The sequence below is a fragment of the Triticum urartu genome, chromosome 1 (genome assembly GCF_003073215.2).
Source record: "Triticum urartu cultivar G1812 chromosome 1, Tu2.1, whole genome shotgun sequence".
Lineage (NCBI taxonomy): Eukaryota > Viridiplantae > Streptophyta > Magnoliopsida > Poales > Poaceae > Triticum > Triticum urartu.
The window spans coordinates 12,060,461-12,132,549 of NC_053022.1; the positions used below are offsets into that span (position 1 = coordinate 12,060,461).

Here is a 72,089-nt window from a genome sequence, read left to right on the forward strand (position 1 = left end):
TCTTGTGCTTCCTCTCGGGTGGTGTCCATAGTTTCTACATATATTTACAACATGGCAATTATTATTCAAACATGACAGTTGGATATATTAGTGGCAAACATAGAACTAGCTAGCTAATCACAATAAGGAATCATATTAGTGGCCTCGACACTTCTTCTCTAGGGTTTGGGGTGGCCTCAACAACGCTTCAATGGTTTGGGGTGGCCTCGAGAACGCTTCAAGGGGGGGGGGGTAATATCGACAATGACGGGATACATACACGACAAAATAATGTTATCGGGGAGGGGGTATATCGACCCCCCCACGTGTTGAAGTTATCGGGAGGGGTTTATATCGACAATGACGACATACGTACATGGGAAAATAATATTATCGGGGAGGGGTATATCGACCCCCCATGTGTTGAAGTTATCGGGAGGGGGTATATCGACCCCCCCCCCCACGTGTTGCAGTTATCGAGAGGGGTTTATATCGACAACGATGACATACATACATGGGAAAATAATATTATCGGGGAGGGGCTATATCGACCCCCCACGTGTTGAAGTTATCGGGAGGGGGTATATCGACCCCCCCACGTGTTGAAGTTATCGGGAGGGGTTTATATCGACAACGACGACATACGTACATGGGAAAATAATATTATCGGGGAGGGGGTATATCGACCCCCCCACGTGTTGAAGTTATCGGGAGGGGGTATATCGACCCCTCCTCGTGCTGAAGTTATCGGGAGGGGGTATATCGACCCCCCCACGTGTTGAAGTTATCGGGAGTTTATATCGACATGACGTACATGGGAAAATAATATTATCGGGGAGGGGGTATATCGACCCGCCCCCCACGTGTTGAAGTTATCGGGATGGGTATATCGACGATGACAGACCCGATAAAACATAAGAAAACAAAGAAGAAATAAAAAGAGGAGAAGAAGAAAGGAATAGAGGAGAAGATTGAAGAAAAAAAAGAAGAAAAAAAGAGGAGAAGAAGAAAAAATGGAAAAAATTTCTATTTCTTCTTCTTCTCCTCTATTCCTTTCTTCTTCTCCTCTATTTTTTCTTCTTTTTTCCTCTTCTTATTTATTTCTCCTCTTCTTCTTTCTTCCTCTTCTTATTTTTTTCCTATCCTTCTTTTTCTTCTTCTTCCTTCTTAATATCACTTAACAACTTTTGCAAAACGATAGGGAGGGGGTGCTCCCGTGGTCTAAAATCCGTCTATGCACGATAGAAAATTGAGAAAAAATACATCTATGATCCCTCGACGTCCCCGCCTCTCTCATGAACAAAAAAAAATCCGTGAATAAAAAAACATCATGTTCTATGAACAAAGAAACATCATATTTCATCCACATCCATGCATACATCATATATGTGATCATCTATGAAAAAAACATCATATTCTATAAAAAAATCATTACATATATATATATATATTAACAAAAACAATTATGATAACAAGCATATATATCATCATATATATGAAAAAACAAAATGCTAGGGAGGGCGCCGGCCGGACCAAGGTGAGGAGGACCGCGGGGTCGGTGGCGAGGATGGCGACAGGGCAGTGGGCGCGCGCTCGGGGTAGGGGGCGACGGCGACGAAGGGCGAGGCAGGGCGACAGTGCGACGACGGGGGCGGGCCGGGGCGGCGCGCGTCGGGGCAGGGGCGCGATTGAAGGCGAGGGCGTGGGCAACGGCGAGGGCGACGGCGACGGCAACGGCGGGGGCGGCGGGTGGCCTCGGGGCAGCCTGGTGGCATCGGCGTCGTCGGGGCGGCAACTGCGAGATGAGTGTGAAAATTTCCTAAGTGTTAACTTATATAGCAAAGCCTTTAGTCCCGGTTCATGGCACCAACCGGCACTAAAGGTGGGCATTAGTCCCGGTTGGTGCCACCAACTGGGACCAAAGGCCTTTTTTCAGTAGCCCAAAGGACGGGAAGCGGCGGCCTTTGGTCCCTGGTTGGTGGCACCAACCGGGACTAAAGGGGGGCATTGGTCCCGGTTGGTGCCACGAACCAGGACCAATTCCCCCCTTTAGTCCCGGTTGGTGCCACCAACCGGGACCAAAGGCCTTGCGCGTGGCCGGTGGGAAGTTTAGTCCCACCTCGCTAGCTGAGAGAGCTCAGCACCTGTTTATAAGCTGCGTTGCGGCTCAGGTGCTGAGCTCCTCTCTAATATGCAGGCAGTACTTGCCTACCCTTGTCACTGCCTTGTTGGGCCTATTGGGCCTGCGGGCCTGCATCCTGGCCCATGCACAGATGGGTTTCTAGTCGTATGCAGGCCGCGTGGCCCAATAGGTGGCATTTTTTATTATTTCCAGTATTTGTTTTGTTTTCTGAATTATTTATTTTCTTTTGATTCTTGCTTTATTTTTTTTATTCTTTTTGCTTTAAGTTTTAGAAAAATTATAAACTTTCTGTTAGTGCCATTAGTTTTCAAATTTGAAAACACTTTTTTTGTTTTCTTTGTTGCTTTATTTATTTTATTTTGTTTCTACTTACAACAAAATACTTATTATTGCTATTTTTATTTTTTTCTAGTTTTTTATTTTGTTTTCTGCATTATTTATTTTCTTTTTTTGCTTTATTTTTTAATTCTTTTTGCTTTTAGTTTTTGAAAAATTAGAAACTTTCTGTTAGTGCCATTAGTTTTCAAATTTGAAAACACTTTTTTTGTTTTTTTGTTTTCTTTGTTGCTTTATTTATTTTATTTTGTTTCTACTTACAACAAAATACTTATTGTTGCTATTTTTATTTTTTTTCCAGTTTTTTGTTTTTTTCTGCATTATTTATTTTCTTTTGTTTTTTGCTTTATTTTTTAATTCATTTTTTATTTTAGGTCAACAAATTTATAAACTTTCTGTTAGTGCCATTAGTTTTAGAAAAATTATAAACTTTCTGTTAGTGTCATTAGTTTTCAAATTTGAATAGTTAAAATTTTAATTCTTTGAAATTTGTGTGAATCAGAAGTTTGTGATTAACTTTACTAAAAATGAACATAGATGCGCCTATAGAGAAAATTCAACCTAAATTCATAATAAATTTCTATGAATTTCAGAGAAATTCACTATGAATTTAGGTCAAATTCCCTGTATAGGGGCATCTATTTTCACTTTGAGAGGAGCTCAACAAGGCAGAGAGGGACGGACTTATAAACCGGTGTGAGCGCCCTTCGGTTGGCGAGGTGGGACTAAACTCTGAGCGCAACGAGGACCAACCCTTTAGTCCCGGTTTGTGGCACAAACCGGGACTAATGGTCATGGGCCAGGGCGAGGCGCATTGGTCCCAGTTCGTGCGTGGAACCGGGACAAAAAGGTCCAGACGAACCGGGACCAATGGCCCATGTGGCTGCCCTCTTGAGTGTTCTTGGTGAGAACATAGTTGACAAGGAGCAAACCGGGATTAATGGTATTACGAGGGCCGAAACATAAGACATTAAAGCATTTCAAATGAACTCTGAAAAAGTTGAAAGTTTGCATGGTATCATAATTTCACCCACATAGCATGTGCATGTACAAATCGGACAATGGTATCATACTCGTCTGTTACAAAGTTGGCATGGTATCATCATAATAGTTGCGGGAGAAAGTCTTCACTTTTTCTTCACTTGTGTCATTTGCTTGTTGCGCCGTAACCATGGATAATCTTCACCGTTTATCAGGATGCTTGGGTCAGCCTTGACTTTGAAGGGAGGAATTTCATGAAACTTTTCATAATCTTCAGACATATCTGTCTTGCCCTCCACTCCCACGATGTCCCTTTTTCCTGAAAGAACTATGCGGCGCTTTGGCTCATCGTATGATGTATTCGCTTCCTTATCTTTTCTTTTTCTCGGTCTAGCAGACATGTCCTTCACATAGATAACCTGTGCCACATCATTGGCTAGGACGAACGGTTCGTCAGTGTACCCAAGATTTTTCAGATCCACTGTTGTCATTCCGTACTGTGGGTCTACCTGTACCCCGCCTCCTGACAGATTGACCCATTTGCACTTAAACAAAGGGACCTTAAAATCATGTCTGTAGTCAAGTTCCCATATGTGCACTATGTAACCATAATATCTGTCCTTTCCCATCTCGGTTGTTGCATCAAAGCGGACACCGCTATTTTGGTTGGTGCTCTTTTGATCTTGGACAATCGTGTAAAATGTATTCCCATTTATGTCGTATCCTTTGTAAATCAGTACAGTCAAAGATGGTCCCCTGGACAACAAGTACAACTCATCACAAACACCGTTGTCACCTCTGAGACGTGTTTCCAACCAACTGCTGAAAGTCCTGATGTGTTCACATGTAATCCTGTCGTCGCACTGCTCCGGGTGTTTGGAGCGTAGACTGTTTTTGTGGTCATCGACATACGGGGTCACCAAGGTAGAGTTCTGTAGAACTGTGTAGTGTGCTTGAGACCAAGAATATCCGTCCCTGCATATTATTGAGTCCCTTCCAAGCGTGCCTTTTCTAGTCAGTCTCCCCTCATACCACGATTTAGGGAGACCTATCTTCTTAAGGCCAGGAATGAAGTCAACACAAAACCCGATGACATCCTCTATTTGATGGCCCATGGAGATGCTTCCTTCTGGCCTAGCACGGTTACGGACATATTTCATTAGGACTCCCATGAACCTCTCAAAGGGGAACATATTGTGTAGAAATACGGGCCCCAGAATGATAATCTCGTCGACTAGATGAACTAGGACGTGCATCATGATATTGAAGAAGGATGGCGGGAACACCGGCTCGAAACTGACAAGACATTGCGCCACATCACTCCTTAGCCTTGGTACGATTTCTGGATCGATCACCTTCTGAGAGATTGCATTGAGGAATGCACATAGCTTCACAATGGCTAATCGGACATTTTCCGGTAGAAGCCCCCTCAATGCAACCGGAAGCAGTTGGGTCATAATCACGTGGTAGTCATGAGACTTTAGGTTCTGGAACTTTTTCTCTGGCATATTTATTATTCCCTTTATATTCGACGAGAAGCCAGTCGGGACCTTCATATTGAGAAGTCATTCAAAGAAGATTTCTTTCTCTTCTTTCGTAAGAGCGTAGCTGGCAGGACCTTCATACTGCTTCGGAGGCATGCCGTCTTTTTCGTGCAAACGTTGCAGGTCCTCCCGTGCCTCAGGTGTATCTTTTGTCTTTCCATACACGCCCAAGAAGCCTAGCAGGTTCAAGCAAAGGTTCTTCGTCACGTGCATCACGTCGATTGAAGAGCGGACCTCTAGGTCTTTCCAGTAGGGTAGGTCCCAAAATATAGATTTCTTCTTCCACATGGGTTCGTGTCCCTCAGCGTCATTCGGAACAGCTAGTGCGCCGAGACCCTTTCCAAAGATTACATGTAAATCATTGACGATAGCAAGTACGTGATCACCGGTACGCATGGCGGGCTTCTTCCGGTGATCTGCCTCGCCTTTGAAATGCTTGCCTTTCTTTCGACATTGATGGTTGGTCGGAAGAAATCGACAATGGCCCAGGTACACATTCTTCCTGCATTTGTCCAGGTATATACTTTCAGTGTCATCTAAACAGTGCGTGCATGCGTGGTATCCCTTGTTTGTCTGTCCTGAAAGGTTACTGAGAGCGGGCCAATCGTTGATGGTCACGAACAGCAATGCCTTTAGGTTAAATTCCTCCTGTCTGTGCTCATCCCACGTACGTACACCGTTTCCATTCCACAGTTGTAAAAGTTCTTCAACTAATGGCCTTAGATACACATCAATGTCGTTGCCGGGTTGCTTAGGGCCTTGGATGAGAACTGGCATCATAATGAACTTCCGCTTCATGCACATCCAAGGAGGAAGGTTGCACATACATAGAGTCACGGGCCAGGTGGCTGTGATATGTTGGAAATATGCCCTAGAGGCAATAATAAAAGCATTATTTTTATATTTCTTTGTTCATGATAATTGTCTTTATTCATGCTATAATTGTGTTAGCCGGAAATCGTAATACATGTGTGAATAATAGACACCAACATGTTCCTAGTAAGCCTCTAGTTGACTAGCTCGTTGATCAACAGATAGTCATGGTTTCCTGACTATGGACATTGGATGTCATTGATAACGAGATCACATCATTAGGAGAATGATGTGATGGACAAGACCCAATCCTAAACATAGCATAAGATCGTATAGTTCGTTTGCTAGAGTTTTTCCAATGTCAAGTATCCTTTCCTTAGACCATGAGATCGTGTAACTCCCGGATACCGTAGGAGTTCTTTGGGTGTACCAAACGTCACAACGTAACTGGGTGACTATAAAGGTATACTACGGGTATCTCCGAAAGTGTCTGTTGGGTTGACACGGATCAAGACCGGGATTTGTCACTCCGTATGACGAAGAGGTATCACTAGGCCCACTCAGTAATGCATCATCATTATGAGCTCAAAGTGACCAAGTGTCTGGTCACGGGATCATGCATTACGGTACGAGTAAAGTGACTTGCCGGTAATGAGATTGAACAAGGTATTGGGATACCGACGATCGAATCTCGGGCAAGTAACATACTGATTGACAAAGGGAATTGTATACGGGATTGCTTGAATCCTCGACATCGTGGTTCATCCGATGAGATCGTCGAGGAGCATGTGGGAGCCAACATGGGTATCCATATCCTGCTGTTGGTTATTGACCGGAGAGCAATCTCGGTCATGTCTACATGTCTCCCGAACCCGTAGGGTCTACACACTTAAGGTTCGGTGACGCTAGGGTTGTAGGGATATGTATATGCAGTAACCCGAATGTTGTTCGGAGTCCCGGATGAGATCTCGGACGTCACGAGGAGTTCCGGAATGGTCCGGAGGTAAAGAATTATATATAGGAAGTGCTATTTCGGCCATCGGGACAAGTTTCGGGGTCACCGGTATTGTACCGGGACCACCGGAAGGGTCCCGGGGGTCCACCGGGTGGGGCCACCTATCCCGGAGGGCCCCATGGGCTGAAGTGGGAAGGGATCCAGCCCAAAGTGGGCTGGGGCGCCACTTCCCCTAGGGCCCATGCGCCTAGGGTGGGGGAAACCCTAAAAGGGGGGCGCCCCCTTGCTTGGGGGGCGAGCCCCCCACCCCTTGGCCGCCGCCCCCCCTAGGAGATTGCATCTCCTAGGGCCGGCGCCCCCCCTAGGCCCCCTATATATAGTGGGGGGGATGGAGGACCTCTCACCTTTGCCTTTGATGCCTCCCTCTCCCTCTCCAACACCTCCTCCTCCTCCATAGAGCTTGGCGAAGCCCTGCCGGAGTACTGCAGCTCCATCACCACCACGCCGTCGTGCTGCTGCTGGAGCCATCTTCCTCAACCTCTCCTTCCCCCTTGCTGGATCAAGAAGAAGGAGATGTCACGCTGACCGTGCGTGTGTTGAACGTGGAGGTGCCGTCCGTTCGACGCTAGGATCTCCGGTGATTTGGATCACGTCGAGTACGACTCCCTCATCCCCATTCTTTGAACGCTTCCGCTCGCGATCTACAAAGGTATGTAGATGGATCCGATCACTCGTTGCTAGATGAACTCATAGATCGATCTTGGTGAAACCGTAGGAAATTTTTTGTTTTCTGCAACGTTCCCCAACAGTGGCATCATGAGCCAGGTTTATGTGTAGTTCTCTTTGCACGAGTAGAACACAATTTGTTGTGGGCGTAGATGTTGTCAACTTTCTTGCCGCTACTAGTCTTATCTTGCTTCAGCGGTATTGTGGGATGAAGCGTCCCGGACCAACCTTACACGTACGCTTACGTGAGACCGGTTCCACCGACTAACATGCACTAGTTGCATAAGGTGGCTGGCGGGTGTCTGTCTCTCCCACTTTAGTTGGAGCGGATTTGATGAAAAGGGTCCTTATGAAGGGTAAATAGAAGTTGACAAATCACGTTGTGACTTTCACGTAGGTAAGAAAACGTTCTTGCTAGAACCCTATTGCAGCCACGTAAAACTTGCAACAACAATTAGAGGACGTCTAACTTGTTTTTGCAGCAAGTGTTCTATGATGTGATATGGCCAAAGTTGTGATGAATGATGAATGATATATATGTGATGTATGAGATCATGTTCTTGTAATAGGAATCACGACTTTCATGTCGATGAGTATGACAACCGGCAGGAGCCATTGGAGTTGTCTTTAATTTTTGTATGACCTGCGCGTCATTGAGAAACGCCATGTAAATTACTTACTTTATTGCTAAACGGGTTAGCCATAGTAGTAGAAGTAATAGTTGGCGAGCAACATCATGGAGACACGATGATGGAGATCATGGTGTCATGCCGGTGACAAGATGATCATGGAGCCCCAAGATGGAGATCAAAGGAGCTATGTGATATTGGCCATATCATGTCACTATTATTATTTGATTGCATGTGATGTTTATCATATTTTTGTACATCTTGTTTACTTAGAACGACGGTAGTAAATAAGATGATCCCTCATAATAATTTCAAGAAAGTGTTCCCCCTAACTGTGCATCGTTGCGACAGTTCGTTGTTTCGAAGCACCACGTGATGATCGGGTGTGATAGATTCCAACGTTCACATACAACGGGTGTAAGACAGATTTACACATGCAAACACTTAGGTTGACTTGACGAGCCTAGCATGTACAGACATGGCCTCGGAACACAGAATACCGAAAGGTCGAGCATGAGTCGTATAGAAGATACGATCAACATGAAGATGTTCACCGACGTTGACTAGTTCGTCTCACGTGATGATCGGACACGGCCTAGTTAAATCGGATCATGTTATACTTAGATGACTGGAGGGATGTCTATCTGAGTGGGAGTTCATTGAATAATTTGATTAGATGAACTTAATTATCATGAACTTAGTCTAAAATATTTACAATATGTCTTGTAGATCAAATGGCCAACGTTGTCCTCAACTTCAACGCGTTCCTAGAGAAAACCAAGCTAAAAGACGACGGCAGCAACTATACGGACTGGGTCCGGAACCTGAGGATCATCCTCATAGCTACCAAGAAAGATTATGTCCTACAAGCACCGCTAGGTGACGCACCCGTCCCACAGAACCAAGACGTTATGAATGCTTGGCAGACACGTGCTGATGATTACTCCCTCGTTCAGTGTGGCATGCTTTACAGCTTAGAACCGGGGCTCCAAAAGCGTTTTGAGCGACACGGAGCATATGAGATGTTTGAAGAGCTGAAAATGGTTTTCCAAGCTCATGCCCGGGTCAAGAGATATGAAGTCTCCGACAAGTTTTTCAGCTGTAAGATGGAGGAAAATAGTTCTGTCAGTGAGCACATACTCACAATGTCTGGGTTACATAACCGCTTGACTCAGCTGGGAGTTAATCTCCCGGATGATGCAGTCATTGACAGAATCCTTCAGTCGCTTCCACCAAGCTACAAGAGCTTTGTGATGAACTTCAATATGCAGGGGATGGAAAAGACCATTCCTGAATTATTTGCAATGCTGAAATCAGCAGAGGTAGAAGTCGAAAAGGAACAACAAGTGTTGATGGTGAATAAAACCACTAAGTTCAAGAAAGGCAAGGGTAAGAAGAACTTCAAGAAGGACGGCAAGGGAGTTGCCGCGCCCGGTAAGCAAGCTACCGGGAAGAAGCCAAAGAATGGACCCAAGCCCGAGACTAAGTGTTTTTATTGCAAGGGAAGTGGTCACTGGAAGCGGAACTGCCCCAAATACTTAGCGGACAAGAAGGCTGGCATCACGAAAGGTATATGTGATATACATGTAATTGATGTGTACCTTACCAGTACTCATAGTAGCTCCTGGGTATTTGATACCGGTGCGGTTGCTCACATTTGTAACTCAAAGCAGGAGCTGCGGAATAAGCGGAGACTGGTGAAGGACGAGGTGACGATGCGCGTCAGGAATGGTTCCAAGGTCGATGTGATCGCCGTCGGCACGCTACCTCTACATTTACCTACGGGATTAGTTTTAAACCTCAATAATTGTTATTTAGTGCCAGCTTTGAGCATGAACATTGTATCGGGATCTCGTTTAATTCGAGATGGCTACTCATTTAAATCCGAGAATAATGGTTGTTCTATTTATATGAGAGATATGTTTTATGGTCATGCTCCGATGGTGAATGGTTTATTCTTAATGAATCTCGAGCGTAATGCTACACATGTTCATAGTGTGAATACCAAAAGATGTAAGGTTGATAATGATAGTCCCACATACTTGTGGCACTGCCGCCTTGGTCACATAGGTGTCAAACGCATGAAGAAGCTCCATGCAGATGGACTTTTAGAGTCTCTTGTTTATGAATCATTTGACACATGCGAACCATGCCTCATGGGTAAAATGACCAAGACTCCGTTCTCAGGAACAATGGAGCGAGCAACCAACTTATTGGAAATCATACATACTGATGTGTGCGGTCCAATGAGCGTTGAGGCTCGCGGTGGCTATCGTTATGTTCTCACCCTCACTGATGACTTGAGTAGATATGGGTATGTCTACTTAATGAAACACAAGTCTGAAACCTTTGAAAAGTTCAAGGAATTTCAGAGTGAGGTTGAGAATCAATGTGACAGAAAAATCAAGTTTTTGCGATCAGATCGTGGAGGAGAATACTTGAGTCACGAATTTGGCACACACTTAAGAAAATGTGGAATAGTTTCACAACTCACGCCGCCTGGAACACCTCAGTGTAATGGTGTGTCCGAACATCGTAATCGCACTCTATTAGATATGGTGTGATCTATGATGTCTCGTACCGATTTACCGCTATCTTTTTGGGGCTATGCTTTAGAGACTGCCTCATTCACTTTAAATAGGGCTCCGTCGAAATCCGTTGAGACGACACCGTATGAATTATGGTTTGGGAAGAAACCTAAGCTATCGTTTCTAAAAGTTTGGGGATGCGATGCTTATGTCAAGAAACTTCAACCTGAAAAGCTCGAACCCAAGTCGGAAAAATGCGTCTTCATAGGATACCCTAAAGAAACTATTGGGTATACCTTCTACCTCAGATCCGAAGGCAAGATCTTTGTTGCCAAGAATGGATCCTTTCTAGAGAAAGAGTTTCTCTCGAAAGAAGTAAGTGGGAGGAAAGTAGAACTTGATGAAGTATTACCTCTTGAACCGGAAAATGGCGCAACTCAAGAAAATGTTCCTGAGGTGCCTGCACCGACTAGAGAGGAAGTTAATGATGATGATCATGAAACTTCAGATCAAGTTGCTACTGAACTTCCTAGGTCCACAAGGACACGTTCCGCACCAGAGTGGTACGGCAACCCTGTCTTGGAAATCATATTGTTAGACAACGGTGAACCTTCGAACTATGAAGAAGCGATGGCGGGCCCGGATTCCGACAAATGGCTAGAAGCCATGAAATCCGAGATAGGATCCATGTATGAAAACGAAGTATGGACTTTGACTGACTTGCCTGTTGAGCGGCGAGTCATAGAAAATAAATGGATCTTTAAGAAGAAGACAGACGCGGATGGTAATGTGACCATCTATAAAGCTCGGCTTGTCGCTAAGGGTTATCGACAAGTTCAAGGGGTTGACTACGATGAGACTTTCTCACCGGTAGCGAAGGTAAAGTCCGTCCGAATCATGTTAGCAATTGCCGCATTCTATGATTATGATATGTGGCAAATGGACGTCAAAACGGCATTCCTTAATGGTTTCCTTAAGGAAGAATTGTATATGATGCATCCGGAAGGTTTTGTCGATCCTAAGAATGCTGACAAGGTGTGCAAGCTCCAACGCTCGATTTATGGGCTGGTGCAAGCATCTCGGAGTTGGAACATTCGCTTTGATGAGATGATCAAAGCGTTTGGGTTTACGCAGACTTATGGAGAAGCCTGTGTTTACAAGAAAGTGAGTGGGAGCTCTGTAGCATTTCTCATATTATATGTAGATGACATACTTTTGATGGGAAATGATATAGAACTCTTGGACAACATTAAGGCCTACTTGAATAAGAGTTTTTGAATGAAGGACCTTGGAGAAGCTGCATATATATTAGGCATCAAGATCTATAGAGATAGATCAAGACGCCTCATAGGTCTTTCACAAAGCACATACCATGATAAGATATTGAAGAAATTCAATATGGATCAGTCTAAGAAGGGGTTCTTGCCTGTGTTACAAGGTGTGAAATTGAGCTCAGCTCAATGTCCGACCACGGCAGAAGATATAGAAGAGATGAGTGTCATCCCCTATGCCTCACCCATAGGTTCTATTATGTATGCCATGCTATGTACCAGACCTGATGTAAACCTTGCCGTAAGTTTGGTAGGAAGGTACCAAAGTAATCCCGGCAAGGAACACTGGACAACGGTCAAGAATATCCTGAAGTACCTGAAAAGGACTAAGGAAATGTTTCTCGTTTATGGAGGTGACGAAGAGCTCGTCGTAAAGGGTTACGTCGACGCTAGCTTCGACACAGATCTGGATGACTCCAAGTCACAAACCGGATACGTGTATATTTTGAATGGTGGGGCAGTAAGCTGGTGCAGTTGCAAGCAGAGCGTCGTGGGGGAATCTATATGTGAAGCGGAGTACATGGCAGCCTCGGAGGCAGCGCATGAAGCAATTTGGGTGAAGGAGTTCATCACCGACCTAGGAGTCATACCCAATGCGTCGGGGCCAATCAAACTCTTCTGTGACAACACTGGAGCTATTGCACTTGCCAAGGAGCCCAGGTTTCACAAGAAGACCAGGCACATCAAGCGTCGCTTCAACTCCATTCGTGAAAATGTTCAAGATGGAGACATAGATATTTGTAAAGTACATACGGACCTGAATGTAGCAGATCCGTTGACTAAACCTCTCCCTAGAGCAAAACATGATCAACACCAGAATTCCATGGGTGTTCGATTCATCACAATGTAACTAGATTATTGACTCTAGTGCAAGTGGGAGACTGTTGGAAATATGCCCTAGAGGCAATAATAAAAGCATTATTATTATATTTCCTTGTTCATGATAATTGTCTTTATTCATGCTATAATTGTGTTATCCGGAAAACGTAATACATGTGTGAATAATAGACACCAACATGTCCCTAGTAAGCCTCTAGTTGACTAGCTCGTTGATCAACAGATAGTCATGGTTTCCTGACTATGGACATTGGATGTCATTGATAACGAGATCACATCATTAGGAGAATGATGTGATGGACAAGACCCAATCCTAAACATAGCATAAGATCGTATAGTTCGTTTGCTAGAGTTTTTCCAATGTCAAGTATCCTTTCCTTAGACCATGAGATCATGTAACTCCTGAATACCGTAGGAGTGCTTTGGGTGTACCAAACGTGACAACGTAACTGGGTGACTATAAAGGTATACTACGGGTATCTCCGAAAGTGTCTGTTGGGTTGACACGGATCAAGACTGGGATTTGTCACTCCGTATGACGGAGAGGTATCACTGGGCCCACTCGGTAATGCATCATCATTATGAGCTCAAAGTGACCAAGTGTCTGGTCACGGGATCATGCATTACGGTACGAGTAAAGTGACTTGCCGGTAACGAGATTGAACAAGGTATTGGGATACCGACGATCGAATCTCGGGCAAGTAACATACCGATTGACAAAGGGAATTGTATACGGGATTGCTTGAATCCTAGACATCGTGGTTCATCCGATGAGATCATCGAGGAGCATGTGGGAGCCAACATGGGTATCCAGATCCCGCTGTTGGTTATTGACCGGAGAGCAATCTCGGTCATGTCTACATGTCTCCCGAACCCGTAGGGTCTACACACTTAAGGTTCGGTGACGCTAGGGTTGTAGGGATATGTATATGCAGTAACCCGAATGTTGTTCGGAGTCCCGGATGAGATCATGGACGTCACGAGGAGTTCCAGAATGGTTCGGAGGTAAAGAATTATATATAGTAAGTGCTATTTCAGCCATCGGGACAAGTTTCGGGGTCACCGGTATTGTACCGGGACCACCGGAAGGGTCCCGGGGGTCCACCGGGTGGGGCCACCTATCCCGGAGGGCCCCATGGGCTGAAGTGGGGGAAACCCTAAAAGGGGGGCGCCCCCTTGCTTGGGGGGCGAGCCCCCACCCCTTGGCCGCCGCCCCCCCTAGGCCCCCTATATATAGTGGGGGGGGGGATGGAGGACCTCTCACCTTTGCCTTTGGTGCCTCCCCCTCCGTCTCCAACACCTCCTCCTCCTCCATAGAGCTTGGCGAAGCCCTGCCGGAGTACTGCAGCTCCATCACCACCACGCCGTCGTGCTGCTGCTGGAGCCATCTTCCTTAACCTCTCCTTCCCCCTTGCTGGATCAAGAAGAAGGAGACGTCACGCTGACCGTGCGTGTGTTGAACGCGGAGGTGCCGTCCGTTCGGCGCTAGGATCTCCGGTGATTTGGATCACGTCGAGTACGACTCCCTCATCCCCGTTCTTTGAACGCTTCCGCTCGCGATCTACAAAGGTATGTAGATGGATCCGATCACTCGTTGCTAGATGAACTCATAGATGGATCTTGGTGAAACCGTAGGAAAATTTTTGTTTTCTGCAACGTTCCCCAACAACTGACTAGAAAAGGCACGCTTGGAAGGGACTCAATAATATGCAGGGACGGATATTCTTGGTCTCAAGCACACTACACAGTTCTACAGAACTCTACCTTGGTGACCCCGTATGTCGATGAACACAAGAACAGTCTGCGCTCCAAACACCCGGAGCAGTGCGACGACTGGATTACATGTGAACACATCAGGACTTCCAGCAGTTGGTTGGAAACACGTCTCAGAGGTGACAACACTGTTTGTGTTGAGCTGTACTTGTTGTCTAGGCGACCATCTTTGACTGTATTGATTTACAAAGGATACGAGATAAATGGGAATACATTTTACACGATTGACCAAGATCAAAAGAGTACCAACCAAAATAGCGGTGTCCGCTTTGATGTAACAACCGAGAGGGGAAAGGACACATATTATGATTACATAGTGGACATATGAGAACTTGACTACGGACATGATTTTAAGGTCCTTTTGTTTAAGTGCAAATGGGTCAATCTGTCAAGAGGCGGGGTACAGGTAGACCCACAGTACGAAATGACAACAGTGGATCTGAAAAATCTTGGGTACACTGACGAACCGTTCATCCTAGCCATTGATGTGGCACAGGTTATCTATGTGAAGGACATGTCTACCAGACGGAGAAAAAGAAAAGATAAGGAAGCGAATACATCATACGATGAGCCAAAGCGCCACATAGTTCTTTCAGGAAAAAGGGACATCCTGGGAGTGGAGGGCAAGACAGACATGTCTGAAGATTATGAAAAGTTTCATGAAATTCCTCCCTTCAAAGTCAAGGCTGACCCAAGCATCCTGATAAACGATGAAGATTATCCATGGTTACGGCGCAATAAGCAAATGACACAAGCGAAGAAAAAGTGAAGACTTTCTCCCGCAACTATTATGATGATACCATGCCAACTTTGTAATAGACGAGTATGATACCATTGTCCGTTTTGTACATGCACATGCTATGCCAACTTTTTCAGAGGATGAAATGCTTTAATGTCTTATGGTTTGGCCCTCGTAATACCATTAATCCTGGTTCGCTCCTTGTCAATTATGTTCTCACCAAGAACACTTTCAAGAGGGCAACCACGTGGGCCATTGGTCCCGGTTCGTCTGAACCTTTTGGTCCCGGTTCCACGCACGAACCGGGACCAATGCGCCTCGCCCCTGGCCCATGACCATTAGTCCCGGTTTGTGCCACAAACCGGGACTAAAGGGTTGGTCCTCGTTGCGCTCAGAGTTTAGTCCCACCTCGCCAACTGAAGGGCGCTCACACTGGTTTATAAGCCCGTCCCTCTCTGCCTTGTTGAGCTCCTCTCAAAGTGAAAATAGATGCCCCTATACAGGGAATTTGACCTAAATTCATAGTGAATTTCTCTGAAATTCATAGAAATTGATTATGGATTTAGGTCGAATTTTCTCTATAGGTGCATCTATGTTCATTTTTTTAGTAAAGTTAATCACAAACTTGTGATTCACACAAATTTCAAAGAATTCAAATTTTAACTATTCAAATTTGAAAACTAATGGCACTAACAGAAAGTTTATATTTTTTCTAAAACTAATGGCACTAACAGAAAGTTTATAATTTTGCTGACCTAAAAGTAAAAATAATTAAAAATAAAGTAAAAAACAAAAGAAAATAAATAATGCATAAAACAAAACAAAAAAACTGGAAAAAAATAAAAATAACAACAATAAGTATTTTGTTGTAAGTAGAAACAAAATAAAATAAATAAAGCAACAAAGAAAACAAAAAAACAAAAAAAAGTGTTTTCAAATTTGAAAAGTAATGGCACTAACAGAAAGTTTATAATTTTTCTAAAACTAAAAGCAAAAAGAATCAAAAAATAAAGAAAAAAACAAAAGAAAATAAATAATGCAGAAAACAAAATAAAAAAACTAGAAAAAAATAAAAATAGCAACAATAAGTATTTTGTTGTAAGTAGAAACAAAATAAAATAAATAAAGCAACAAAGAAAACAAAAAAAAGTGTTTTCAAATTTGAAAACTAATGGCACTAACAGAAAGTTTATAATTTTTCTAAAACTAAAAGCAAAAAGAATTAAAAAATAAAGCAAAAAATAAAAGAAAATATATAATGCAGAAAACAAAACAAAAAAACTAGAAAAAATAGCAACAATAAGTATTTCGTTGTAAGTAGAAACAAAATAAAATAAATAAAGCAACAAAGAAAAAAACAAAAAAGTGCCACCTACTGGGCCCCCACGGCATGAATACGACTAGAAACCCTACCATGGGCCAGGATTCAAGCCCGCAGGAGGCCCAGTAGGCCCACATGCATACAGCGCAGGGTTAGGCCCGAAAGCCTGCATTTGAGAGGAGCTCGAGAGGGAAGGCGCAGCAGCGCTTATAAACCACTCTCAAGCTCTCTCAGCTAGCGAGGTGGGACTAAAGTTTTGGCGCGGGGCAGTACAAGGCCTTTGGTCCCGGTTGGTGGCACCAACCGGGACTAAAGGGGGGCATTGGTCCCGGTTCGTGGCACCAACCGGGACCAATGCCCTCCTTTTGTCCCGGTTGGTGCCACAAACTGGGACCAAAGGCCGCCGCTTCCCGCCCTTAGGGTGTTGGGTTTCCTAGTAATTTCAAAATTTTCCTACGCACACGCAAGATCATGTGATGCACAGCAACGAGAGGGGAGAGTGTTGTCTACGTACCCACGCAGACAGACTGCGGAAGCGATGACGCAACGTAGAGGAAGTAGTCGTACGTCTTCACGATCCAACCGATCAAGCACCGAAACTACGGCACCTCCGAGTTTGAGCACACGTTCAGCTCGATGACGATCCCCGAACTCCGATCCAGCAAAGTGTCGGGGAAGAGTTCCGTCAGCACGACGGCGTGGTGACGATCTTGATGCACTACAGCAGCAGGGCTTCGCCTAAACTCCGCTACAGTATTATCGAGGACTATGGTGGCTGGGGCACCGCACACGGCTAAGGAATAGATCACGTGGATCAACTTATGTGTTCTAGGGTGCCTCTACCTCAGTATATAAAGGACCAAAGGGGGGAGGCTGGCCGGCCACAAGGGGTGCGCCAGGAGAGTCCTACTCCCTCCGGGAGTAGGATTCCCCCCCCCCCAATCCTAGTTGGAATAGGATTCGCGGAGGGGGAAAAGAGAGAGAGGGGGCCGGCCACCTCTCCTAGTCCTAATAGGACTAGGGGAAGGAGGAGGCGCGCAGCCCATGTAGGGCTGCCTCTTCTCTTTTCCACTAAGGCCCATCATGGCCCATTTAGCTCCCGGGGGGTTCCGGTAACCTTCCCGGTACTCCGGTAAAATCCCGATTTCACCCGGAACACTTCCGATATCCAAACATAGGCTTCCAATATATCAATCTTTACGTCTCGACCATTTCGAGACTCCTCGTCATGTCCGTGATCACATCCGGGACTCCGAACAACCTTCGATACATCAAAATGCATAAACTCATATTATAACTGTCATCATAACCTTAAGCGTGCGGACCCTACGGGTTCGAGAACAATGTAGACATGACCGAGACACGTCTCCGGTCAATAACCAATAGCGGGACCTGGATGCCCATATTTGCTCCTACATATTCTACGAAGATCTTTATCGGTCAGACCGCATAACAACATACGTTGTTCCCTTTGTCATCGGTATGTTACTTGCCCGAGATTCGATCGTCGGTATCCAATACCTAGTTCAATCTCATTACCGGCAAGTCTCTTTACTCGTTCCGTAATACATCATCTCATAACTAACATCTTAGTTACAATGCTTGCAAGGCTTATGTGATGTGTATTACCGAGAGGGCCCCAGAGATACCTCTCCGACAATCGGAGTGACAAAACCTAATCTCGAAATATGCCAACCCAACATGTACCTTTGGAGACACCTGTAGTACTCCTTTATAATCACCCAGTTACGTTGTGACGTTTGGTAGTACCCAAAGTGTTCCTCCGGTAAACGGGAGTTACATAATCTCATAGTTATAGGAACATGTATAAGTCATGAAGAAAGCAATAGCAACATACTAAACGATCGGGTGCTAAGCTAATGGAATGGGTCATGTCAATCAGATCATTCAACTAATGATGTGACCTCGTTAATCAAATAACAACTCTTTGTTCATGGTTAGGAAACATAACCATCTTTGATTAACGAGCTAGTCAAGTAGAGGCATACTAGTGACACTCTGTTTGTCTATGTATTCACACATGTATTATGTTTCCGGTTAATACAATTCTAGCATGAATAATAAACATTTATCATGATATAAGGAAATAAATAATAACTTTATTATTGCCTCTAGGGCATATTTCCTTCACAATGGCCCACGTGGCCCGGCCCGCCCCCTGGGCTCACGAACCGGGTCCAATGCCCCCATTGGTCCCGGTTCTGGACTGAACCAAGACTAATGGGCTGACCCAGCCTGGACCTTTGCCCCTTTTCTACTAGTGGTAGCACCTTCTCCACAGTAGCCCTTGACGGTGAGGCTTTGTCTCTTCACGCTTCCTTCGTTCCGTTGACAGTTCTCGTCTCCACGTTGGTCGTACACTGATGCACGAGGACAAACCATTAACACAAAGTTTCAGAGCTTCAGTCATATTGTTGTTGGGTTGTTCCATGCGAAAGACAATAGTAGCAAAGCCTCATGGGATTTCACAAAATGAAAATGGCACACAAAGGCTATCGCATACTGTACAAAAAGAATTATTGCCCTCGTGGAGGGAGCATAGAGAGAAAAGCGGCCAGATCGCAGAAGCAATTGGAAATGATCACAGGTTTCCTGAAATGTAGTGAATGAATTTGCACGGGCCCCTTTTCTCGTGTGTCCTTGTTCTGGTGGGAGGTATGCCACGTACGTGGCTGTTTACAATTTGACTGCGTCCTATAACACATGTGTCACTGGTTCGGCGGCCGCTTGCGTCGCATGTTCTGGCTTTCATCGTCTGGATTGTTTGGGGCTGTTTCCATCCACCGATCCACGCCTCATCCCAGCCCTCCCCGTCCTAGCGCTGAGATTCGGCTCTTCTCCCCCTGCCGTCCCTATTGGTGTATTCCCATCTCTTCTCCGCGTGACCCAGCTGATGGCATATGCAGCAACTATCGACGATGGCATACAAAGGGCACTACCGAGGCGCCAGCGGCGGAGGCTACCAACAGCAACACGAGTCGTGGAGCGGCGGCGGGCTACCGTCCCAGCCACTGGCGTCCTCTTTTGTTTCCCGACCATCAAGGAGGACTGCCACGACAACTGTGGCTCATCCTCATGGATGCTCTTCGATCTGAATATGTTGAATGCCATGGCTGCCGACAACATGGGCAGAGCTGCGACACGCTCCTGCTCCACCTCGCCGGCTCATGCCTCATCAGAGCCAGCCTATTGCCGGCCCCATGTTCCCTTTGGCACCGGACCCATATGGCCATATCTAGAGACGATGGCGCATGAAGGAGAGCCGAGGTCGTGTCCGTCCGGGATGCGGAACTCCGGCCGCGGCGGCGCGCCGTCCTCGCCTTCGTGAGACCATGATGTGTTGTTCTCCACCTAAGCTCACCCAGCCCGGATGCATCTTGAGCTCGCAGCCGTCGCGTCGACCTTGCGTATTTCTTCGGCACCCCGCCGTTTCCGGCCCGTGAGGTCGCCGTGGGGATCTGTTGCCTCCGGTATATCAGCGCGGAAGCCCTCACAAGGAGTGCTTCAGCTTCATGTCGATTCGCCTCCACTTGAACTGCACGACGGCGAGCGCACGACTGTCTTCTCCTCGCTCTCTTGCCGTGCGCACTGCTGCCGCGCATTCGCGCTGTGTGCGGCGTGCTTCCTGCATGCGCGGGCTGTTGCGTCGCGTGCGTGTAGGGCTTACGTGCTGCTGCTGCATGTGTGATGTGTGGGCCGTTGTTCTTTGTCAGGGAGCAGTGCCGCTTTCCATACCTCGGTGACCCTGTCCACACGGTGCTAGCGGTGCCGCTGTCGACGTTGCTTCAGGATGTTGCTGATCGGTGCGGGCTCTCTCGTGTCTTCCAGAGATTTTTTGCTTTCCTCCCTCTTGTGCGAGGCTATAAATAGGTTCCTTTGCTTCTTTCGGTAGTACTTGTGGTTTCCAGTTGCGTCTTATACCTGCTTCGATGGTTTCTTCTTGTAATGGTCCGCGTCGTTCTGGCCGGCTTTCTCGCTCGCGGGCGTCTACAGTTGATCGGCGAGGTGGTTCGGCCCGTGGTGGTGTTCCTGCTGTTTCGGCGGATCGGGCCATTGTCTTGCGAGGTGTTTCATCTTCTCATCTTCGCTCGCCGTCTCGGTTTGGTCGCTCTATGCGTCGTTCGCCTCCTGTGCGTGATTCTTCTGGGCGATCTCCTGTTTCGGTGGATGTTCTGGCGCAATCTGGTTTGAGTTCTCTTTTCTTTCCGTCCATTCGTGTTTTGCCTGTTAATGTGGACTAATTGTTCTGTTTCGTTGTTGGAGTTAGATAGTGATGCTTCTGCTAGGTGGCGTAGGGAGGAGATCCAGCTGGGCAAGCGGCCCATCGATTCTACTCTCGGTTTGTGCATTTAGTTTGGCTGAATTTTATAGGTGGCTGCTGTTTGTCCGCGCACTTATTTGCGCAGTTTGTTTTACATTGGCAGAGGTCCCATTTTGCGCGGCGGAGTCATGTGGACGTGATGTTGTTCCTGCTATTGGCTGTTTGTCTGATGTAGAGCCTGGTATTTCGTTGTTTCTTTTGTTAATTCCTCAGAAATGAGCTATGATTATATATGATATTTTTATTTTGTGTGATAGATTCAGTTCTAAAATTAAGAGTTTTATGAGCATAAGTTTGAAGTCATTACTTTTTAGTTAGAAAAGGTAAGTTGTGCACATAAGCGAGTTGCATAGGATGCATTTTTTATTGACATGCGTGATACATCTTGCAACATGGAAAATGGTAGAGAACATGTCTTACTCCCAGAAGAGATGGAATAGGCTAGGGCACATCTTATTGAAAGAGGCCATAGCAGTGGCTCGGCGGCGGCCATTGGTTGCATGGGCCATGCACGTTGGTTTGTGTGTGTGCGTTATTGCTAGGGTCCCCCGAACATGCGCCTGGTGCTGATAGGTGCACCCCGTGGCGTACATGCGCGCTTGCGTGCATGGCGCATGCACGTGCATTGGGCCGACGGGGCACAATATCGAACGGAGCATGTCTTTCTCTCCCAATGATGATTTCTGTTTGATCTTTAAACACGTCATAGGATAGCGGCCCCATTGCGTCTGGCCATGCTTCTTCCCGCCTCCGATCGTGAGCGGTTCAAGGTTGTGCTCACTATAGCATCACCTGATTATCAATCATAACTATCACACATTTGAAGTCACAAAGAGAAACCTTTTTCCAATGCAAGAGAAGGCACACACCAACCAATGACAGCCGCCTAGGAAAGTAAATTCACAAGACAGACTAAGATCCTAGCAAAATAAATTCACAAGACAGATTAAGATCCTGGCAAAGATATGCACCAATTTGCAAAAGATCTATAGAAGTTCATCACAGGCAGGAAGCTGCGCTGTCATGAATAAATGAAATGTGTTTAGTCTAATTAAGAAAGTGTCGATGTGTATTTTGGACTTTGTAAGATGTAGCACTCATGCTAATAATTAGTGTATCGTCCTCAATTTGCTTTTATCATGTCTTGCCATTTTTTTCATTACAAACTTATGAATTTGCTTTTATGCATGTTTTGCCTTTTTCATACTAACATATGGACCCAAAGATTTTCATTTTAAGTTTAAGTTTATAAAACAAGACAAAAGCAACATATATACAAAACTTAACACTAATACATATGCACGGTGATGATAAATGTGTCATTTCTAGCTTCTTCTTTTATGATTGTAACCTCAACTATCAAAATTAACATATATAAACACAATGTATTGACGAGGCGCGGCGTGCCGCCGCGCGGGTACATGCTAGTAGATGTCAAGGGATTGGAAGTTTACCTGATGCTGAAGAGAAGCGAGGCCATCCAGTCCATCACGCAGTGCTTTCAGTTCACTGAAATATGGATATGCACCCTTAGCTTTGAACAGATTGCCAAGTCTTTCAAAGCAGTCCCACCATACTTACGCAACATCAAGGGATGTACACAGGGAACTTTGCAATGTCCAGTGAACCGGCACAGTTGTAAATACTTGACATCTCCATCTGGGGCATCCGCTAACAATCAATAATAAGTGATAAGAGCCCCGCATGAACAGTTGCAGTAAGTATGTGTAATATAGTTTAGATTGATTGATTGGCGAAGATGAGAGTGATGTGTAATATAGTTTTGATTTGATTGATTGGCGAAGAGGAGAGTCAATGTTGGTCATTACCCAAAATGATCCCGGTAGGAGAGACCGGCTCATAGGTGTTGACGGCGAGGAAGGAGAAGACATTGGAGACTGATGAGTCGTGAGCGGAGGCCAAGGTGGTGTCAGTTGCTGCCTGCTGACTGACGATGACGGGCGGAGGGATCGGACCGACCAAGAGGAGGTCTCGAGTTGTTGGTTCTTGCGGAGAAGCCGGGGCGGAAGGGGTGGCTGCAGTTAGTGCATCCATCTCATATTGGTTGTTGAAAAAACCAGTAGTGACCTAATTTAAAAGCCAACACATGTCAGCTCATATGGGTATGTGGAACTGAGCATACGTGTTGTACTGTGTGGGCTTAGCTCATATGGGTTTGTGAAACTGAGCATACGTGTTGTACTGTGTTGCCAACGGTGCTTGCATTTTCCTGAATTTATTTTAGACTCTAGTGATATTTGTCCAGTGGTAGAAGACGTTCCTGTGATTACGAAAACGCCAGTTGTGACTTTTTCAATCTCAAGATATTGTACCAGCTTAGTATCCAACACATGTCAGCTCATATGGGTTTGTGGAACTGAGCATATGTGTTGTACTGTGTTGGCACCGGTGCTCGTATTTTCCTGAATTTATTTCAAACTCTCTGGTGATATTCGTTCAGTAGCAGGAGACGTTCTTGTCGACTACGAAGACGTCTGTTGTGACTACGTCAATCTCAAGTTTTTGTAACGGCTCAGTATCTCGACGATTTTTGGTAGGGTGCACGTGTATGCGTTCTTAGGGATGAGCGTATGTATGTATACGTGAGCAACTGCGTTAGACTGTGTTAAATAACGGTAGCCAACACCAAAGAAAAAATCTAGTAGCGAAATAAATAAATAAAACTGCCACGTGTTAGCTTGGTACGCACTCACACGAAGTACTTCAAATGCATGGGAGCAAAGGTAGCAAACACCAAAGAAACAATCTAGTAGGGTACTAAATAAAAAAACTGCTACGTGTCAGCTTGGTATGCACTCACACCAAGTACTTCAAATGCGTGGGAGCAGCCCTAGCTTAGTAGCTTTAATTCTTTTATATATAGTGATACTATTCATCACCCAGGATGCAGAATAAATTATTCTCCACCCGAGGTAATTTTACGATCACGTCATAATTAAATTACATTTGGAATTCAAATAGTTACATTCCTATTGATTCACTACGTAAAATTTGGCATAAAAAATAAAAGTATAGGTCGTAAGACAAGAAAATTTGCAGTTTATGTACATTTTACACTAACTTTTTACGTTTGTAATTTTACGTAACATAAAATATTTTTTACGGCGATTATATGTTTTCTTACTGTCTCTTTTTATGTTGGAAATAAGTCAAAATTTATGAAATGTAAAATTACGGTGCATTGATGGTAAAATAGAAAGGGGTGAAGAATAACTATTCCTCACCCAGGGTGACGATACTTTGACATGCAGACAGCAGCCACGATACTTTGAGCAGTTAAGTGTGTACGCATAATCGTGACGAACATGTTTGTACCATGTATGTTGTAGTGGCTATATTATTACATTTTTATTTGAATGGAAAAAAGAAGATGGAACAACCCATTCGATGGGATATACTAGCATAAATCTATGTTGTATACTACCGATATATGATTGTGAATGATGACAAAAGTTGGAGTTATCATAAGTGATAATTTAGTAGAGGATGGACGTAGGCAAAGGCATTATTTCAATCAGGCCAAATCTGTGCTTGCTTTGACATGGAAAATCTGGCTCAAGGCGCATTAATTAGTTTGAGATGCAATTGAGGTCATGGAGGAGTGTGAGTCATTTGAAAATGGAACTTGTATATTGTACATAGGCAACAAACTGCAACAATTGAGCAGTTAAGTGTGTACACATTATCATGACGAACATGCTTGTGTCATGTACGATCGATGTAATGGTTACATTATCCTATTTGATGGGATATATTATCTATAAAAAGAGACCGTGTATATCAATGATATTTGTGATTTGTAGATCTGGTTGGTTAAAGGACGTTTCATGGTCAAGATAGTGGGGCCACTCCTTGATGAAGAGTTTGATCTAGCCATTGACTTTTCTTTGCCACAGTTTCTTGCGAAATTTTTGTCATATTATTGCGTCTTTCATTCTGTAGGCATCAGCATGCCTTGAGCTTGCTGATCCTTTTATGATAAACATTCTCTTGGATGAGTTTTTGTGTATTGATATGAACACTGAACACTTCAGATAAAGTTTAGGGTGGAATGTGTAATTTTGTTTTCTTTGTGAAATGCATGAAAGTAAACAAATCAAATTTTCATAAGCAATAATTCAATAGAGGACGAACGTAAGGAGACGTCGTTGCAATGAGACCAAAGGCAGACTTTTTTGTCTTGACATGGAACGAATGGCTAGCTCTAGGTTTTTTATTATGATAAGTAATTGTTGTTCGGTGGTCCATGAACCTCGATGTAATTTTTATTATGTTGAGGTGTTTTGTACTTGTGGTGTATCTTTATGATAGATCTGATCTTTTAAAAAAAATAACAGAGTACAAATGCAGGTGCTCATATACATGTACATACACTCAACTCTATGAACACACGCACACAGACTCTATCCCTGTGAAAACCTCCGAAATATTGAGTTGGCACAACATTTTGAGATTGATAAAGTGTGGCTCCAGCTCCATTAATTAGTTTGGGTTACAACCAGGGTTAAGCAGGAGTGGAGGTCATTTCATAATGTAACTTGCATATATATGGTGCATACACAGCATTCGCGGTACTTTGAGAAGTGAAGTGTTTATGCATAATCATGACAAACTTGTATATGTCATGTATGCTGTAATGGCCATATTATTGCCTTTTTATTTCAATAGAAAATAAGATAGCACAACCCATTCGATGGGATATATTAAATATATGGTGTATACAATCAATATTTGATTTATGGGTGATGATAAAGAATTTGAATTTGAATTGTCGTAAGTGATAATTTAATAGAGGATGGACTCAGGCAGAGGCATTATTGCCATGAGGCCAAATCCGTGCTTGTCTTCACATGAAAAGTGTGGCTCCAAACGCATTAATTAGATTGGGTTGCGATCACGGTCAAGGAGTAGTGCAAGTCATTTGCGCACACACAACAACTACAATAATTGAGCAGTCAAGTTAGTGTGTACACATGATAAGTCAAGTTAGTGTGTACACATTATCATGTGTCATGTACGATGTAACGGCTACATTATCGTATTTGATGGGATATATTAGCCGTAAAAAAATCATATATATGTCTGAACGATATTTGTGATTGGTGGATGATGGTACATTGAAGGACGTAGCATGGTCATGAGTCGCACCCCTTGTATTTTATTTGCCACAGTTCCTTGAGAAACTTTTGTCATGTTATTGACTTTTGTTTCGCTGGAGATGGAGATGTGGCGCATCCTTTTAGAGGGTTGGCTACTTATAAAACTCTCACTACTCTTGCCGGAGACCAACATACGGTCAGCAATGCTGAGACTGTGGACATCATTAATGTTGCTGCTGCTCCTTGGGGCAGCGGCAGCTGCAACAGCAGCTACCACCGCGACCACTCGTGGGTGTCAGCCGAGCTGCGGCGGCGTTGATATCCCCTACCCCTTCGGCATCGGCGCCGGCTGCTTCCGCAAGGGCTTCGAGATCGAGTGCATCAACGTTGGCCCTGTGCTCGCCGGCACATCCCTCCGGGTGCTCAAGCTGTCGCTGGATCCAGATGAGTCGCAGGTGATGCTTCCCATTGGGTGGGAGTGCTACAACGCCTCCGACCCGAGCGACACCTATGAAAACTGGGACTATGGAGAGACAACGATGAACAATGACGGCGTCTACCGCATCTCCAACACGCACAACATGCTCGTCGTCGTCGGCTGCAACACCATGGGTTTCGCACTCAGCAAACCGACCAAGGGCAGCAACTACAAGTACGCCTACCAGACCGGGTGCATGTCCTACTGCAACAACTCGGCTAGCGCGCAGGACGGCCTCTGCGACGGCGTCGGGTGCTGCCACGTCAACATCCCGCCGGGGCTCACTGACTACTACTTCAACTTCCACGAGTACGACCACTCCGCCATGATGGACTACAGCCCGTGCGACTACGCCTTCCTCGTTGACAGGAACAACTACACCTTCCAGCGGTCCGACCTCAAGATGAACACACACCAGATCATGCCGGTGTGGCTGGACTGGGCCATTCGCGTAAACGATTCCATCTCCGAGGACATACTATCATGCAAGCAAGCGGCCAAGACGGGTCAGGACGCCTGCGCCAGCGCCCACAGCGACTGCGTCAACTCGACCAATGGACCTGGCTACAACTGCAAGTGCTCCAAAGGCTACGAGGGCAACGCTTACGTCGACGACGGATGCATCAGTAAGTTTCCGTGCTTTTAGTCTGACTACAATTTTATTTATTTGAGAGGGCGCCATGGCAGTGGGGAGACTGTCACCTTGGCATCGGATTGGTGAAGAGGTCAAACGGCCCTCGCCTGTCACGGCAAAGAAGGTAGATACCAGCAATGGATCGGCGGCGGAAGGTAGGTTTAGGTAGGGGACAACGGAAGGAAGAATAGCTGCCGGCGGTGGGAGGGTAGGGTTTGGAAGAAAGACAAGGACCGCGGAGTTATAAGAGAACAAGACCTGTAAAAGAACTCCCCCTAAATATATGGTTTTATGGGGTGTTGATCTAATTTATGGGAGGTACTTAGGTATTGTGCTTTAGCATGACCCATAAATATCTTTCATGTAAAACATGTTTTTTCTTCATATTTCTTTCTTAACTAGCATACAAAAGTAAATAATTAATTACATTTAGGTCCTCGAAATAAGAAAAACAGCCTCGAGCCATTGCAAACCAAAACTTTAATTGCAGCAAGGTCCTTTGAGCTCAGCTGGATAACCATCAACCTGGCCCGGGCTGCCCGCAGCGGGGCGAGGCGGGCAAGGCAGCAGGGTTCGGTGGGCTAGATGGTCGGGGCAGTGCCACAGCATGGTGAGGTGGCCCGTAGTGGGCTGAGGCAAGATGGGCAGCACGGTGAGGTGGTGATGAACAGCTGGTCGGCCACGTGAGGTACGTCGAAGAGGCGGGCGCTGCGGGCAGGAGTCGCGACAGACACCCCGAGCCACGAGGACCAGTTGGGCGGGCGGCGGACTCGATGGCTAGACTAGAGGGGCGGCAGAGTCGGCAGAGTTCATCATCGGCGATCCAAGTAGTGCGGCGCCGCCTGAGCAACGCGTGGAGGCGAGCGTACTAGGGGGCTGAATTTTCAGCAGTTGGCTCCCGCTACGATTCAGAGGAATGTTTACCGGAAGACACGTGAGGGGGAGTGTTGACGTATAATGTGCTGCCTAGTCTCTTTCATCAGATCGGTCTTTTGGTTGCATTGGCTAGAGTATGCACTTCTACATGGTATCAGAGCCAAGAGGTTTTGAGTTCAAGACCCGGCTGGCGCAATTAAATTGCAGCCCACTTTCGGTCCACGTTTAGCCCTGAGGGAGCCACACGTGAGGGAGAGTGTTGACGTATAATGTGCTGCCTAGTCTCTTTCATCAGATCGGCCTTTTCGTTGCATTGGCTAGAGCCTCCTAGATGGAAGGGTAGTTGGACTGATTATATTGGTCCCCTAATTTTTCTTTTAAGTTCTATGGAAACTATTGGAGCACGGATTTTGGCCTAACTCCCCCTAAACCAGAATCGTTACAAGAAAGGGAAACTGTTGGTGATGTTGTAATGGCGTGGTGGTGGTCATAACTGGCTGGTGGCTAATTTGGGCTGAGCATCTTCAAATCCTCAATAAAAACTACTCCAGTAATCACTTGTTGAGGCTCTCAAATAACTACTTTTGTGTTATTGGGATGGATGCTTTCGCAAATCCTTAATAACCCCATGTGCACCCAACCTCGCATCTCTCTCTCTCTCTCTCTCTCTCTCTCTCTGACGGCAGGTGGTGGTGGCGGCAGGCGGTGACAATGGTAGCAGCGGCCACGGCGATTGCAGTGGGCTGTGATGGCGGCAACAACGCTCTGTGGTCCGGTGGCCGGCGAAGGCGGTGGTGGCGTGGTCGGCAACAACGGTGGCACGGGCAGCGCCGGGTGATAGAGTTAGCAGCAACTGACATATATATGGGCCTCACGTTATTTGGGAGAGTATTGGAAGAAGCTCAAGTGCCTCCATATTTGGGAAGTCGGGCTAAATTATTTGGGGCGTCCCAAACAATATTGAGCATTGGAGACCTGTTGAAGCTTGTTTTTGCCCCATTCATATCTAAATATTATTAGATATTGGGAATCTGTTAAACATGCTCTTAGTGGTGAAATATGACCACTAACAGGCCGATCTAAGCGAAAGATGAGTGATGGGACATCATGGAGAGGACAAAAGACTCACCACTGACAGGTCACCTAACTGATCGTTTGGTTAAAAAAAAACCTGACTGGTCGTAAAGTGGTGTCGTTGTTGACTTGGTAGCATAGCCCTCACTCATCGATCATGGCTGATCGGTTAGTGCTGCGCATCACCACTGACGGGTGGTTGGTGGACGGTCAGTGTTGGAGCAGTATTTCTAGCAGTACTAGTTGATTACAATCTCAATATTTGGTGAATATGCAATTTGTATATTTGTTTCCATATATAGTTAAATTTTTCTTCATTGAATTGAAATCACACATTTTCTAAATCAGTTGAGACTGAAAAAACCTTAGTAGATGAAAACATACAAAACTATGTTTCTTCTTGACCAATGTTCTAAATAATATTCATTTTGTGAATTTGCGGCCGGGACACAGATATAGATGAATGTGCAGATCCTGCCAAGTATCCTTGCTATGGTGTATGCAAGGACACCCAAGGATGGTACGGATGCGAATGTCCTGCAGGTTATCGGAGCCATGACCCAAGAACAGAACCATGTACTCAACAGTTCGCACTTGCAGCACAAATCTCCATAGGTAAACATCATACTCCTACTACACCTGTTACTTCTCAATGTATTGATGCCATCGCTTTTGCTAATTTAGTTATGTAAATTGTTCTCTCTTAGTCGCCCCAAAATACATACACAGAGCTAGTTAAATTATTCTTGCAACTATCTCTTCTCTAATATGTATTCGTATTGTTTGAGGCTCACAAGTCAAGTCACAAGAATTTACCACAATTTAAACTACCTGCTGAACAGAAAGATAATCCTCAATCTTATAGTATATATTAGGATCCCTAATTGAACGGTTACATTCAATTTGTAAGTATCTTGCTACCCATTTTAAAATATTTGCTTGCGCTTCATACCAAGCATAAACTCAAAAATTAAGTTTGATTATTAAAATAGTTACGTTCCATGGCCAACTAATTAGTGACCATAAACTTTGATTATTACAATAGTGAAGCTTGTTTCTTTGTCCATGTAGGTGCAATTGGTGGCATTCTTGTCTTGGCATTTCTGGCATTCTTTTTTGTTCTTCGCAAAGAGAAGCAGAAGGCCAGAGATTTTTACCGAAAGAATGGTGGGCTTACATTAGAGAAAGCTAGAACTATTAAGATTTACACAAGGGACAATCTGAAACCAATTTTGAAGAGTAGCAATCTAATTGGTAAAGGTGGTTTTGGTGAAGTTTACAAGGGTGTTGTTGATGGAGCTACTGTCGCAGTAAAGAAACCGAATGGTCGTAGTGTGCTAGAAAAGGAGCAATTTCCAAATGAAGTCATCATCCTGTCTCAAGTCAGCCACAAGAACATTGTAAGGCTTTTAGGTTGTTGCCTCGAAGTGGATAACCCCATGCTCGTCTATGAATTCATCTCCAAAGGAAGCTTGGAGGACAATCTTTATCGTGCTGACAACGAGGAGCTTCTCGACTTGGATGTACGTCTAAGTATTCTTGAAGAGTCAGCACAAGGTCTAGCTTATATGCACTCACAAATCCATAACAAAATCCTGCATGGTGATGTTAAACCAGCAAACATACTCTTGGATGAGAACTTTTCCCCGAAGATCGCGGATTTTGGGATATCGAGGTTGCTTGCAAAAGGTAAGTACCACACTGCAAACGTCATAGGTGACATGTCTTATATGGATCCTGTGTACCTACAATCAGGTCGATTGACCGACAAAAGTGATGTCTATAGTTTCGGTGTTGTCATCTTAGAGCTCATTAGCAGGAAGAGCGCCACTGACTCTGAAAATAATAGCCTAGTGAGGAGCTTCCTAGAGTGTCAACAAAAAGGGGAGAGTATGATTGAGCTCTTTGATAAGGAAATTGCAACAACAGGAGATTTGGGATTTCTTAACAAGTTGGCAGAGATTGCTCTTGAGTGTCTTAACCTTGATGCAGATCAAAGACCATCAATGACAGATGTTGCAGGGCGCCTTCTCACATTGCATAGGTCCCGTAATCCTTAGGTTTGTTTACGGATCGGAGTTTCAACGGCATGTACGTATGTTAAGTTGAATAAAATAGGTAGCTATTAGTGTCAACCTTTGTTGTATTTGTTGTTACTATAGTGAGTAACTTTACATTTCATATGACCAAATGTATGGATTGATTTTCCGATTAAACTTTATTGTAATAGGGATTTAAACATCATCTTCCATAACAATATCTGGGCTAGGTACATCACTAGTACAGTATGTGGTGTTTTTTCTTTGGGCAGAGACACCTGCCTTGGGATTGCCTCTATGATTCATGACAAAACAGAATAGTTGAGTGAAAAGCTATGGATCACATGCGCCCCGCCAGTCCTCGCTACTGGACTGGTGGCGATCGGCACAACAATCCGCCCCAACGCCCATGCGCAAGGGCCTGGGCTCCATGACCCTCCAAGTTCTTATAATCTGGCAACTTATATGAATATAACCTAGTAAATGAATGGCATTAATATTGTAACTACCACCGGAGAAGGTGGTCAAAATATATCAACATGAGGATCCAAGATTGAAGATAATATTGCAATGAAATCATCAGTAGAAATATAAAGTTAATTGGATTAGCAGCTCGTGACATAAAATGAATTTTAGTCCCCGCGAGTGCAGTCCAGGATTTCAACCAACAACTCCGTTAGAAACAGCAGCAATAAGCGAGGCTAGAGTTTTCTACCAACGATCAAAACTACAACACCTGCATAGTCCAAAAGCTGATACAAAAAGCCTCAATTGGACTGTTGATTGAAAGTCCTTGACGTTGTTTCTTGACACGAACCGAAAATACTAATGCTTACCACTGCAATTTCTTTATATGATGACGAAAACGACTAGAATGACCATTTCAGGACCTGGACATCTGAAGCTAGTTCGAAGCCAGATAAGATGTACAGGCTTAATTAGTGAAGTCTAATGCTACTCTAGGTAGTATTCTCGCAGGTGTTTACAAAAAGGTTAGGGATATCTAAGGTTGTTCTTCCTTCAGTGACAAAGACTTGATCTTTAGAAATTTCTGACCTCAAGAGAGCACTCTAAAAATTCATCTTACTGGTAGTTGATGTCAGGACTTCCAATCAGTAGTAATTTAATTAATAAACGAGTTGTCATTTGGCGCCCATAGATGGTTGCTATTTATAAGGATGAATGCCGGTGGAACACATACCTCATGATGATTGCTATTGTGCAGGTGCAGGTGTCTACCTAATGAGAATTTCTAGCAACAACAATCCAGTTGCACTGTTATATTGGGTTATTTCATCACCCCATATCCTACTTTTCATAAACTATATGCTTTTGCAGCGGAAATATACATATGATCCCTGAATACCACACTTATTTCGTCACGACAAGAAAACAATGGATACCTTTGAATTAGGGTTTGCCTAATTATCTGGTTCCACCTCAGTCTAGATAATTGGAATAATTAAGATAGTGGATGAAAATTGAACTTATAATTTGCATCTTACAAACAAAAAAATGGCTGCTCTTTCTGTTCACACCCCTTCCTCAACAAGTAAAAGATCCATGCAGAAACACAATTTCTGACCCCGACAATTCTCAGAAGATTTATACATGGACTCAGTGGGAATGTGAACTTACATGCTAGGTGCCTGGTAGAAAGAAATTCTGATGCGCCTGCATTGCAGCTCCGAGGCAAGTCTGTGAAAAGTGCAGAAAGAACGGCACTTCCAGCAACACCATTTACCATCAAGGCGGCAGGAAACTGGCAAGACAGCTGCAGCAGGCCAACACGATCATCAACATGCACTATGCCCAAATGGCAACCCGTCCATCAAGTCAGGAACCCGTCAACAATGGTTTGTGCCAGCAGCAAATATAGTATTACTCCTTCCTTGATGACCATATATAAGTCTTTTTAGAGATTTCAATAAGAACTACATGCAGATGTATATAGGCATATTTTAGAGCGTACATTCACTCATTTTACTCCATATATAGTTCCAATTGAAATCTGTAATAGGACTTATATTTAGGAACGGAGGGAGTATATTACATGAAAAGACAACTAAAAAACAACAACATGAAAAGACGCTGCCGCTCTCTTGGATGTCTTACTTGCCGTTTTTTAGTGCAAATCAGGGACCTCTGAATTGTGTGGCATATTCCTTGGTACCACATATCAAGCTTCTTATGAAAATATTTGTGTTAACATCCACACCAAGTTTTGTGTTGAATAAGGAATAGTGCGCAGCAGGCGAGCAACTACCATGAAAATGACTTGGGCCAACAGAGCTAGATAGTGAACTTTTGGAACTAGTTAGACCCCTGAGATGATAATGTCTACCATATAGTCCAAAATATTAAACTGTGAGAGGGAGACGATAATCAATCAGTGGGAGCCCTGGCACCACCGTGCTGCCGAGATCCTCTTTCCAGCGATCAAGCTCCATTGACTCGGTATCATTTCTACTTTCCCCTCCACAAGCTCATCCCTGCACTCATGTCATCAGTTGCTTATCGGCTTTTCATGCATGCAGTCTCCGTTTCCGTTCAACTTCAAGCACCATGGGTCGTCATGCCAGTCTGTTCTTCCTCCCGCTTGCAACTGCAGCACCCGTGCTCTCCATGGTAAAAGGCTTTGGCTATCCGACAGCCAACCTCGCGACACTTTGGATCAACAATGATGCCTCCCTCCTGCACAACTTCCACTATGACGGAGGTTTGTCATGCGTCCCATTCTCCTCTGTTCACAAAGTACATACTATAGCCAGTCCTTTGCCATAGGGTTCTTCTGTGCCCCACCTTATGACATGTTTTACTTTATCGAAAAAGGCTTTCGCCCCGCTTTATAAGTAAAGCAACCACCAAGCACAAAGTATCAAGATAACAACAGAACACACCACACACGAACACAACGCCACCGCAGGCTAGGTCCAACACACACACACAAACAGACAGACCCAAGTTCATCTGTGGGCACAGCACAACAAGCCCAACACAGGGGCGTGGTGCAGTGGAGATCGGCGCCCGATGCGCGGTGATGGACTCGCGCAAGTGGAGGTAGTTGTCTGGCGTCAAGGTGGCGTCGATGGCGGCGTGGCCTGACAAGGTAGAAGCCTCAATATCTGTTCTGAAGACGGACCTGTGGAAGATGGCAGCGACGACACATGTGAGTGCGTCAGACCAGTTTATGCCCCAGACCAGGTATGTGGCTCGGCTGGGGCTTCTGGCTTTTGATGATAGGCTTAGGTGAGTAGACCGGGTATTTGGCCCAGGTAGCACCCCTTCATCATATGGATAGGAGTAGTGGCATATGTTGCCAAGATGGCGAATTCAGAAATTTTGTTGTAATACTTTGTAAGGTCCTCGTGAATAATCAATAAAATGGCCATATGCATCTCCCAGATGCAGAGGCCGGGGGTCATCCTCCTTTTCTAAAAAAAAAAATCTATGGGCACAGCACAACAAGCCCAACACAGGGGCACTACGATAAAACACATAGAAGGCGGTGGCGGTGGCAAGATGACGACGATCTAATCTGGTTCCGGTGGTGGAGGGGGAAGCAGTGGAGCCATCTGGAGAGCCATTGCGCGAAGCTGGGTGTTGATGGAGGTGATGGCGTCTCTCTCACTGGGACGGCTAAGGGGCCGCCAAAGCTGCAAGTAACCAGACCATTTGAACAAAGCGTCAGTAGCACGACGAAGAGGAATATGCTGAATCACAAGTTTATTCGTAACAGTTCACAGCGTCCAGGCAAGCACCCCAATGGCCAGCTACCTAATGTGGCGCAACGCGGGTGGAATCGCCTGGAGTTCGATGAAGAGAGCGGGGAAGTTGTTGTGGTCCCAGCTTCCACCCACTACCTCGCGGAAACAGCTCCATATGAATTGTGCGGACACGCAGGTCAGGCCTGCAAAGCGGACAACGACCATCACCAGGGCCATTGCGCTTCAGGACTTCCACGCCGGACGGGAGGCGACCGCGAATCCATTGCCACAAGAAGATCCTAATTTTCAGAGGGAGGCGAATCTCCCAGATGGAGGTGAGCGCCTCATGGCCAAGCGAGGGGGCGATGGTCTGGTAGAGAGATTTAGTGGGGAATTGCCCAGACGGCACTAGGCGCCATCTGGATTGGTCATCTTCAGTCGTGAGATCAGGCTCATGCAATACAATGCAGTCGAGCAGCTCCTGCCAGTCCGCGTTTTCAGCCGGGCCGAAAGGTTTCCGGAACGCGAGTTGCCCCAAGTCAATAAAGGATGTCGCGACAGAAATCCGCGGGGCAGCCACGATGAGAACAGGTTGGGAAAGCGAGCCATGAGGGGCGAGTCTCCAGTCCATCTATCGAACCAGAACAGCGTGGCGGTGCCGGACCCTACCTCAATCGAGGTACCAATCCGAAGGACTGGAAGGAGCTGGATGATGGATTGCTAGAACTGGAAGCCCCCAGACCGCTACCAGAAAGCGAGAGGTTGGCCGCGAAGGTATTTCCGCTGAATGATGCGAAGCCACAGGCCACTATATCTGATTGGAAGGCTACGATCAGGTGGTGCACGAAGTGGACCTAGAAGCTCCCGATGAGATTCGACGTGGACAGGGTGGGGCTTGCCGGCACTGACGGGCCCACCCACTATGGAGGCCGAGTTGTTGAACATGGCCGCCACTGCCGTGGCCATTGACAACCGCCCCTCATGCTTCTGCTATCCGAGAGGCAACGGCATGGTTGGTGTCCCGTTGCCGGAAAACAACAAAGGCACTGCCATCGAGGTACATTAATTTTTCGGATCAACCTCATAATAAGTCAATCAATCAACATAACTCAAGCAACAAACTACTCCTTCTGAGATCCTAAATTAATTGACGCAACTTTAGTACAACGTGTGCTTTAGTACAACGTACACTAAAGCTGCGTCAATAGATTTGTACCGGAGGATTCAAGTCGGCAAAGGCAGGACTATAATCGAGGGTGAGAGGGTAGCACTGCTGGGTTATGGGTCCGCGGTGCAGTACTGCGTGGTGGTGGTGGCCATGGTGGAGCAGCATGGCCACGACCAGAGGGTCACCGTCGCAGATGCCAGGTTTCGGCAAGCTGTTGGACCACGGCAAGCCGTTAGACCACGCTCTCTCATCAGGAGCCTCGCCAAGTCCCACAAGGTGATCATCACCGTTGAGGAAGAGTCCATCGGCGGGGTTGGCTCTCACGTGGCTCAGTCCCTCTTAATACAAACCAAACCAGACAAGTTCAAAATGGGTAGCAACCTGTCATCCTAGCACGAAGTTCACCATGGAATAGATATAAAATCATGCATGTCATACAATAACATAACAAAGATCACCGGTCAAGTTGCTAGTGAGGCAAAATCTAGAGCTACAACAAAAAAGAGGTGGGATTTCACAAACAAAGGTCTAACCAAGATGTGCCATCCGATGTTAGTCAATCACTGGATATAGTCCTCCATACATAAACATACCCAAGGCACCTCGCTCGTCAGTAACGTGCCTACGGATCCTCCCAAATCCCCCCTCGCCCCAATCCTTTCCCCACGAGTTCTTGAAGCGCCAATACTTAACGCCATCAGGATCCATACCATAACCGACAATCAGGACAGCATGCCATGTAGTTGCGCTACTATCAGGTACAGCTTCACACTCCATGATGCCTCCTTTGTAGTTAAATAGATGAGTGAATTCCAGTTTTTACCCCTAAGTTTAACATTTTTGACGCTAATTACCCTATTTAAGAGAATTTCATCCGGTATACCCCATTTAACAAAAGTGTTGCCACAAATTACCCTCTTCTATTTTTTATGAGTGTTCTGATCTATGGGCCCCGATTATCAGGTCCACGTGGCGTGCCACGTCGTCGGGTTTTTTCCTTGGCGACTTTTCTACAGACTAAACCGATTCGCCAGCTTCTGCCGACCGGACCGGGCCGATGGCAAGCACATGCAGACGCATGTCCTCACCGATTTACAGGTCGCTTGAGTCTGATGCACCACGATCCCATCCAATCCTGCCACGCATATCTCGCTGGAGTCTGTTGCGCCACGCATGGATCACTAGAGGAGAGGGTAAACCTTGGACTTTGCCCATGGATCTCCGGAGCATCATCAAACCAACCATCACAGAATCACCGGAGGAGTTAACTGCACCCTACATCAAGCGAGAACTATTCACACATACAGTAGGCCAACGATGTATGCACAGGGAGTCTAGTTCCATGGAGAAACAATTCAGAGGAAGAAAGAAATACCTGAACTTGCTGACAGTGACTGGCGGGGCGGGATAACGCGCCAGCATGGGACTACACGCTCGAGGCACGGCAGCCGCACGCCGTTGTCGTCGCCGCCCTTCAACACCCTCCGCCACCGTCGCGGCCCTTCAGCACCGCCGCCACCGTCGCAGCCCTTAGGCCCCCGCCGTCTCCGTTGCCGCCATTCAGCACCCGCAGTTGCCGTCGATGTCATTCAGCACCTGCAGCTGCCATCATTTCCCTTCAGCACACGCCGTCGCTGTCGCCGTCGTAAGCGAATCCCTAACCCTAGGCGCGAGCGAGAGCGGTGCGTGCGGTAAGAAGCCGGGCGACCGGTGCGTGCGCTAGGCTAGACGCGAACGCGGTGCGGCCCGGGTCGAGCGTCGATCGCCACGACTGACGATGCGTGCGGTTCAGCGATCCGGTCGGGCTCAGTGGCGCGGACTGGTTTCACATGAGGAAAAAAACCCAGAAAAACCGACGACGTGGCATGGCACGTGGACTTTGAAATCGGGACCCATGAATCAGAATGCTCATAAAAAATAGAAGTGGGTAAACCCTGGCAACACTTTTGTTAAATGGGGTATGCCGGATGAAATTCTCTTAAATGGGATAATTAGCGTCAAAAATGTCAAACTTAGAGGTAAAAACTGAAATTCACTCTAAATAGATCAGGCGTACCCTGTAGACAGACAACCACAGGCCGCTTCGCTACTGCTTCCTCGAGAGCATCCTCGGTCGAGTCGACGCACCAAAAGCCTAATATACGTGTTTCTGCTGCTACTGTCTTGTCCCTCTTCCAACCCGAAGCACTTCTCTTGGCCATGTATGGGTAGGATGATTCGCTCGAGAGTCCATTATCCCGTATGTACTTGAAAGCAAGTTGATAGTAGCCACCGTTGCAACCGTTGTTCTCTGTGTTGCAGTCGATAAGCTCTTGAACCGATAGGGAGATCGATTGCAAGGTCTGCAGATAGTGTGCTGCTTCAACCGATGCTGTTGTAGCCATGGCCCAACAACAGCCTGGAACAAATGAGCAAGTTAAGGTTGTGGTGTATGCTAGCTATGTCAACAACTGTATTGCGTAATTACTCTTAATTAAGCGACCCCTGCCCGCATAGCAGGAAATAAACTACTACCTCTGTAAAGTAATATAAGACCTTTTAGATCTCTACAGGGGGAGTAAGATCTACTAATCGAGCAAATTCAAACACATGCTAGTCAACAGCAGAGAAGATCCTTACCACAACCGTCTTGTTTCCTCACAACCGGAGAGACGGCGCCAGCTTCGACCCAGTCGATCTCTGATGGGCGGGTAGACTTCTCAGCATGCTCTCCTGTCTTGTTCATATGCCAAACTCCAAGACCAAGAGCAATGTGTACGGTGCACCATGCAGGGATCGCTATGACATGCATCTTGTGGTCCCTGGAAAAACGACGCAACTGCATACTTAATTATACAAACCTCGCTCATGAGCAATCTGATTAATAGAGGGACATGACGCACGTTTACATTGTGACAACCATGCATATATTCTAGGGTTTGTTCGCTGAGGAAACATGATGTATGTCTATGATGATGAAACTATAAGAGTCGGCCGCTGCGGGATTGACAGATTTACTATTATAAGAGTCTGCCGGCATATCATCTTAAAATTTACGAAGTCACCGTAGACACCTCGGCGTCGATGGGAACGTCTCCTTCCACTGAATGCGCATCGCCGGAAATCCTGAAACAAATCCAGGAATAAATGCAAGCACCAGGATCTGAACCCTAGTGGACTGGAGATACCACAGTCCCTCTAACCATCCAACCACAGGTTGGTTGGCTCCTTTTCATGTTTTTGGTGGGTATTTTCTAGAGAAAATTAATCAAGTAACAGAATTTTTTGATACAACATGAAAAGTGAAAAACAAATGTTAACATACCTCAATATAATTGTTCAATTATATGGAATGAAGATTAATATCATATTTGGAAAAGGTTCCTGTAGATATAAGAAAACATTCATGTATTGGAAAATATTTGTACATATTCCTATAAAACAAATCGTAGGCTTAAACAAGGTTCTTTCACGTACGTTTGGATATACCTTCATATAGTTTCCGACACATGTTCACATTTTTCCCAAAAAAAAAAGGAAAGGGAAAATGAGAAAGGAAAAGAAAGAGAAATAGTTAAAAGGGGGAAATAATAGACAAGGTTAAAAAAGTGAAAAAAAAAAGCTAGGGGGAAAGAAAAGGAAGATGAAAAAACAAAATGAGCGGGAGAGAAAAAAATAGCCAAAGAAGGGAAGATGCTTCATCTCGTTTTAGCCGCAACCTATGGGCTGAATGCCTGAATGCATAACATCCTCAAGGAGGGCCCTTTTTTTTTAAGAAAGGTCATCATGGCTAGTTTTATTAAAACTCAAATAATGTTTACAACGTCAAGGAGGGCCTTAGTGCCCCTCCTCTGCGTGGAAGGTCTTTTAAAATTTAGCTCATCAAACGGCCCCTTATCCTTCAACTCCTTATATTCTTGTAGCAAAAAAAAGCGGTTCCTAGCCAAACTCTTAAATTTAGCTCTTAAAAATATTCACACAAATTTGAACATCAATAGCCCAATTTATTAAAACTACATTGCATAGGGACATCACCAATATGTTCAAACTACGGTGCATAAACATGAACTTAATCTCGCTGATTCGAACGAAACAATAAAAAAAACTAGTCGACTTAAACCTAATTAGGGTCTACTTCGGTGTCATCATTGGAACCCCTTTCTTGTACAGCTCGAGCTGCCGGTGCTTCTCGGCGAAGAGCTTCGGATACATCCGGTGGAGCTCAGCCATATACTGCTCATTGCCGCTCCCTGCATCTAACCGCTCGAGAGCCTCCTGGTTCTCTCGCAACTTGTGGTGGGAGACCAATAGGGGGTCAATCTCGACGCCGGCCGGGACATTGCAGTTGTAAATAGGGAAGTTGAAGTTGAGTTTAGTAGCGCTGTCGTAGAGGGCCACCACATTCAAGCCATACACCCTCGCTGCTAGCTTGACTAGAACGAGCCCAGCCAGTACCAGACTCCGTTGTCCGTGACCTTTATTTCGGACACCCATGTCCCCCACGGTTGTTGCGGCACGTTCTGGTACTTCTTGTTCGGCTGTGGTATCCGCAGGTCGACCGTGAAGGAGCAGGAGGAAAGAGCGCCACCACGGCAGCCTTAGATGGGTTGTATGCCGGGGCGTGGATCCACACTTCTAATCGGTGGCGACGACCTCCAACGGCTGGATTCCGCCATTTTGGGGTCTTGCCGGTCGATTGGAAGGTTGGGTGGAGGTGTGTGATGGCTCAAGGAAGGCCTGTGGGGACGTGCGGGCTGGATTTGGGCGGTGGTGACATCGATGCGGTGTGGTGTGGGAGGGGTGGAGATTTTTTTGGAGAAAAGGCGCCAGAAGAGTTATTATATAAACACGGGCTGATGCGAGGAGTAAAAATTATCCTTCTCTAAGGGCATCTCCAATGCCAACCCGCAAACCTCACGCAACGGTCTGGACCATGCTGTCCGGTCCGCGAAAGCCATCCAACGCGGGCCCGTATCGGTCCACAGGGCGGTCCGACCGCGATTTCTCCCGCAAACTGGACAAAAGTAGGGGAAGTTTACCAAAGTCCAGACCGATCCAAAACCCGTTTCCAAACGCCCTAGTCCACAAAAAACATCTCACCCCTCCCGTGCGTTTTTGGTCAGCGTCGGCATTGAAGTGGTGTGCCGGCTGATAGAGCGCTGCCCGCGCCACTTCCCGGTGCAGGCCACTGCCGCGCGTTCAAACAATACGACGGCTGCCCGTCTGTCAGTCTGCCGCCCGCATAGATGGCATGTGGTTGCCGAGGCGTCTCCTCGGGCGCCACCCGTCCGTCCGTCTGCCGCTCACCACTGCCCCAGTGCTCCGGCCATAGTCAAAGTCATCCCTCTCCACAGCACTCCCCGCCATGTATCCTTCCGCTGCCAAAGCTCTCTGGACAAGCTTATATCGGAGCAGAAGAAGGCCAGGGAAGCCATTGTTGTGGATTGGCAGGCTAGTAGGCAGCGAAAGGACGTGCAAATGCAAGACGCCTCCTCCGACGAGCCAACACCACCCCCCCCCCTCTTCCTCCGCGGCACCCTCCTCCTCCGCTCCACTCTCGCCGGTGCATTGCACCCTCACCATCGACGAGGCCCGTCCCATTATATGGACATGGTGTGGGAGGAGCGGGAGGAGCAGTTTCAGGAAGCGCAGGCCGACGCCAACTACAACCACAACCTCCTCCAGGAGCATCTGCACGCAGAGGAGCAGGTCGCCTTCGGCAGGGCAGTCACATCGGACACAGAGCTGGCAGAGCAGGAGGCGCTGTTCGAGTCCTATCGGTCCTCCAGGGAGATCCGCCTCGCCCACTGGCAGTACCGGCAGCGTGTGACGGAGGTGGCGGCCACCGGCAAGGAGTGCGACGACGCGGGCGAGGCATTGTTCGGCACTGACGAAGAGGACATCGCCGAGAACGTGCCCCGGCGCCACGACGACGAAGAAGCCGGAACATCCGCGGGCACCGCCGGCAGCAAGGAAGAATAGTGCATAGTAGGTCGCCTTCGCTTGTGTCCCGGGAAGGCCACAACTCCTTCCCTCCCGTCGACACCAAGCTTGGTGGGCTCAACATCTTCGGCCAATTAGTCGCTTGGCGGCTACATGGAGGCGGGCAGCTTCAGTTCCCGGGGCTCCAGAGGCGGAGGTCACGGGGGCGGAGCTGGTGAGCGCCGAGACGGAGCTGGAAAAGGCGAAGCTTCTGTTCTCTTGGTTCATGATCGGACAGGGGGACAAGGCACCGGTGATCATTTAGATTACGTATTAATTATACTCCAGACACCGCCTCGGCCAACTTTGATGTATTTGTAATGAAATTCGTCATGTTTATATGAAATCAGACCATGTTTATATGAAATCCGGACTTGTTTGAATGAATTTCGTCCAGTTGGTTGGAGTTGTTGTCAAGATGTATGCGGCTAGCATTGGATGGCTGCCTCCCGCATCCGTGTCCACGAACTGATACCCCTGTCCATGGACGGATGCAGGAGGTTTTTTGGTTTTTTGCGGGTTGTCGTTGAAGATGCCCTAAAGACTATATAAGGGATCGGCTTGGTCCAGTTTAGATGATTAATAAAATGATTTTTTTATACTCATCTAAATGCTTTTAAGTGATGGGCTAGGGGTAATGAGTTTTTTTATACTCATCTCTATTCGGACTGAATTTCAAGAAAAAAAAAAGAACTTCTACTCGGACTAGTACTCCGCGTACACAACTAGCATGGACACGAGGAAACCAAATTAACACCCAAACTGACTCCTACACGAACAGAGCTCTCACTTACGTAGACTTTGACAAGATTTACCTAACAAGCTGTAGTATATGTAGAAGAGGGTGGGATCGATATATACGAAAACGAGATCAATATACGAGTAGCAGAAGAAAACGCCATGTCGGCGCCGGGTGAGGTGTCAAACCTGGACCACGACGTGGTGACGGAGATCCTCCTGAGGCTACCGTGTACCTCCGTGCTCCGCTCCCGGGCCGTGTGCAAGGCGTGGCACCGCATCACCACCGACCCCTCGTTCCTCGCAGCCCACGCCGAGCGGCGCCCAGCCGAGCTGCTCGTCGTGTCACGCGAACCTGAATCTGAATGGGCTTACCAAGATCGTGTCGACACAATCCCGCTCTCTCTCCGAGCCGACGACGGCCCGGCGGGGTGCCAGCGTGAGCTCCATTATCCCGAGCATTGTGATGTTCACTTGCTGGTGGGTTGCTGCGATGGGCTCCTGCTGTTCCTGCTCGGCAGATTCCCTCCGGGCCAGTGCTGCTCCTACTTCTTCGTGTGCAACCCGGTGACCAGGCAGGGGACATGGCTAGACCTGATGCCGCTGGCTTGCCGCGGCAACCTGCTGGTGCTCTGCGGCTTCTACCGCCACGGCCCGTCCGGCGAGCACCGGTTTCTCGTCCTGGCCAATGAACCACAAAGCACGAAAAGCCTGATGACCAACATGGACTTCTTCACTGGCTCCGCCGCGCACTATGTTTTCAATTTCTCAGCCGCCACCGTGTCCTCAGAGGCTCCTCGCCGGCTGGGACCGGTGCCCGGAAACGTAGTCGTCAAGCCCTACGGCTCCGAGAACCAGGTCCCCAGCCACCTCTACCATCGGGGGAAGCTTCATTGGACGACGCATCCTCAGGCCACGAGCACGGGCAAGATCTTGGCGTTTGACACGCTGTCCGAGGAATTCCGGCTAATATCGTGCCCGGTGCGGCCAAGGGGCCAATACTCCTACCTGCACGACCTCTGCCTCATGGAGTTGCACGGTAGGCTAGCCATAACGACCAATCTACTCTGTGGCGAGTTCATGGAGCTCTGGGTGCTCGAGGACTACGACGATGACCGGAGCTGGTCACACCGTTTCCGGATCCAACTGCCGCCGCCGTTCTGTCTACATTGGACGTTGGGCACCGGTATCCCTAACGTCATTCTTGTGGGAAGCTACATGGAAAAATTAGCGGCCGTATACCATCATACCGAGAAGTGGAGCGTAGAGAAGATAGGGTTTATCAACAGCAACACATCGGCTCGTCACTTTCTCTTCAAGGAGAGCCTTGTGCCACACGCCTTTTTTGATCCATATTAATTTTTTCATGGAAAAAAGTCACGCATGATTCTCATCAATCACTATATATGCTCAGTCCACATGCATATAGTATATACTTTGCATTCAGAATTATACCCAAGCAACATCCATGTACTTTGCCTTGAACTTCCTATCACTCTCAGATGCGTACCTGAAATGAGGAATATTAGTGGTAGTACTTACTACTCGCTCCAACGTTAGTACAAAGTTAAGACACTTATTTTGGAATGGAGGAAGTACATATCAATGAGGTAGCTCTGGTATGTCCTTATAGTCCATTGGAATCCTTTCATCTTGATTTGTAATACTCCTACCTACATCTGTTTGCAAATGTACTTTTTTCTTTGTCTTTTTGAAACAAAAAATTACATTATTCTTAACTATGTGCCGGTCCTAGTATTTCTCAAGTAAGGTAGTATTGTTTTTATTTTACAAAAACATTTCATAATATGTTTCTGTGTTACCAAATAATATAAAGTTAAACGATCTCATTTATAAAAATATATTGAGATCACATACAGTGATATGGTTTTAGTGTATGAAAATACAATGCGTATCAACATCTAAATCCTTAGAGAATATTCTTTACGATCTTGGATTCATCCGTGCATCAAACCATCATTTACATTGCACTGGAGATTATACCATGAACACCACAGCTACTCCCAAACTCCATCCGACTCCACCTGCAACTGTGGTCCCTTCTTTTCTTATTCATAGTCAACACCCGAGAAAATTTAATTCCTCTTTACTCTAGTTTCTGCTCCCAACTTTTGAAGTATCCGCTCAATGCTATCACGCAGTGATCATTGTCTCTGTGAAAGTGAACAACTCGCATATTGGGTGGCACATATAGAGTTACCCATACTCAACATCCTAACTCTTTTCTTGACCGTTTGCCTGAAACTTCAGATAATTTCACTGTCACTTTTTATCACTCTAGTCAAATTCACAGTTGTCTCATTCTTTTTTTTCGGATAGTCTCTTACATGTCCCACCGCTATAGCACTCCGCCTTCTTTTGTAATTGCCATTGGCAACGTGCTCATATGTCGTCATCGTTGATCCCACCACCATCCTCTGTTACGAACGGCATCCCCGTCGATCCGTCAACTGTGTAGTCTAACCCAGCCAATTTTTTTGACTGCAACCATGTCACCCTACTCTATATCTGCACTCGCACATCTCCGTGCATTGCTTCATGCACTGTGTATGCATGATCCCGCCACAACATGCTCTAGACTCCTCCGAGCCTTATACGCATGCCGCCATCCTCACCACGAGCACCACAGACCGTCACACTACCATCCACTTGTTAGAATAATCCAAGGTGCATAGTTGATCTATCAACGACCAAGCAATCACACGAGGCACGACACCGACATTTTCTAACACAGTTAACTGATAAGGCTACATCTTCTGTGCCTAACTATGGACGCTCCTCCCCATGATACCGCTACAATAGCACACACGGGTCACCCGGGCACCGCCACACGCCGCCGGCTCTCCCTGTGTGCATGTGCTATTATGTTGGCATAAGTTATATCATGTGATTACCCCTACATTATATAAGAGGTCCGGGATAAAAGTGTCCTACTCGAACACAACCTGTAATCCGTCTACACATGTTACAACTCCAAGTCCAATGGTTGTACTATGTAGCAAGTGGTTGTTTAATTATATCATACATCTACTTGCTTGCAAATAATTCATGCTAGTTGTCTGATGCAGCTTGTCGTGATTCAGATACAAGGAAATTCACTTGGAATAGGCTGTTCAAGTTTCTTCACGGTCGGTCTCCACATGCTCAACTCTAGTAAGCTTCATGAATCATAATGAGGTTATGAGAGACCATCCTCATTTTATGCTATATAATATGGTTAGCTGATTGATCAGGCATGTGACGACCAGCTATATATGTAAATTATGTTATATTTTCAAGAGAAAAAGTTGAGATGAGAAGAAAGTCAGGTCGGAGTGACCTTTCTGGAAACCCGACAAATTTGACGCTCTAGACCAGCTGAGGTTCCATATAGTATGGTTGTTTTATCTATGAGATATATTTGGTACGAATGGCTGTCATCTGATGTATTGTATGGTTATACTTGCTAAAGTATAACATACAATACATGCATGCAGATGCAGTTGGTTGTATTAGCTAGCTGCCTCTCACTCACGACAAGAGTTGATATCACACCAACCATATTATATCATACTCCCTCCATTCCTAAATACTTGTCTTTCTAGGCATTTCAACAAGTGACTATATACGGAGCAAAATGAATGAATCTATACTCTAAAATATGTCTACATACATCCGTATGTAGTAGTCATTTGAAATGTCTAGAAAGACAAATATTTAGGAACGGAGGGAGTATTACCTTGTTAGATGGTACTTACTATGGATGTATTTAGAACTGAAATACATCTAGATACATTCATTCCTCCAACAAGTATTTATGGACAGAGTGAGTACTATGTAGCAAGTGGTTTTAGTTAGGGCCAGGCCCCGGCAGCTAATTAATGCTCGAGTAGCGACATATCATACATTCACTTGCTTGCAAATAATTCATGCTAATTGCTGGATGCAGCTTGTCGTGACTCGGACACAAAGAATTTCACTTGAAATTAATAGGATTGAGATACAAGGAATTTTACAATGCGAAGGCATACAATTAGAACATGCATATCATAATACAATTAATCACGTCCAGTACGTCTTAGGCTGCTGGCTTGAGAGCTTGCAGCGAAGACAAGATGCCGACAACTGCACCAATGATCGAGATAACGGCAATGATTTTGTTCATGTTCTTCATAATGAAGAGGTACGACCTGAGCAAAAATGACCTGTTGCGCTTGAAGTTTTCGATCTTGATTATTATGTCGAGGTAGAACAATCCGAGGCGCATGTTCTTGCCAATGCAAGTGAAGAATTGGAGCGCCTCCTCGCTGGTGAGTCCTCCTCCTTCGATGACATGGTTTTCTTGCAGGTCGCGCACGTGCTTCTTCTGGTCCAGCAGCATGGCGAAGAGGTGGAGGTAGGAGCAGACAGCGGAATCTTCATCTTGAACCCCAGCAGCTTCGAAATTTGGGGTCTTGCATAACTCGAAGGCCGCCATGTTGACGAGCCAGGTCGCATTTGCCTCGGTCAGGAACAGGGGCGGCACGACCAGATCGCCAATCTCGAAGAAGCACCAGGATTTGGTGTTGAGGCCCATGTCCACTAGCCCTGCTTCCATTTCCTTGGGTACCAGCGTGATACCGATGTCGGCAAGCTCGGCTATGCTGATAGATAATGACATAGGCTTGTTTTTGGGGAGCTCGAGGTGTTTGTCGGACTTGTTGTTCCCCACGATGTAGAACCGGACTAGGCCGAGGAGATGTGGTGGTTGGTAGTTAGGATCTACCACGATGTCTTGGACGACGCCAGAACCCACTCGGTTTTTCAGTCCGCTTCTCATCGCAACGACGAACTTCTCCCAGGGCCAGGGCGATGACGCTGGCGGCATAAAGCTGAAGACGGTTTCAACCACCACCCAAGGGATCTGATTCTCAAGCATCATGATGTCAGTGGAGATGCGCTCGAAGTTGGCGTAGAAATAGCTGACCAGCACCTGATCCATGTCGTCATCGACGACATGATACCAACGCATGAACTGCACCAAGAAGCAAGCGTCAAAGAACATCATCGGCAAGAAGTCGTTGTCGCCGATACCCGCCACCTCATCTTGGTGGTAGAGGCTGCGGGCGATGCCGGATACGGAGGAGACCCCATTGTACATCTCCTGTACTGAGCAGCTCGAGTCCCTCATGCACTGGGTGGCAGCCACATGCTTCAACCTCTCCGCCTCGAGCACGCCGGGATGACGAGCATGGTGGTAAGGGCCGATGGCCACCGTCACCGGGGCGTTGTACCGTGTGTCGTTCACATCTATCAGGCTTGGAGGGAACTTGTGCATCTTCCGTTCCATACTGTCCAAGTAGTCAGCACGGAACGGTTGCACCGCTTCCTCGAACACCTGGATCGGATAACTGCAGTCATTATCGTGTGTGGTTGTGGCTGTGGATGGGGCTGCATACTCAACCACCTGCAGCTGCATTACGCTTTCACTATGGCTAGGCAAGGATTTTTGGAAGCTAATCCTACGATCACTACTCCACTCAGCTGCTTCTTCCAAGGACCAACCCGAGTCGCAAGGTACCACCCATGACGATGGTTCCATGCTCATCGATCAACCAGCTGCCCAAGAGTATTCAATAATGAGTGGACTAGCTACCTACCTAAATACAAGCCCAGAGTGTGGCTGAGATGAACGTACCCCTGATGGAACAAACAAGCACACAGCCTTGTCTCTCCTCTTATAGCCACGTTCGCACATGCTGATTTCTCTTCTTCGTTCACTCCACTCCACTCCACGTAGAGTGAGAGCACTCCATATTATCGAATTTGTAGGTGTGAGTGGTTACTTCGGATGGATTGATGTATGTTCTTGTCAGACCTTTGTTAAATAATTAATAAAGATGGCTGTATGCATAGATTGATGCAGAGGCCGGGGTTTTAACCTCCTTTTCCAAAAAATAAAGAGCAAAGTATGTTTTTGGTCCTTCAAGTTCCCACAAAGTATATACTTGGTCCCTCAAATTTTTTTGGTATGGACGTTGCTATAAATCAGCCGGATGATTTCTCTAAAAAATCATCCACCTGCTCAGCCATCCGATCTGCATACTGAGGTCCGTTGGATCAAAGCAACACCACGCAGCAGCGCAACCCGACAGGTACAACGTAGCGCCATTGCAGCCCCGCGTGTTGCTCCAACGCAGCATCGAAGGTGTCCCGCGAGCTCCATTGCAACTCCGGCCGAACTCCATTGCAGCCCGGTGGAGCTCCAACGCAGCAACGATGCTCCGCCGAAGCTTCATTGCAACTCCGGCCGAGCTCCACTGCAGCTCCGGCCGAGCTCCAGCACAACACCGACAGCTCTGGCGAAGTTCCAGTGCAACTCCGGCGGAGCTTCAACGCAGCACATGCGCGTCCAGCAAAGCTCCATTGCAACTCCGGCGAGTCTTCATTGCAGCGTCCGGCTATGCTCCCGGTGGTCCGACGGTGCTCCCAGTAGCTTCAAGGCAAACATCGCCGGATTTGCAGCACCCACATCGGCCACTCTCCGCGGTCACCGCCGTAGCGCCGCGCGCTCCATTGCATCTCTGGGAGGGTGCTCGTGGCATCAAGCCCGCTTTGCAGCACGGGTAACCCCCTGCAGCGACCGGCGAGCACCTGCCCATCTGCATCCCAGCGCCCCCAGCCGCCGCGGGCGGGAATCTCTCGCACTCGTAGTAGCAACGGTAGCGTGCAGGGACGGCAGCGTCGGACCACCATCGGCGATGACGACAACGGCTTGCAGCAGCGCCTGCAGCTTGGGCAGCAGCACTTGAATATGCGTGCATGGCCGCGGTGGTCAGCGAAGAGAAAGGGGATCGAGGTTGGGCAGCAGCCCGACGGAGGAGGCGAGAGGTGGAAGACGGCAGGAGATTGAGCTCGGGGGGAAATTGAGTGGTCCCGTGACGTGCGCAGTACATATGAGAAGATAAGGATGGTGGGCGATGCTTGGCCCACAGGGACACGTGTCGAGCGCAGGGGATGGTTTACGCCAGCGATTTTATCATCCGGATGAAAGTAAACGTTTTCCTTTTGGTATACACTTGGTCTCTCAAGTCTCAAAACAGGATAAATTTGGTCCTAAACCAGATTTGGAGCACGTTGACCTGTGTTGAGCGCCACAAAACCGCCAGATGAATAGTACATCCAAATAAATAAACTTAAAAAATCTGATTTTTTTGGGGGTCGAATATGCTTACATGCGCAAGATGCAAACAAAATTTCGGACTCTTTCGGCACTCGAGGAGCTCGTATCAAAAAAACAAAAATATATGCCTGATGCACAGTAAATTCAAAAAATATCAAAACAAAATAAAAAATTCTGAAATTTTTTGGTGTCCAATATGCTGACATGCGCAAGCTGCGATCAAAATTTTGTCATGAAATGACTTCGGTTTTGTGGCGGTCAAACTATGTCAACATGCTCAAAATCTGGTTTAGGACTAAACTTATCCAGTTTTGAGACTTGAGGGACCAAATGTATACCAGCAAATCTTGAGGGATCAAGTATATACTTTTTGAGAACTTGAGGGACCAAAAACATACTTTTCTCAAAAAAAAAACTCCACTCCACGTACTATTTCCACCTGCCACACACCATTTCCCGCCTGGATGCATGTGTGTCTCGGAATCTATCTATGCACTCCACACATGGCTCAGCCCGGGTCCAGAATTTATCTGACGGACAAATAGGCCATTTTTGTCTGCAAATGGTGTTCCTTGATGGTATTATTTATTGGTCAATGTACCTCTGTCCTATGTTGCCACGGCCGGTCTTCACATGTCCAAACTCTAGTAAGCTTAAGCATCTTTGGTCAAGAGAACATGAGAGGCCAACGACCTCATTTGATGCTATATAATACGGTTAGCTGATTGATCGGGCATGTGACAACCAGCTATATAATACGAATGGCTGTCATATGATACACTGCATGGTTATACTTGCTACAGAGAGCTGTGCTTTTTATCATTAGTGGGCAATAATCATGTTTCAAGTCATGGATAATTAGATCCCGGCCGTTTGGTCCGTCAAACAACACCCGGTATACAGGGTATCTTCCCCGGTGCCCCCACCCCCCACCCCCGCGCGCTCGGGAGACTCTGGCGGAGACCCAAGACCTAACTGCCAGGGCCCCTTCCATCCCGTCCTCCCCTCCAACGCCGCTGTGGGGAGATCCTCTTCCCTCCTGCGTCGTGATTGGATGAGGCGGGTAACCCAACGGCACTGGGGCGCTTCTCTTGGATCTTGATCACAGTGGCGCGGTGGCTTGCCTTCGGCAACGGCGCAATAAGGCAGCGGCGTGGTGGTGGGCGGAGGCGGCGGAGCTGCAGGGTGACGTGGAAGAGCGGGTGGTCCTGGCCGCTCGACGCGTCCGTGCATTCATGGTGGCGATGCCTGCGCTGGCCGGCAGTTCTGCGGTGGCGGGACGTGCCCCGTGGCAGCAGCCATGTCCGGCCTGGATCCCGGGCCGGCGGCCATGGGTGGTGGCGGCGGGTGAAGCTTAGGCTTCCCGTGGCGGCCTGGCGTGTTGGTGTCCCTGTTCAAGGCGGATCAGCATGGGCAATCTGGTGGCTTTGTCTCCGGATTGAATCTCCTGTACAAAGCCGGGCGGTACAACAATTATATCCCCACTTCCATGTAAAGTTACCATAAAAATTTATACTTCACACAGTTTTGCTGACATCGTCACTATACTTCTATTTTTAAACTAGAGAAGAATTTCTATATTTCCACGCGCGTGGTGCAATAACTTTTATCCAAATATAGTGATGCGTGTGAATGGGGTACACAAGAATATATATATTTCTATGCAAGTTCCTGCTTTGCCGCCGCCCTTCCATCCGCACATTGTCAGGAATCCCACTGTTGCATTTCTTTTCTTACTACACGCAGTCTTGACTCAGTCCACAATCTTTTTCTGCACTACGTGCGAGAGGAACACGAGCGCAACAGTGCCACCATGTGATTGCTCAGATGCTCAAGGTGCCATAAATAAATTGAAATCTAACAAAATGAGGAAGTGTGTGTACGACGCATATGTGAAGAGAGAGGCTGTGTGTGGCATGCAAAGGTGGGGGGGAGAGAGAGAGTTGTGTGTTGCATGGCGAGTTGTTTTCAACCTGGATGCAAAGCTTAAGAGAGAGAACATGCAATTAGAGAGAGAGAGAGAGTGTTGCATGCAGCTGACCCACCGTTCACACCTCTTTTTTATTAGCAAGTTACTGTCCACTCGTGTGACCTGCTCGTGTATGCTGCATGCAACGCAGCGAGACTGCTCTCTTTTTTATTCACAAGAGACCATTCTCTCTCCTTCGTTTCACTCTCTCTAAGCCAAGTACAATAAAACTGAGTCAACTGGTTATAAGAAATAAATTAGTATATTCTTGCTTAGTAGAAGAAAAAAAGAGAAGAGAGAATGTAAGCGGACTCTTGGTGAAGAGCAAGCTTTATCACGTGCTCCTAGACACTTTATGAGAGTGAAAGGTGGACCATATAATAAAAAAGTAGTACACTCTTCTAATTAATAACTATTATACATATTGGCTATAAAATGGGCTACAGATGACATGGCAATGGCTTATAATCAGTAGTTGGCTATACTATTAATCATGCTTTTACAAAGTCATAACAAAGTTCTGACATGTCTATAGCCAACTGCATCTTTTGCATGTTGTCTTGTCTGACTTGATGCAAATCTCGAGAAACAGGAGGCCAATGAACGGTATAGATAGAAGGTGCCATGTAGCCTGAGCTACAAAAAATCACTCTAATTATTACTATGTCGAGGTAGCACTTTTCGAGGCGCGTGCTCTTGGCAATGCAAGTGAAGAAGAAATTGAGTGCCCATTAAGGAGGCCACTTCCTTGCTTTGACACGTGACAAGTATAGTGGCGGAGCTAGGTAGAAACTGCTGGGGCCCAAGGCTAAAACATGATTGTTTGAGGTGTAAAATGCTAAAAACAAGTCACATCTAAGTCCTCCCCCAAAAAATTATTTACAGTTTAGTACAAAGTTGGGCGGGGGGGGGGGGGCTGAGGCCCCCAGACTTGTACTCCTTCCGTTCGGAATTACTTGTCGCAGAAATGGATGTATCTAGACGTATTTTAGTTCTAGATACATCCATTTTCGAGATAAGTAATTCCGAACGGAAAGACTACATAGCTCCACCACTGGACAAGTATAACACTTCTTGGTCCACCAACTGAACACAAGAGTGGCTTCAGCCAATCCTCCCACTTGCCCTCCTCTGTATTCCACACGTCATCAAGGACAAGTAGATATCTGTTCTTTCGCCCTCGCAGCAGCTCGATGATGTCGGACAGGTCGCATTTTCCTTTGGTAGCCAATTCAGTGACTAACTTCACAAAAGCAGTGGCTTCAAAGTTTTCTGACACACAATGCCACATGTTCAACTGGAAATGTTTCTGGACACTAGGGTCATTGTACACCATCTTGGAAAGAGTGGTCTTGCCCAAGCCTCCCATCCCGAAGATGGCTAGCACCTGCAGATTCTCCTGATCTTGCTGGGCAAGCAACAAATTTATCACCACCTTCCTGTCTTCATCCCTGCCGGAGATCTCAACAGGCCTATTCAGTCCTTCGTGTGTTTCCCAACCCCGATCAAGCGGCGCCTCCACACGATTGTCCACCAGGTCAAACTTGTTGGCCTCTTCAACAAGCTTGTTAATCTTCTCAAGGACGTTGCTCAGCTTCCTGCTCATGGTGAGGCGGAAGAGGAGCAGGGTGTGGCTCATGAAATGGCTGAGTACCTTGTGCGTCATGAAGGAGCCGACAATTTGAGCATGGTGGCACAGCTTCTGGTACCGGAAATCGTTGAGGATGATGTCGGCCTCGTAGGCGATGGTCGTTTTTTTGATAAAAGAGAGCATTCTCTCTGATTTCCATTTAAAAGAAATCACCATGTCTTACTCGTCGACGCCAGCGGAGCGGGGACTCGTCGGAGCCGGCATTGTCCTCTGCCTCGTCCTCGGTCTCGTCAAACAGCGCCTCGTCCGCTTCATCGCCCTCTTTGCTAGCCTCTTTATAGGCGGCGCAGCCTCCGCCACCCGTATGCGCTCCCGCCAGCGCTCGAGGCGGCCCTTGCGGGCGGAGCGGTACGAGTCGAGCAGCGCCTCCTGCTCCGCCTGCTCCGCGGCGATCTGCTCCTCCGCCTGCAGATGCTCCTGGAGGAGATGGTGGTTGTAGGCGGCGTCGGCCTGCGCCTCCCGGAACTGCTCCTGACGCATCTGCCTCACACTGTCCATATATTGGGCATGGGCCTCGCCGATGGTCATGGTGCAATGCACCAGCGAGGATGGCGCGGAGGAGGGGGTTGGCGCTGGATCGTCGACTACCATGTTCTCCATTGGGACGTCGTCGTCCTCCGGCTGCCTGCCGGCCAGCCGGTCGGCAGCAATGGCTGCCATCTCCTTGTGGTCCGTCGTCCCCCATCCGAAGAGCGCTGGAGCGCGAGGAAGCCATGGTGGGCAGTAGTGGTGTGGAAAGGAGAAAGAGAACGGATGCGGATGACTGCGGCTATGGCCGGCGCAGCAGTTTATATAGCAATGGTGGGCGGGCGGAGGGACAGACGTGTGGCGTCGGAGTAGCCGCCTCGGCAACCGCGTATCAGTAATGTTGGCGGCAGATGGACGGACGGACGACACTTGTGTCGTTTGAAGGCGGAGCAATCGCCTGCAACGGGAAGCGGGGCGGGCGGCGCTGACTGTTTCGGGCGGAAAGCGCGCGCGGGCGAGGAGATGACTTTACTTGGAGAGGATGACAATGGGAACCCACCAGGTCCATAGCCTACGTACGCAAGTGCCTCCTTATTTTATATATATATATATATATGTATATATATATATGTATGTATAAAACTATACTTCCTCCGTCTAGGTGAATAAGTCGTATTAGAAGATGCATCACGACCTAGGTGCAAGCAAATTGGTGGAAAAGAAGAATATTTTTCTTTTCTAAAGACAACATTTAATCACAGCAGTTAAGAGGATGCCTTATTAGCTACCCATGCAGGCCATCGTAATTCATAGCATGCAAAGCGCTTTTATTTCTTGCCTAATAATCGCATGGACGTGTTGGTCCTTGCCCGAGCAAAAAAAGGGAGGAAAGAGGTTTCCACGGGAGACAGCGAGGCAGAGGTGGAAGCGCTCGTTGGAGTTATTTATTTTACTTCCCCCTGGTTTCCTGACATCACGGTCTCACGCCATTGTCGACCTATATAGTACTAGTCAATAAACGAGAGGATTGCACAAGAAGCGGCCGACAGTTGGGACCAAGCAGCTCGAGCAGTATTTGTGTTTTTGAGGTGTGAGAACTGCAGAGTTTTTCGATGTTTAGCCCAGATATTAATTTTTCTCCTCTGAACAACAACGAAAACATCGCTGCAGGTATTAACTGGGCGGGCTGTGACCCGTCTAGCCCAGGCCAGATATCCAGCCGAGATATTAATTTTTTTCAAGCTGAAAATGGCTAGCCCAGCTATACTTTTTTTTAGGAATACCCAGGCAAGGTCAAGTTGTTATTCTCCGCCCCGCTGGGCTGCAAATCTTTCCTAGGAGGGATGCATTAGGCTTAACAAAAAAATGGGATTTAATAAATAATAAATGGGATGTAATTATAAAAACTGGGCAGTAACTATAAAAAAATGCACCAAAGATGTGATTAGTTTATAAAATATTATTTTTGGATACTGAAAATTTTAATTTCATTAATTTTTGCGAGCGCAATGTTTCGTTGGATTTTTACGTAATATAAATTTATATTGAAATTGTATTTAATATAACTAGAAATTTCGGGATAGAAATATTTCGGATCTCATCAAAATGTGGGAAACTTTATTGAATTCTGTTTTGAACGGTTGGTTGAAATGGACTGTACTTTTAATAAACTGTAAATAGGCTGTAGTAAATTCCATTAGAATTCAAAAATGGGCTACACATTCTTACAAATCTCAAATGGGCTATAAGTTCTTTGCCACACACTTCTGGCCTTACTAAGTTGACGCGTTCTTAAAAAAACAGAGTTGACGCGTATGCAACGCTTTGTCAATTTGTAGTCAACACACGGTTCTAGCAGCAGTGGCCATTGGATATCCATCCAACGGATGTCGTGCTTCTTCTTCAATCTCGGATATTCTAGCTTCACCCGTCCAAAAAATGATTCCTCCCCCTGACATCTGGGGCGCACCGTTTCGGAAGCTGATCTGTGGGCCTACTAAGTTGACGTACCAAGGGCTTTGTCAGCTTAGTCAATATAAACGATTCTAGCTGCAGTGACCGTACGATGTCCATCCAACGGCCGTAGTGCTTCTTCAACCTCTGGTCTTCTCGCTCCAGCCACCCAAAGCAGCGCCGGTCGTGCCGCCTGCTCCTGCCTCCCGTGGCCGGCTGTGCTGCCGTGGAGGCCTCACCGCCCCCTACTATTCCCACCGCTAGCCAGGCCCTGCAGCGACAGCAGCCTCACACCGCAGCCGAACGAGTGAACCCTCATACTTCTCTCTGCATGGGCGTCCACTGCCGCGTCTTCACCGGCTCCGCGTCGTCCCCTTCATAGGCCTCGTCGTCGTCCACCGCCCTGGTGCTCTCGGCGCGGCATGGTCAACGTGGAAGGAACGACTTCCATCGGACGTGAACTGTACGTGGAGAGACTGACAGCTGGGTCCACGGCGGCAGCAAGGAAGTGCCTCCTTATTACGCGGAAAATAATGATTCCTCCACCTGACAGCAGGGACCCACCGGACGTGCCACCAGTATTTTGCGAAAAAAATCGTTTCCCCTGACTGCTGGGACCCACCGGACGGGCCACCGTATTTCGCGAAAAAAATGTTCCCCCCGCTGTCAGCTCGGACCCACCAGAAGTGTCTCCTTATTATGCATAAAAAAATGAATACTCTCCCGGCTAGCTGGGACCCACCTTACTAGGAGGCTGACTTGTGGGCCTACTAAGTTGACGGGGAGGAAGGGGTTTGTCAACTTAGTCAATATGAACGATTCTAGCTCTAGTGACCGTACGATGTCAATCCAACGGTCGTAGTGCTTCTTCAACCTCTGGTCTTTTTGCTCCAGCCGCCCAAAGCAGCGCCGGTCGTGCCACATGCTCCTGCCTCCTGTGGCCGGCTGTGCTGCCGCAGAGGCCTCACCGCCCCCTACTATACCCACCGCTGGCCAGGCCCTACGGCGACGGCAACCTCACACGGCAGCCGAACCAGTGAACCCTCGTAGTCCTCTCCGCGCGGGCTTCCACTGCCGCATCGTCCCCTTCCTAGGCCTCACCGTCGTCCACCGCCGTGGTGCTCTCCGCGCGGCGTGGTCAACGTGGTCAAGGAACGACTTTCATCGGAAGAGTACTGTACGTGGAGAGGCTGACAGCTGGGTCCACGGCCACAACACAGGTTTTTTGTGATTTGCCAAGTCGCTTTGTCAGGCCTGTTGGGCAGCAAATCTTTTAAGACGAGGAGAGCTTTCCTTCGGCTGGCCGAGAAAATGGTCCATCAGTAATGAGAAATGGGCTGTATATTTTTAAAACACATCAAACCGGCAATTAGTTTCAAATATCTTTTTTTTCATTTCAAGATTTTAAATTACATTAATTTTTATGCGTGGAGAATTTGTTGGATTTTATATTGATATACATTTATTTTTAAAATCAGTTTGAATCTGAGTCGAAATTTCGGGATTAAAAACAGTTCGGACCGCACCGAAATATGCAAAATTTCGTATAATTTTTTAATCGTTGCCACAATATGGGCTGTAATGCTAACAAAAAGAATATGGGCTCCAAAAAAACCTTAAGAATTAGCAAATGGGCTGTAAATTATTAGAAATAATGGCAGATGGGTTGTATGCTGTTTTCCACAGATTTGAGGCTTTCCTAAAAAAAGGTTGACGCACAAGTACTGACTGTTGGATGTGTTGGGGAACGTAGCATAAATTCAAAATTTTCCTACGTGTCACCAAGATCTATCTATGGAGTCATCTAGCAATGAGGGAGGAGTGGATCTACATACCCTTGTAGATCGCGCGCGGAAGCGTTCAAGAGAACGGGGTTGATGGAGTCGTACTCGTCGTGATCCAAATCACCGATGTTCCTAGCGTCGAACGGACGGCACCTCCGCGTTCAACACACGTACGGAGCAGAGACGTCTCCTCCTTCTTGATCCAGCAAGGGGGGAGGAGAGGTTGATGGAGATCCAGCAGCACGACGGCGTGGTGGTGGAAGTAGAGGGATTCCAACAGGGCTTCGCCAAGCGCTGCGGGAGGAGGGAGATGTGTCATGGGAGGGAGAGGGAGGCGCCAGGGCTTAGGTATTGCTGCCCTCCCTTTCCCCCACTATATATAGGGCCAAGGGAGAGGGGGGAGGCGCAGCCTTGGCCCTTCCTCCAAGGAAGGGTGCGGCCAGGGGAGGAGTCCCTCCTCCCCAAGGCACCTCGGAGGTGCCTTCCCCTTTAGGACTCTTCCTTTCCCTCTTCTCTTGGCGCATGGGCCTCTTGGGGCTGGTGCCCTTGGCCCATATAGGCCAAGGCGCACCCCCTACAGCCCATGTGGCCCCCGGGACAGGTGGCCCCACCCGGTGAACCCCCGGCCATCCAGTCTCCGCCTCCTCCTCTTACTCCTCCCCCACTTCTGATCTCGCATCTCCCTCCCGACCTCGAGCGCAGCAGCTGATCCCGATCCGAGCTGGAGGTGATGTCAGCGAGGTCGAAGTTCCCGTCGGCATCCTCTGCGGCGGGTCTCGTGGGGTGGGCCATGCATGCTACTCATCTCGGTGTCGGCGGCTGCAGCCATACCCTACCATCGCGTCGACTTTCCCCTGCCTGGCGCGGTGCTCGCTGGTTTGGATCGTGGCGTTGACGCAGCCGGCTCCTTATCATACATCTCCGCTCAGTGTGCTCCCAGCCTCTGACCATTTTTAGGTGCCGCTCACCCCAACATTGCTACACCACAAGCCTCGCCATGTCTGCCATGTGCTTGACTCCTAAAATACGGATTGAACCTAAGAGTTCATCCAGGGGAGCGACCACCATTTTCGTTTTGGTCTCCAACGCTGGCACTCTGGCACCCACCGTGTGAGAAAACTTGAAGCTCAGAGTGAATGCAGAGTATGGTCGTTACCTATTTCCATGTCTTCCTGTAGATTACTTTGTGCTGCTTCAATTGTTTGATTGTTTAGAAAAATGAAAACAGATTTTGCAAGGCTATATACTTGATCCCCATTTTTTTCCTTGTGTTTTGTTTCTGCCCAATACGTTTTGTTCATCTAAAAAATAGGATGCTAACTACATAATATTTCTAATCATCTCACAAGTATTTCATGTATATAATTTGGTAGAACTTGACACGCTGGGTTCTAGATAGTTAAGTTCAATCAGATGGATCAACAATGCAAGAATACTATAAAGTGCAGTTTTTATTCAACATAATTTTGATAAGATTAATTTTTTGTATTACATCATTAAGGAATTCATCTGAATTAAACGCATCAGGTGCATGTTTTTTTATCCTTCATGCAGCATTTTTTCCATTTCTTGAACTGAATAAGCTGTAATTGAAACGGCAACTTTGTCGAGAGGAGCACTGCGAAATGGCAACATGCTTGAACTGAATCAACATGCTCTGTCCAAAAGTTTTCTATGTCACTTTGGTAGAATCATCTGTAATCCAATATTACTAGCGCAGCTCTCAAACATATTTGACTCAATTAGGGTAAGTTTGGTTGTAGGCTCCAACATTATAATCTGAATTTTTGTATTGTTGTGCTTATGACATTCTCTTTTTATGAAAACCTATTTTGGACTTGCCATTGTTCATTTCCAAGAATATAAGCCCAGTGTGACTCTACTCGTCATTTGATTTCAACTAATAGTACCTACTTGCCTCTGTTGGAATAGGGAGGAAAGGAAAACAAGCCACCGACTATGGACAAACAATTTTCTCAGACTCGCAAGAAGGGTACAACCTTTGCTGATTCTACAGCCTCCGTCAGACATGTAAGATTTAATTTAAATGCAATAAATTCTATTATGAATTGCAAGTGTATAATACGTACTTACAGATTGAAGTTGATGCAAATAACTTACTGTTGGCACTTCAGGCACAAATTAAGACACTAGTTCAGTTGAATCCTGGTCTTTTGAATGATGAATTCATGCAGAAATGTGACTCTTCTAAGCAGTGTGATCGTATAGCTGGCTTTGGTGGTCGAATTAGAGCGAGAGGTTTGCGGGGACCAACATTAAGTAAGGCAGCATTTGTTTCCAAACTTAAAGTTTCCAAGCAAGCGAAAAAGTACTCCAAGAAAAAGGTTCAATTGCATGGTGCAAGTAGCGTCTTATGCCTGGTTGATCTTTGATTGGTAGTTCTCATGAAAGCCAACATGATCAACTAAGGAGTTCCCATCCATTGATTTTATATGCTTTTATACTTTGTGCCAATTTATTTACAAGGACTGTCTTTCATAAACTACTCAACATTTTGTAGGACTGATGAACCACCGTAAGGGATAGAAGCATCAGGAGGCATTGTATTCACCGAAGAAGAATGATATCCATTCAAACAATGATGGTGTCCATCGATTGAAGATTAATAAATATCATTTTTGCTAGTTGTCTCATTTTCCAAATAGATATGAGCAAGTACATTGGTCATATAAGGAGTGTTTTTGACTCAATTTTCTTCAATCATATTTTAATTTAATAATTGTATGTCGGAATTTTAGTATTTCTATTAATAAAAGAGGCTATGATCCTTTCAATTCAGATTATTTTGTTTCTATATATCAATGTGGATGTTAATATTCAAATGTTGGATCCCGCATAAAGTGGTCGCAAAATGGAAAAGTTATATAAGTGGTTCCGAAGGATATCAAAGTCATGAAGTGAGTTACCGGTAATGTTACTTTGGTCACCATGATTACATTATTTGCGATAACAAATATGGTCGTTAATACTAGGTCGCTATTGCCTCGGGATTAACGATGACACACCATCCCATTGTTAAAAGTAAAGTATAACGACCACATAATGTGGTCGTTATACTTTTAACGATGGGGCCGACTACGACCAGCACATTGTGGTCGTTAATGACCTTTAACAACCACAATACGCCTTTTAACGACCACATATATCGTTGTTAAAAACCATTTTCCTGGTAGTGAGGGTGGAGGGCGCGCCCTAGGGGGGGGGCGCGCCCCCTGCCTCGTGGCTCCCTCGTTCCTTTCCTGACATGCACTCCAAGTTTTTCCGGTAGCTTTCCTTCTAAAAATAACTTCTTCAGTTGGTTTCATTCCGTTTCGACTCTGTTTGATATTCCTTTTCTTCGAAACACTGAAATAGGCAAAAATAGCAATCCTGGGCTGGGCCTCCGGTTAATAGGTTAGTCCCAAAAATAATATAAAAATGGATAATAAAGCCCAACATTGTCCAAAACAGTAAATAATATAGCATGGAGCAATCAAAAATTATAGATACGTTGGAGACGTATCAGCCGCCATTTTCGGATCCTTGGCATCGAAGTCTCCATTTATTTGGGATATTGCGAGGTTCGAGTCGCCACGCACCTCTAGGCATTGCATTCCCATGGAGATTGCCATCCGGAGACCGTGTAATAGGGCCTCGTATTCGGCTGCGTTATTGAAGTTTGTGTATAGTATTTGGAGTACGTATTGCACTGTATCTCCGGTGGGGGACGTCAGGACGACGCCAGCCCCCAGACCAGCCAGCATTTTAGAGCCGTCGAAGTGCATGATCCAGTTGGAGTGTGCGTCGTACTCTTTAGGGAGTTCGACTTTCGTCCATTCGGTGACGAAATCGGCCAATACTTGCGACTTAATGACTCGTCGTGGTTTGTATGTTATGTCGAACGGGAGGAGCTCGATGGCCCATTTGGCAATCCATCCCGTGGCATCGTGGTTGTTTATTATGTCGTTGAGTGGTACTTCGGAGGCCACCGTGATTGAACACTCTTGAAAGTAGTGTTGTAATTTTCGGGATACCATGAATACCGCGTATGCTATCTTTTGATAATGTGGGTACCGTGATTTGCATGGAGTGAGGACGGTGGATACATAATATACCGGATTTTGAAGTGGGAATTTATGTTCGTCCATCTTTCGTTCGACAACGAGCACTGCGCTTACAACTTGATGAGTTGCCGCTGTATATAATAGCATTGGTTCGCCAACACTTGGCGCGGCCAAGACTGGGTTGGTGGCCAGGATGGATTTTATTTCTTCCAGTCCGGCCGTGGCTGCGTCCGTCCACTTGAAGTGTTCGGTACGCCGAAGAAGGCGATAAAGGGGAAGTGCCTTTTCTCCTAATTGGGAGATAAAGCGGCTTAAAGCCGCCACACATCCAGTTAATTTCTGGATTTGCTTGAGGTCAGTTGGGATAGCCAACTACGACAGAGCTCGGATTTTAGCCGGATTTGCTTCAATTCCTCTATTGGAGACGATGATGCCCAGGAGCTTTCCGGCGGGAACGCCGAAAACGCATTTTTCCGGATTGAGCTTAATGTCGTATGTTTGAAGATTGGTGAATGTGAGCCTCAAGTCGTCTATTAAAGAGTCGATGTGTTTGGTTTTAATGGCCACATCGTCTACATATGCCTCCACAGTCTTACCGATCTGTTTTTCCAGACATGTCTGGATCATGCGCTGATATGTTGCGCCGGCGTTTTTGAGCCCGAAGGGCATTGTGTTAAAACAGAAGAGGTCGTATGGCATGATAAATGCCATTGCGGCTTGATCAGATTCCGTCATCTTAATCTGGTGGTAACCGGAGTATGCGTCGAGGAAGCACAATGATTCGTGTCCTGCGGTAGCGTCGATGATTTGATCGATGCGAGGGAGTGGGAAGGGATCCTTTGGGCAAGCCTTGTTAAGGTCTTTGAAGTCGATGCATAGGCGTCAGGATTTGTCCTTCTTTGGTACCATCACCAGGTTTGCTAGCCAGTCCGGATGTTTTATTTCTTTAATAAATTCGGCCTCCGATAGCTTGGCTAGCTCCTCTCCCATGGCTTGTCGCTTAGGTTCACAGAAACGCCAAAGAGTCTGCTTGACTGGCTTGAATCCTTTTAGAATATTAAGGCTATTCTCGGCCAATCTACGTGGGATTCCTGGCATGTCTGAAGGATGCCAGGCGAATATATCCCAATTCTCGTGCAGAAACTCCCGTAGTGCGACTTCTACAGCAGGGTTTAACTGTGCCACGATGGATGCTGTTTTTGTGGCCGCTTTGTCGTATGTGATGAAGTGGTGGTCCGGCGCCCTGTGGGCGGTGGTTCCTGTTCGTCTCCTGCATTGTCGTCCATACCGTCGATGTCTTCGGAGTCGAAGTCGAGCATGTCGGTTAAGTCGTCGACAGTGGCTACTAAGTGGGTGGTGGGTGGGCAGCGAATTTCTTTGTCGTCCGCATCCCATTCTAGCCGGACATAGTTCGGCCAAGGTTCTCCTGACAGGGAGAGAGACTTTAATGAATTTAGCACATCTCCGAAAGGTGAGTGTTGAAAGATATCCGCGGAGGTGAACTCCATGATCGGCGCCCCGTCGGATTCGACGGGCACGGATGTAGGCGGCTCGGAGTCCGTGGCCGGTCGTAAATCCAGTGGTTCGGCGACGCGGCTCTCGAAAGGGGTGAAGTCAGTATCTGGCTCTATCGCCACTGAGAGTGCGTCCTCCATGGCGGGGTCTATCCCTCCGCTCTCAGATGGCGTGATTTGCTCTGGATTAACGGCCGGAGTAGTTGCGGATGCAATCTCCCGAACACTGTCCGACGGCAGAGCTACGTCATGCTCGTCACGACTGTGCGGCGCGTCCGACATGGGCTCGAATCCGTCGAAGATCAAGTCTCCGTGGATGTAGGCCGTATAGTTCAAATTTCCAAATCTGACCTGATGGCCAGGGGCGTAGCTCTCGATCTGCTCCAGATGGCCAAGCGAATTGGCCCGCAGTGCGAAGCCGCCGAATACGAAGATCTATCCAGGGAGGAAAACCTCGCCCTGGACCACATCGCTAGCGATGATCGAAGGAGCCATCAAGCCTTATGGTGACGACACAATGGAACTCTCAATGAAAGCACCAATGTCGGTGTCAAAACCGGCGGATCTCGGGTAGGGGGTCCCAAACTGTGCGTCTAAGGCGGATGGTAACAGGAGGCAGGGGACACGATGTTTACCCAGGTTCGGGCCCTCCTGATGAAGGTAATACCCTATGTCCTGCTCGATTGTTCTTGATGATATGAGTATTACAAGAGTTGATCTACCACGAGATCAGAGAGGCTAAACCCTAGAAGCTAGCCTATGGTATGATTGTATGTTGTCCTATGGACTAAACCCTCCGGTTTATATAGACACCGGAGGGGGCTAGGGTTACATAGAGTCGGTTACAAGGGAGGATATCTACACATCCGTATTGCCTAGCTTGCCTTCCATGCGAAGTAGAGTTCCATCCGGACACGAGACGAAGTCTTCAATCTTGTATCTTCATAGTCCAACAGTCCGGCCAAAGGATATAGTCCGGCTGTCCGGAGACCCCCTAATCCAGGACTCCCTCAATTACCCCTCTCGCGACAAACCTACCATGCGGCTATGCCTCTAAGTCGTGCCCCGACACGTGGGAGATATAGCCGCATTGTTGGTGTTACAAGTTGGTATCAGAGCCTTCCCCGACTTAGGAGCCCCCTGCTTGATCGAATCGCTGACGTTGTGGAGTCTAGGACAAAATGTTTTGAGTCTTAGGATTATATATATCGGAGAGTAGGATTATTTTTACTCCCCAGTCCCTTAGTCGATCTAGTGAGGCCTCTTGACGTAGAAGTTTTTGACTCTCCACTCCTCAAATTTCACAAAAAAAATTAGGATCACGCGGGTATCTTGGAATCGTTCCGATGGTTTTGTGACGAGAACATTGTTCTTGGTGCCTCCTGATATTTAGGGGTTGTGGCAGTTTCCCGGGGAGTTGAGCTCCAAGGTGTTGTTGTCACAATTTTATCGTTGCAGTTCTAGAATACCTGAGTTCACCGACATCGAAAATCTCTTTTATGCAGTTGTTGGTGAGATAACCTCGATGCCACACCCAGTACTGGGGCGGGAGTTCGGGAGTATTGCCATAACTCGTATAACATATGCTTTTCGAAGGTTGAGGTACACAATTTCCGAAGGTTTCTTGGTTATGTGTTGAAGGATGGATACAGCTGGATGTAGGGATTGTTAGTTTAGGTGAGATATTATGCTTTCCCTATATCCCCAACACCTGATTGCATAACCAGAAAGTTTCAGGAGTTTATAAGTGGGAATTCAAGTATATCGTACGATATCTTTCCAACAGACACATGATACGATGTGGGGTCTATCATATGTTTGTTCCGGCTTATTTCCTAAGCCAATCCTTTGTTTTGTTTTGGTTTGTGGTATTCGAGTTGTTTTGAAGTCAAATGTGGATTCCATACCTTTCCTTAAACGGTGTTCTCATATTTCTATGTGAATACCAATTCTTCATGATAATCGGGATTGTCATGTCAATCCTTTTCAACCAGCGTGTTTCTCTTCAAGTGGATCCGATCATTTTCAACATCCGCAAGATCAACTCAAAGTCTTCTCAATGTTATTTGTTGACCCGTGGGCTGACGGGCACATGTAGGACTCTATCTGATGAGTAGCCATTGAAAGGTCCTCATGAGGGTTTCTTTCTCCAAATCCAGTGCTTGACTTGAGCAATGAGATGTAAACTATGGATGATGGCTTGATGCCAAGGGGTGGTTCTGGAGTGGAGACGATCACACATTGTCTGTAGCTGCTGTGATCGCGGGAAAGTGGTGGCGACAACATATGAGTGACGTTGATGATCTTTCTGCGAGTATCCAGTCTCGAGTTCCGGTGTGAATGTGTAGGTATGACCCGGGTGAGTTATACCTGACAATGGCGATATTTTTATGTTGTTACCTTGTTGAAACATTGCTCATATATGCTTGGACTGATTCTTCATGTTGAAAACCTAAAATCTGGCCTTTGGTAGTTGGATCCGGTGATAGCAGCGCTTGAGCAGCGCTCAAACCTCATCGTTCATGTGGTGTCATGAGATGGTTCGTACGGACATGGTCATTATTGTAGTTTGCCAATCATGGATGTGACCGCTTTGGGTTTATTCTTTTATTCCTCACCTACACATAGCTTTGGTCATATATGACTTGGCTATTTGGTAGGGTATTTGCCTAAGAGAGAGAGAGAGAGAGAGAGAGAGAGAGCCTACTGGTTGTGTCTGTCCTAGTAAAATAGCGACTGCTAGGCGCTGGCGACGGGCCAAAATTTTCGTCTAGTCAGCACCCAAGCGCTTGATACAGGCACATGTAACCGTCAGATCCAGATAAAAAAAAAAGAAATATCCCCTCCGCATTTGCATACAACTCCATGACCTCTCACCGCCTCCGTTAGTAGTTTGCCAAAGCCACTCGTCGGCTCGCTCACCAGAGTCGCTTGCCGGTTGTAGCACCGGTGCTCACTGGTCCACCCCGACGCAGCAATTTGTAGTGTCGGTGCGAGCAAAAACTTGACTTACGGTTTGCAGTTTTTTCGCTCAAAGTCATCATTGTAGCCGTTTACACACGAGGTGGTAGCAAAAAATGACTGGTTCCAACAAAAAAAGAAAACGATGGTAGCAAGAATTGGGGTTGCTTCCAACAAAAAAGAACCTTGCCGGATCTCCCATACTTGTTGTCGTGGTTTCAAACGCTCTGAACGCCGACAGCCATGGCTCTCCAGCACTTGTCGCCGCCGTCTTCAGCACTGGTGGGTGCTGCTTGCAGCACTTGTCGCAGTCGTCTCCAATCTTGTGGCCATCGTCCCAGCATCACGTAGCGTCGGTTTCCCTCTCCCCGCTGACCGGATGGCGTTTTACAACAAAAAGTTTCGTGGAGGCGCAGTCCGACTTGTCAGCATGAAGGCAAGGACGGAAGGATGGGGGTGGAAGAGGGGAGTTTGCAGCGGCTCATGCGGTGACAATGGTGGCCAAGGTGAGGACTGGGGAGAGGATAAGAGCCACGATTGGGGAACGAAGCTACAGAACTCTCCAGATTCTACTGGATAGAGAGATGTGTGTGTGGCCCATTGACATGTGTCTAGGACAGTGTACTAGGAACCGCACGATATTAGGTGATCCGACACGCGGCATACGACTGGCGGAACGCCTGGGCTGGTACGCCGTATACAAACGTTTCACTAGTAAAATCCAGCCTTCATTGAAAAAACTATTCAATTTTCTGGAGAGCCCACCCACCCGCTCAGCTCCAGGTTTTATTTATTTTTTCAATTAAACCTAGCTCCCCACAAACCCACACACACACCTCGTTTGTGGCGGCGGCGACCATTCAGGCATTGTAGCCATTGATGCCCGCCGGGTGTGCCGGACACGTAGAACCAGGTGATGTGTGGGCATCTCATGTCCATGGGATATGACCCAAAATTGATCAAAATATTTAGGTCATAGGCAATTAAACTTTACTGTGTCATCTATGTACTTAGGTTGTCGTATTTTTATAGTTATGTAGACCTTCTGTTCTTTCTGTCCTATTTTATTTTCTTATATATATTTTGTTTAAAAGAAATATAAAGATTTATTGACAAATACATGACTCTTTTTTGCAAATACTTGAACATGTTTTGAAAGACATGAAAACTTTATATTACAAGAACATCCTTTCTAAATGGGTCAACACTTTTTTAAATATACCTGATTTTTTAAAAACATCCTTTCTGAATGGGTGAACACTTTTAAAATGGGACTAAAATTTTAATATGCATAAACATTCTTAATGCATAATTAGAAAATTGAACATTATTCAAAAGTAAATGTTTTATAGATGTTTAAATATTTTCTTTAACACATAAATATTTCTTCTTCTTTTTATCGTTGGTTTGATTACAATATGTATTTTTAAACCAATCACCAAAAATAGGAGAGAGAGAGAGAGAGACATAACTATGTGAATGGGCGGTGACATATCAGCAAGGACTGGGGTGACAAAGGACTTGGTGGCCAACGTCAGCCGCGGGTGGAGGGAGACGGCGTTTCGACCGGCGTTTTCCGACAGGTCCTCGAGGTGGATGACCACTGCGGTGACGAGGGCGGTGATGGGGCAAGACGAGGTGTTTATTTCCTTGACCATTTGACACCATGAGCGTAAGAAGAACTCTGTAAGGAGAATTGAGTAAAGTTGAAGCTCGGCCGGGATAGCTTTGGTCGTGGGCTGGGAAACGTGGTGGCTCTGGCTAGCGGGCCATTTTCCTTTGAGTGAGCTAGCAGACCTTGTTTCCTTAAGTGAGCTAGCAGGCCATGTTAGTAGGACGGCGGGCAGCACACCTTCTCATCCGTCTCAGCCGCCTCCACAACCCCGCTAGCATTGACGCCGGTTCTCCGCCCACCGCCGCTGACGGTGACGCCGTCCGCCGTCCGCCGTCCTGTCCGCTCCCGACGGCGGCAAGCATGTGCAGGTGACCCCAACCCAACAGCTGCAGCAACAATCCCAGCCGTCGGCCCCGACATCGGTGACTAGATCAGCGGTCTGCCGCCCCCTCCACCCCAACGGCAGCAAGCAGCAGCAGTTCATCTCAAAGTTAATCCAAGATCAGGAGGTACTACCTACTTACTGCACCACACCACTGCTTGCTTAGGTTTATTTCGGATCCGCTATTGTTGATACTCTGCTTCTTTTTATAAGCTATATATACGAAAATCCATTTCTGCACCCACGCTGACGAAAAAACTCAAAACAAATACTAGAAAATTTCTAAAAATTATTAAAAAAAATCCGTGGTAGAAAATTTGATGCTTGAGGTCCCTTTCAATTTTCAAATCATTTGGACATCTGAGCAGCTCTCGGCAAAAAAGACAAATTAGGGGTTTGTAAAAAGTTACTGTTCATGTACTGTTTTTGTTCAATTTGCCTTTTTTGCTGAGAGCTGCTCAGATGTCCAAGTGATTTTAAATTTGTAGCGGGTCTCATGCATCAAATTTTTTACCGCACAAAAAATTTATGGAATTTTTTTTTATTATTATTTTTTACGAATTTTTTTCTAACCGGGTGCAGATGAGCCTGGGCACCGAAACGCCGTCTATATATATACAGAAGAAAAGTTTTTAGAGAAACTTGAATTCGACACCAACGTTTAAATCTGTAGCAGTGAACTAGAATCTTCATATAGTTTCTACCTGTCTCCCGACTTCGATTTTCAGCCACACACACATCACATAATTGAAACGATCTTCATATACGCATTGAGATTCAGACTGCACCAGGAACACCAACTTATAGGAATTATTACAGCAGAGATGATTTGAAGAATCTATGTTACGACTAGTATAGACTATTGCTTGAACAACCGAACTGACTGTCCAGCATTCATTTTCTTCCCCTTTATGAAAATTCAAAACTCAACACGGAGAAAGGGTATGCACAGAAATATCACCGTTGGAAAGAGCAGTGTCCGTAGTAGCACCTTCTCCCCAGTAGCCCTTAACAGTGACCCTTTGCCTCATCACGCTTCATTCCTTCCTTTGACACTTCTCATCTCCACATTCGTCGTACAATGACACACAAGGACAAACCATTAACACAAAGTTCCAGAGCTTGCAGTAGTCATATTGTTGTTGGGTTGTTCCATACGAAATACAGTAAGAGCAAAGCATCATGGGACTTCACAAAATGAAAATGGCACACAAAGCCCATAGCACACTGTACCAAAAAATTATCGCCCTGGTGGTGGAAACATAGAGAGAAAAGCGTCCAGATTGCAGAAGCAATTGAAAAGGACCAAGAGTTTCCTGAAATGTTGTGAAAGAATTTTCCCAGGCATGATTTGATGGAATCGGTCTATCTATGACATCAAGCAAATCCAAACAGCGATAATCATATACATAATGAAACAAACTAACTCACTCTCATTTTGAGTCCTGATGGCAAGGAAGGCCAACCAAATATATATATTGTTTTAGGAATTATTACAGAAGCAACCAACAATGCATGAAAATCTACAATCACAAAGAAATTAATAGTTGTTGATACTATTAGACTACCGTAGGACTCCTGACAAACAATAAAATGCGTGCACACTTACAATGCATAAGAAATCCTTACATTTCTTAATAACCGAGGGAGGTAGACTGCTGTTTTTTGCTAGGAACGGAGCTCTGGAACATGCTTCATCTTGTTGTGCATCTGGTTCAAATTCCACTGGGCCTTGAAGTCCTTGTGCAGTCCCAGCATCCAGAGCTTCTTGAGGGTTCCAAGGGATTCAATGCCACGAGGGACCATATTCAGCTCCGAGAGCGACACAATGTAGATCCCATCAATGTGTGGAATGGCACCCTCTTCAATCTCCAGTTGCTTGACATTAGGCATGCACTTCAAGACGAGTGTCTTCAGCTTAGAAAAGGACCCTGCAGAAAGGACCAATATAGCTGCACTACTCACCCTGTTAAGACTGAGATAAGTTAGAGCTGGGAGATGAGATGCCAACAACTGCAGCGGATCTTCTTTCCCAAGATTGCACCAACTTAGAGCCAAGTACTTGAGATTCCTCCCATGGCCCTGAAATATTGGGCACTTGAGTGTCCCATCAGCCCAGCCACCTCTGATGATTAGCCTGTGGAGATTTTTAGAAACTGGCTTGAGTGCCTGGAAACTAATTGTTACCTTCTCATCAAATGCAGAGAGAAGTAAGCTCGAAAGCAGGGTCATATCTGAGAGAGTTTTGAAAAGGTCATCACAATTAGATGCATTGATGTTATCAACCCAAACAGTCTGCAGCTTCTTCATTTTCTTCAGCTCTAGCGACAAGTCTTTGCTGGCATGAACGGTCTCAAGAGTTTGCAGTTCTTGAAAGTTGGAGATCATTTGAGGCGCCTCAACTCCAACAAAGTACCGGAACTCCGTCTGCTTCTCATCAGCAAACCTGTCCGCTAAAAGGTGTCGCAGCTTCTCAACCTTTACAATTCCTGGTGGTAGGTTTTCTACTCTTGTTTGCTTGATGTCCAATGTCTCGAGGTTTGAGAGTTTACAAATGGTGTCTGGCAGTGACTGGACATTGGTACGCCTTAAGCCAATGTATCGGAGATTAAACAAATTCCCAATGGATGCTGGCACTTGGGTTATTGCAGAGTCTTGAAGCTCGAGAACAGTAAGGTAGCTGGATCCAGACAAAACTGATGAAAGCATGTTGGTAGAGGACGAAGCTGCCGCGAGTGACAAGATGGTACGGAGGCGTGGAAATTCCACTCCTGCAGCTGCCTTAGTGTCTACCCAACCATATGTCGAGAACCGACGAACTTCTTTATCCATGAGAATCATTTCGCCTGGATCATTTGCTGAGCCAAACTTCTCGTCCTTCGCCACGGCAAGAGCCAGGTCACGAACAATATCGTGCATCTTACATTTACTAACTCGGGAGAGCTCATCCCACTCCACAACTTCCAACATATTCCGGCTGATGAGCTCCATGAGATTTCCTTCAGCAACTTCCTCTGGCGTGCTGTTTTCTTTCTTCATCGCGAATCCTTCAGCAACCCACAGGCGCACAAGGATCTCCCGTGGCATTGCATAGTCTTCAGGGAACAAGCTGCAGTACAGTAAGCAGTTCCTGAGATCACCTGGCAAGTCACGGTAACTCAGATTAAGTACAGCTTGGACATGGTTATTCCCCCGCAGCTCGCTTCGGAGATGATTGTACATGTGATTCCAGGCGTGCTCTGTCGCTTGCTTCTTGGACAATAGGCTTCCAGAAGATACAATGGCCAATGGCAGGCCATGACACCTCTCAACTACATCAGCAGCCACCTTCTCGAGCTCCGGAGGGCACTCATGATTCGGGCTGTTGTGGAAAGCCCTTGAGCAAAAGAGCTTGAACGACTCGGCACTGCCCAATGGCTGGAGTAGCAGGCGGCGACTTGGTGGAGCAAGGGCCGCAACATCTTCCTTCCTTGTTGTGATCATAACACGGCTCCCTTGAAGACCCTGGAACGCATTGCACATCTGAGCATATGCCTCTGTGTCCCACACATCATCAAGCACGATCAAACACTTCTTGCCTTGCAGTATCTTCTTTATTGCTTCTATCAATTCATAAACATCAGCTTTGGCCCCCACGCTAAGAATAGGTGGCATCAGTGACTCTTGTGTGTGCTGTATCTTGGTGAACAATGCCCCCAGCAAATCAACCACATCATAGGCCTGGGACACCACAATCCAAGCATGAGCATCAGGGAAGTTGGTTTTCTCCCGGTCAAACACATTCTTCACAAGTG

The 72,089-nt window shown here is 46.6% G+C and overlaps 2 protein-coding genes and 2 pseudogenes across 2 annotated transcripts; 2 read left to right on the forward strand and 2 right to left on the reverse strand.

The window, feature by feature from the left end:
- Positions 1-26,300: 26,300 nt before the first annotated feature.
- Positions 26,301-31,333, forward strand: LOC125532527 (wall-associated receptor kinase 2-like). The gene is made up of 3 exons (XM_048696566.1): positions 26,301-27,201; positions 29,613-29,774; positions 30,231-31,333. The coding sequence occupies exons 1-3, from the start codon at positions 26,301-26,303 to the stop codon at positions 31,217-31,219; spliced, it is 2,052 nt and encodes a 683-aa protein (XP_048552523.1). The 3' UTR covers positions 31,220-31,333.
- Positions 31,334-34,286: 2,953 nt separating this feature from the next.
- Positions 34,287-36,466, forward strand: LOC125532528 (annotated as a pseudogene).
- A 10,384-nt stretch (positions 36,467-46,850) lies between these two features.
- Positions 46,851-48,359, reverse strand: LOC125532529. The gene has a single exon (XM_048696567.1). It carries the CDS (start codon positions 48,357-48,359, stop codon positions 46,851-46,853), a length of 1,509 nt encoding a protein of 502 aa, XP_048552524.1.
- A 21,190-nt stretch (positions 48,360-69,549) lies between these two features.
- LOC125542614 overlaps positions 69,550-72,089 on the reverse strand; it is a 3,165-nt pseudogene continuing 625 nt past the window's right edge.

Bases quoted from the DNA above. Each gene is read 5' to 3' on its own strand.
- LOC125532527 (XM_048696566.1), top strand. From the start codon at position 26,301: ATGCTGAGACTGTGGACATCATTAATGTTGCTGCTGCTCCTTGGGGCA. The intron at 27,202-29,612 runs GTAAGTTTCCGT...GCCGGGACACAG, and splicing joins CGTCGACGACGGATGCATCA to ATATAGATGAATGTGCAGAT. The intron at 29,775-30,230 runs GTAAACATCATA...TTGTCCATGTAG, and splicing joins TGCAGCACAAATCTCCATAG to GTGCAATTGGTGGCATTCTT.
- LOC125532529 (XM_048696567.1), bottom strand. From the start codon at position 48,359: ATGAGCATGGAACCATCGTCATGGGTGGTACCTTGCGACTCGGGTTGG.